This window comes from Barbus barbus (assembly GCF_936440315.1).
Source record: "Barbus barbus genome assembly, chromosome: 12".
Classification (NCBI taxonomy): Eukaryota; Metazoa; Chordata; class Actinopteri; order Cypriniformes; family Cyprinidae; genus Barbus; species Barbus barbus.
In genome coordinates this window covers 30,253,071-30,314,018 of record NC_136740.1, presented here as the reverse complement: position 1 = coordinate 30,314,018, position 60,948 = coordinate 30,253,071, and the positions used below count along the sequence as shown (strand labels likewise).

The 60,948-nt window shown below is 35.9% G+C and overlaps 1 protein-coding gene across 1 annotated transcript; it reads right to left on the bottom strand.

Annotated features, from left to right (window-relative positions):
• Nucleotides 1-1,842: 1,842 nt before the first annotated feature.
• Nucleotides 1,843-41,284, bottom strand: LOC306878587 (igLON family member 5-like; the record flags this gene model as incomplete). Its single annotated transcript, XM_079431009.1, has 8 exons — nt 1,843-3,800; nt 16,825-16,976; nt 17,084-17,204; nt 20,424-20,555; nt 28,730-28,849; nt 31,211-31,443; nt 37,845-37,926; nt 41,218-41,284. The coding sequence occupies 8 exons, from the start codon at nt 41,282-41,284 to the stop codon at nt 3,700-3,702; spliced, it is 1,008 nt and encodes a 335-aa protein (XP_079287135.1). The 3' UTR covers nt 1,843-3,699.
• Between the last annotated feature and the right edge of the window lie 19,664 nt (nt 41,285-60,948).

Sequence of the window (60,948 nt, the reverse complement as noted above, 5' to 3'; positions counted from 1 at the left end):
TTCAGACACAGATGTGCAGGATAAAGAAAATGCACTGTTATGAAAAAATTCCCATAGATATTGAGACAAAATTAAGAAGCCTCGCACATGACATGCGGACAATGAATTAAAAATGTGTTCCCTTGTTTTAGTTAAATAGTGGCTGCAAATTAAGAATTTGCTCCCATGACTTAACTGGTTCCCATGTTTTATTAAATCGTGTTATACTAAGTTTTTATTTAATTAATTAAACAATATAATGTATTAGTATGACATGGCCACGATTTACTAAAAAAAGGAACAAATTAGTACAACGTGACCACAATTTACTAAAACGAGGGAATTAATTAGTACAATGTAGCTAAGATTAACTAGATCAAGAAAATGAATTAGTAGGCTACGACATAGGTACGATTTACTAAAACGAGAGAACGAATTAGTACGACATGGCCACAGTTTACTAAAATGAGAGAATGAATGTGGCTGACGTGGCCATGACTTACTAACGAGAGAACAAATTAATAGCCTACAGCATGACCACGATTTACTAAATAACTAAAACGAGGGAACAAATTAGTACAGTGTGGCCATGATTTACAAAAAAAGGGAACAAATTAATTAGTCATAGAAAAAAATTCTTAATACGTGGCCATGATAATGTATTTTTTTCTGCATGTCATGAGCCGGGCTCTATACAAAATGTTTAGAAAATATGCATAAATCATGCTGAATGCTGAGGTCTGTTGACCGCACACCTACAGAACTAATGCTAGCAATGCATAGCATCGCAATAGGGTTGCGAGAAGACTGCTGACCAAAAAAAACTGTGCCATTTTCTTTCCTTGTATGTCATTTTCCAAACATAATGCATGCAGGAAATGCATGCATTTTGTTTGTTGCAACTTGATATCACAGGAATATCCAACAATCGTCTCTGAACACCAACACGACCGTACGTGACCACAGGATACTGAGGGTTTTGGTTATGTCATCGAGGCAGACATGAGCATTACATCATTACTGCAGAATATATCATACATTACAGTCATCAACAGCATGGAATAAAAAAACAGTACACATTTGAAATGATATTAGGATGCCTACACGCTAGAGTTAACAATGCAAATGCACTGAGCTCAATGGGGATGGTGCATGACAAAGACGGTGGACAAATGCAACGGTTTGAAAAAGCAACACTGCACTTCGTACTGTATATTTGTTCAATTTGTGTTTCTATGCCCATTTTCACATGCTCAAAACAGATCCGTCTAGTGTGTAAGCACCCTCACATTTCACTGATTGCTCTCTTTTATGGATGAGTTGAAATTACTTCTGTTTTAAAAAAGTTAATCATGGTAAAACAGAGCACGATACTTCAAAAAGTTTTTTTTTCTTTTTGCCGTTCGATGAATTCAGTGATATTTAGTACAAAATATTTTCACACACATGGCTTGCGATCAGCTCTGACTTTTTTTCTCACATGGAATTACTATCATATTTATTCAAATACTTATTAACATTGTCATAATCATCATCATCATCAGTATAATCATTATTAACACCAAAAAAGTAATAGCAGTTAACCTTGCAGATTAAAATGTACACAGTGCAGGGGGTTAAAACGGGGTTGGTGCAGGAAGTGAGGTCACAAGAGGGACATTGTTCTAACCGGTACATGCTATCCACAAGCAACAAGAAGTCAATGAACCGTTTCAGGCCAGGAGTTGCCAGAAACTTCTGCTGCCTTCAAGTCTTTGTGGAAAGTTCCTACTTACGAGTTGCAACGACGCTTTTGAATAATTCTGAAAAGTTGCACTCTTATGAGTTGCAGTGATGCATTGAAATAATTCTGAAAAGTTGCACTCTTATGAGTTGCAGTGATGCATTGAAATAATACTGAAAAGTTGCACCCTTACTTATGAGTTAAAATGATGCTTTCAAATAATTCAGAAAGGTTGCACTCTAAGTTGAAGTGATGCATGTAAACAATTATGAAAAATTGCTCTCTTAAGAGTTGCAGTGATGTATTTAAATAATCATGAAAAGTTGCACTCTTATGAGTAGCAGTGATGCATTCAAATAATTATGAAAAGTTGCACTCTTATAAGTTGCAGTGGTGCATTTAAATAATTATGAAAAGTTGCACTCTTATGAGTTGCAGTGATGCATTCAAATAATTATGAAAAGTTGCACTCTTATAAGTTGCAGTGATGCATTTAAATAATTATGAAAAGTTGCACTCTTATGAGTTGCAGTGATGCATTTAAATAATTATGAAAAGTTTCACTCTTAAGAGTTGCAATGATTCATTCAAATAATTCTGAAAAGTTGCACTCTGACTTTTGATTTGCAATAATGCATTCACATAATTATGAAAAGTTGCACTCTTATGAGTTGCAATGATGCATTTAAATAATTATGAAAAGTTGCACTCTTTTGAGTTGCAGTGATGCATTTAAATAATTATGAAAAGTTGCATTCTTAAGAGCTGCAATGATTCATTCAAATAATTCTAAAAAGTTGCACTCTGACTTTTGAGTTGCAATGATGCATTTAAATAATTATGAAAAGTTGCATTCTTAAGAGCTGCAACGATTCATTCAAATAATTCTGAAAAGTTGCACCCTGACATTTGAGTTGCAATGATACATTCAAATAATTATGAAAAGTTGCACTCTTATGAGTTGCAATGACGCATTCAAATAGTTCTGAAAAGTTGCAGTCTTTCAGAATTTTCTAAACTACATTTGCATGTTAAAAATGAGTTTTAACAGATGAGTGACGTCTAAAGCTGTAGTTTATTTAATTAACCAACATTCGACAACCAAAAAGTGTCCAAATACTTTAATTTCCAACACTACATCTATTTTTTATACTTTGCAACGAGTTTGAAAAGTAATTTAAAGCACTTCTCTTTTTTAACTTTCCGTCAAACACAGGAAAACAACACTTAATGTGTACAAACTAAACTTCTTACGATCAATACCAATGATTCTCGGCTAATAATCTCGTAAATACGATCATTCCATCGTGACTTAAAGGCAGCAATATCCTCCGAGCTGAAAGGCTGAAACCGAGAGGCTGATGGTAAATGTAGTTTTTGCCACTGAAATGAGGGGCCTCTACTGCATATATATTTACACTGAGTGTGAAGGACCAACGATCTGAGTGATGGACAGACTGAGGACAATATGAGGGCTAGACGCGGGTCAGACGTTTGCTTTGGGTCGAGAGCCCAAATGAACGCAAACGAGGGGCCGAGATGACACGGCCCTCCTCGCTAGAAAGAAAGCATGTGGTTTGACATTATTCATAGTAGCTACGCACGTCAGAATGCACCACCGTCCAGCTCGGATCTCTGTGCCGGGATCCGACGGGCTCACTGGTGAACAGCTTCGAGAGGGTCACCCGAACATCGCAAACGTCATCGTCGACACGTCACTTTACAACCAGCATGTCCAGCACGCACATCAAGAGACACCCAACTGGCATTACACTTGTCGTTCACATCATTTGCATCACAATTCAGGTTTGGACGATAAAAGGTGACCATCGTTGGCGACGGGAGGGAGGAGTGAAGCGGTGATATGCGACCGGCGTGAATGGGAAGAGGAAGGAATGACCGAGTGATGTAGCGATGGCTCCTGGATTAATGCATAATTTATTTTTGTTCACAGTGATGGGTTCGTATTTAAAGACTCCTTCCGAAGCGGGAAAGTTTTAGACCTTCATCAGAACAGAGATGGAAAGGCAGAACCACAGACCAACTCCTGATAAACGGCCGTTCAGAGATGCCGCTCCACCGTACACGGCCCCGGGCCCTGGAAGAGCAGAGAGAAGCAGACGTGAACAGGGTGAATGAGAGAACACCCCCCCCCCCCCCCTTTTATTTGCCCCACCTCTAAAGCAAACTTCCTGTTTGGCTGATGTCTTTATTTATTTATTTATTAATTTTGTCTTTCACTAGAAAATAAGTCAGATTATGCAAGTTCAACGAATTGCAAACACTGTTTTCATTTACTTTAACCTAATTTAATAGCATTTAGTAAAGGCTTGATTAATCTGTGTATAGTGCATATAAACAATGCAAATGTATTAACATAATATTCTGCTCGTTCATTCTCGTGAGTGTCTACATTCCACCGCAAGCGCACGTGAGCACAGCTTTACAGAAAATCGCTGATCTGATCACAGACACAGAACAACAACACCCAGACTCTGTTTAAATCATTCTCGGGGATACAGACAGCATGTTACATGTCCCACCAGAGACAGTAATATACTGGATCACTGTTACACAGCAGTAAAGGACGCATATCATTCTGTCCCACGGGCAGCTTTAGGACTCTCTAATCACTGTTTGGTCCATCTTATTCCAACCTACAGGCAGAAACTTAAATCTGTTAAACCTGTATTAATGACTGTAAAGAGATGGACTAATGAGACAGAACAGGTTTTACATGTCTGTCTCGACCTTACTGATTGGAGTGTTTTTGAAGCTTCTGATGATCTGGACGAGCTCACAGAGACTGTAACATCATATATCAGTTTCTGTGAGGATATGTGCATTCCTACCAGGACTCATCTAACTTACAGCAACGATAAACCATGGTTCACTGCGAAACTCAGACAGCTCCGTCAGGCCAAAGAAGATGCTTACAGGAATGGGGACAGAGTCTTGTATAAACAGGCCAAATACACACTGGAAAAGGAGATCAGAGTGGCAAAGAGTAATTATTCCGATCAAATTCTCTTCCAGTGACATGGCTTCAGTGTGGAAAGGTCTTAAAGACATCACCAATTACAAGACACCATCTCCCAGCACTTTGGAGAATCAACAAATGGCAGACAAAAGTTATATTGTAGGTTTGAAAAAACACCGTTCACACCTCTCCCCCACACCTGAACTGCAGATAAGAGAAGATGACGTGCACCAGGTCTTCAAAAAGAACAAGAGAAGGAAGGCACCAGGCCCAGACGGTGTGACACCAGTCTGTCTGAAATCCTGTGCTGACCAGCTGGCCCCCATCTTTACACAGATCTTCAACAGATCACTGGAGCTGTGTGAAGTCCCCTCATGCTTCAAACGCTCCACCATAATCCCCATCCCAAAGAAACCCAAGATAACGACTACAGACCTGTGGCTCTAACATCTGTGACCATGAAATCATTTGAAAAACAGGTTTTGGCTTATCTGAAGGACATCACTGGACCCTTACTGGACCACCTGCAGTTTGCCTACAGAGCAAACAGGTCTGTGGATGATGCTGTCAATATGGGACTGCATTACACACTTCAACACCTAGACAGACCAGGGACTTATGTGAGGATCCTGTTTGTGGACTTCAGCTCGGCCTTTAACACTATCATTCCAGACCTCCTCCTGCCCAAACTAACTCAGCTTTCCGTGCCCACCTCTGTCTGTCAGTGGATCAACAGCTTCCTGACAGACAGGCAGCAGCTAGCGAGGCTGGGAAAATAGACATCCAGCACCTGCACCATCAGCACTGGAGCTCCTCAGGGCTGCGTTCTCTCCCTACTGCTCTTCTCCCTCTACACCAATGACTGCACCTCTAAAGACCCCTCTGTCAAGCTCCTGAAATTTGCAGACGACACCACACTGATCGGCCTCATTCAGGACGGTGACGAGTCTGCTTACAGACAGGAGGTTAAGGAGCTGGCTGTCTGGTGCAGTCTCAACAACCTGGAGCTCAACACACTCAAAACTGTGGAGATGATTGTGGACTTCAGGAGAAACCCCCCTGCTTTCCCCCCACTCACCATCATGAACAACACTGTGACTGCAGTGGAGTCATTCAGATTCCTGGGCACCACCATCTCCCAGGACCTGAAGTGGGACATTCACACTGACTCTATTGTGAAAAAGGCCCAGCAGAGGTTGTACTTCCTTTTCCAGCTGAGGAAGTTTAACCTGCCACAAGAGCTGCTGAAACAGTTCTACTCTGCCATCATTGAATACGTCCTCTGCACTTCAATAACTGTCTGGATCAGCTCAGCTACCAAATCTGACCTCAGAAGACTACGGAGGGTAGTCCAGACTGCTGAGCGAATCATTGGTACAACCCTCCCCACTCTCCAAGAACTGTACTTATCCAGAGTGAGTAAAAGGGCTGGTAAAATCACTCTGGACCCCTCACATCCAGCACACTCCCTCTTTGAACTGTTACCGTCTGGTCGACGCTTCAGAGCTCTGTGCACCAGAACGACCAGACACAGGAACAGTTTCTTCCCTCAGGCAATCCATCTCATGAACACTTGAACTCTTAACAATAAACATGAAATACACAACACTATCCTACTTTTTATTTTTATTTTACACACATACTTATTACATTTCAAATTTGCACCTATGTACATACCGAATTGTCTGTTTTGTATATTGTGTTTGTGCTATTTGGCACATTATCCATTTTTGTATATTTGTACATTATGTATTTATTTTATTTTTATTTTTTATTATCTGTGTCCTATCCTGTTGCTGTCATTCTGTCACACTGTGGAGCTACTGTCACTAAAACAAATTCCTTGTATGTGCAAACATACCTGGCAATAAAGCTCATTCTGATTCTGAATAAAGTTAAAAATGGCTTTTTTAGTGATTTATTTTTTTGTTTTAAATCAATTGAAAAAAATAAATAATTTAAAATGTTTTTTAATAATTTACTGTATTTCTCATGAAAAGTATCTAGAATAAACAGTATGGTTAATTAAATGGTATAATGCATATAAAACTTATAAAATACATTACATGTATATAAAACACCTAAAAATGGTATATTTTAATAAAAAAATAAAATAGCTTTTTAAATGACAGATTTTTTTCAAGTATTTTGATAAAAATTCTAAATATTTACCTAAAATAAAATAGAAATTATAAATATAATGCAAGAAATAATACACAGCAAAAACAATAATTTAAAATAATTTACTATATCTTAAACAAAATGTAGCTAGAATAAACAGTACGGTTGTTTATATGGTATATTTTAATAGCGCTCCTGATGGATTGTTATAGTTTATTTGCTTGATATTCACTTTAAAATGGTCATTTCATGACAAATCTAATTTTCTTTTATCTTTCAAACTAAAATAACTTGAAGTATTTGTGAAAACATACACTACTGTAGCCTTAAAAACTGAAAACTTCACCCCAAGTGAAAAAATATAAGCAGAAGACAATGATCATGAAAAAATAAAAGAAATGAAAGAAATTATAGGAGAAAATATCATCATAGGGGTTTGGAATGACATGAGAGTGAACAGCAGGATTTCTGTTCCCTGGTGAGCTATCCTAAGACCGACAGCGGTGGTGGGACAGATGTTTCTTCTCTGAAGGATGAAGATAAAGGTCGCAGCACGTCTGATGGAAAAGTGTGAGTCGAGGCCAGACAATGGAGTGGCAGCGACATGAACAAGAGAAGATGCATGGAAGTGACTGCAGGTGACTCATCACGGGAAAACTCGCCCAGATAATGGGAGACGGACGGACTTGCTTACAATGGTAATGCGTGAGGGGAGAAAACGGCAGGAATCACTCACTGTGGACTGAAATGTGAAGAATGGAGGGAGAGAAGCCACTGATGACTTCCTGGGGTAACAGGACACAACAGAGTGGGAACAAAAGAGGGGAGACATAATGGACCGGAGAAGAGAAAAGATTGGAGGAACCGAAAGGATGCAAGAAACTGCCAAATTTCAGACCGGCAGGACAAGAAACATGAGATGGATATGAAGCATCATGATGCAGCTGTATGCCGGTTTTACTAATACTCGTTGTGCAAAGGCCCTGTTGTTTATTGCTAGTAAGCGATAATGTACAGCCAGCCACAAACAATTACACGACTCTCTGGAATACTTCATTCTGATTGGTCAATCACAGCATTCTGCGGACAAACATTTTTATATAACGACACTAAACTGTATAAATGTTTACCCGGCCAAACATGTTCCTTTATATCTGTGCTAGTTCAATGTCTCTCATAGCAATTGATTTCAAATCTCTGATTCAATTATTGATTTGTGGCATCAATAATAAATGTTTACTATATTATATAATAACATTTTTAAATAAACAAATACTTAGAGAAATATTAGCAAAATATTCATTTATATTTATAAAATATAAAAATGATTTATAAATATTCATAATTCAATAATAAATATTTGAGTCTGCGTGTGCCAAAGATTTGTGACAAAATATTTGCTATATTTAAATGCTTATTTTTTATAAATGGATACTTAATAAATAAATAAATATTTATAATAATTATTCATAATTATTTGTTTATAAAAATATAAATATAATTTATAAATATTTAAGTCTATGTTTGCAATTTGTCACAATGGTTTGTTTGTGGCATTAATAATAAATATTTACTATATTTAAACATTTATTACAATAAATGCTAAATAAATAAATAAATACACAATTCATAAATATTTGTTTATAAAAATATAATTGTTTATACATATTTATAAATATTTAAGTCTGTGTGTGACATTTGCCACAAAGGTTTGTCATCAATTACAAATATTTAATATAAATATTGAAATAAATAAATACTTAATAAAATATTTCTAAAGTAATAAAATACTTAAATAAATAAACAAATATTCATAAAAATGACATGTTTTTAAATTATAATTGAATAACAATAACAATAAATAATAATAATAATAATAAATAAAACAATAAAATCAATTATTTGTGAATATTTATAAATATTCTATAGTCTATGACATGCACCATTTGTCACACATTAATAAAGGAAAACTAAAATGCAAGTAATGTATTATTCAAAATGAATTTTACTATGTAATGCTATTTTTGTGCATATATATTAACTCTTAATATTATTATTTTTTCTTAATTATAAAATAAGAAAAATATATGCAATCAAATAAAATATAAAAAGGTTGCAAATAATGACAAATAATTACAAATGTTTATGTCTATTTTATTTGTTGCATAAAACAATTTTAGAGCATAATGTTTTTTGTGAACAATTATTTTTTATTTTATTTAAAGGCAAACTCAAACACACAAAAAAATAAACAACATACAGTGATACAAAACGTACTAATCAAAAAGAAGAAACAGAATGACTCAAAATAAATAAATAAATAAATAAATAAATAAATAACATGCACCGAGTGCACCCCGCAGACATACATAAACTGCAATTTGGGGAAGGCGACACATGCACACAGAAGCGCCCCAAAGGGGACAGACAAAGTCCATGCAGCAATTTCAAATGGATCATCTGATGATCTGGGCTCTTAGAGGACGATGTGATTGTCCCCAAATACGATCAGAAAACAAAGTTCGCAAGTCACCACTGATATCCCCAGACCAGATAGTTGCCATGGACAATGGTCTACATGATTGTTCGAGGGGAGAAGAGAGCAAACAACTGAAGCAGAAACAACAGAACTATCAGTGGGGAAAATTATCCTTCACAAGGGATGTACAGGCAATTCTTTTAGCATTATCATAATTTCTGTCTAAAATGGAAATATTTAAATCTCTTCAAACTGTTATCAAAACACCTTTAGTTTTCAGTCACAGCAAAAGAGACCACCTCGTAATATTTATTATTGCATCTATGTACATCATCCTTCCACAAATGAGCTTCCTGGATTAAAGCAATGTCAACCTTTTTTTGTCGCAGTAGTTCTAAAAAACTTGTAAGTTTATGGGGGGCATTGAAACCATTGACATTACAACTTATTATATTAATTTCAGTTATTACTATCAAACAAATAAGTGAACTGAACAAATTAGAGAAAGTTATACCACCGCAAATGAATTAACTCAAGTCTACCTTTAAAAACCCACTAACATAAAGAAAACCCACCCCATAAAACTTTTACAGACTGGGGTGAAAACCCCAGGCTGCCACCCTCCCCTGTCTTAATCAGTAACAGTAACATGACAGATTGTACCATTCTTTAGAACACCACCATTAGCCCTATTATAAGAGAACAGAATAACTTCGAATTCACACGAGTGATAAAGTGGGGTTAAAAAAAAAAAGAGTATGTATACTTTTCATAACAAGGAAACAAGAACTGTACATTAGTGATACCAAGTTTCCTAGCTTACATGAATAACTGCCAGTAGACGTCTGTCACATGAAGATCTAGATCAGTAAATCAGAATTTGAGTCACTCAGTATTATCAAACCCTTATGCCACGTCCATCCCAGGAGAATGAGGAGCGGGAATGGAGCTCAGGAGTTGACGCGCTTCGTCCGGTGAGTGCATTAGTTTGGTCTCACCATGTTTCATGACGATCTTCAGAGTAGCTGGATACTGAAGAAAGATCAGCAGACTCGCCTCTTACAGTTCCTTCCGTATTGCTCTGAAGGAGCTCCGCTTCTTTGCCGTCGCGGGAGAGAAGTCGGGGAAGAAGCTCAACATCGCACCGTCACCCACTTTCACAGGACCGCGGCGTCTTGCTTCATTTAGAATCAAATTCCTGTCGTTGTAGCGTAACAGTTTGAAGACAAACACTCGCGGTTTGGAGTGATCCGTTGACGCTCTGGAGTAAACTCGATGCAAGCGTTCGATTTCGATATCTCTGCCCGCAGGTGATGGGATCCAGATCGGCTGACCGTTTCAGAAAGCCGATCGGGTCATCCTTCTCGGCCCCTTCAGGTAGTCCCAGCAGGCGGAGATTACTGTGTCTGCTGCGGTCCTGTAAATCAGTCACCTGCTGCTCGAGGGCATCCAGATGGCCGGTGTGTTCGCCGATCACTTTTTTCTGCTCTCTCTGTTCCCCCGATTAAAAAGTCAACTTTAGAGCATATATTCTGGATTGTAGTCATGTGAGAGGCGAATTCGGTGTGCATTGCTGCTAATTCAGCCTTCAAAATGTCCTCAAATCGCTTTATAGTGATCGCCATATTGTCTTCTATGTCTGCTGGTTTTGTTTTCTTCTTAATTGGTGAGGATGATGGTGAAAGATAAGCGAGTTTCTGACTGTGTGACATCTCCAGACCAACGACAAACGAAAAAACTACCCCAAATGTAAGAAAAGAAGACAAACAACAGTAAAAGACAGTTATATACATGGAGGTCAGCTAACGTGTGTCTTGGCTCATGAAAGCGTCACGTGATCCCCCTTTAGAGCATAATTTTGATAAATATGATATATATATATATATATATCTCACAATAGGGCTCTATCATACAGCCCTAGTTTTGAAAGAACAGTGGAGGTTTGAGAGTTTTGTTCATTGATTTATGCCAAAATAAGAAGCATCTGTGCACGGTGTTAAAACTGGAACAAACGTAAGATGAAAGCCTTGCATAAGCACAAACTCTCTCTGTGTTGTGCAGCTCTATATGCTCAATCACTCAATGTTTGGCTCCTTCCCATAAATCCCGGCTTCTCCGTGACCTGTTCCTCCTCCTCTCTGGGTTTTGCTTGCTAAGATCTTTGCACTGATCTTTACTGGCGTTCCAGCAGAAACTTTTCCACCGAGAGCTCTGCTGCCCGCTCACTTAGATTGGCCCAGAACGCGGTCAGACTCTGAAGTTATACTATTACATACAGCATTTGACTTTGTGCTGCTGCTCTTGTTTTTGTGCTTAACAGCACCTTCATAGGTTACGATTAGGGTCAGGAAGAGCGTGAACCTCAAATCGAGCGAAGCTGCCTGTTCTCAAGAGGAACTGGAAAATAATTTATCACCAGAGACTAGAAATTCAGAAGTTTAAAGGCTTAAAGGCAGATGTCAAAGGTTTTTTCAGTAGGAAATGCATCAACAGAATAGAAATCTGCACTTAAATATTTTAATACAGCAATTAAGCAACTGCTGACTAGCTGAACTTAAATATAAAATGATGAATTATGTTAGATTTTTGTCATCAATCATAAATATTTACTATATTTAAATATTTATTTTAAATAAATATTTCTAAAAAGTATTCAGAAATGTGTTTATAAATAATTAAATATATATAATTATACATAATTGTTTATTAATATTTTAATGTGCCATTTCTCAGTAATAATAAGAATAAAATTTGCTATGTATTGTTATTTCTGTTCATACAAAACTATACAATAATATGAAAATAAATATAATTTAATAAAATATAAAATAAAATATAAAATGCAAGTAAAAATAAAAAATAAAAACAAATATAATAGACAAATTGAATGCATGTACATATATTACACTTGTGTATGAATAGAGCACAGTAATTATGGCTGAGCAAATTTAAGGACCTCATAAGGCAGATTTAAGGAAGTAATGAGGCATAATACAACAAAATATCTGAATGTAAATCAAACAGCACTACGTGAAATACTAATGCTGATAATGATAATCAGTGTTGGGAAAGTTACTTTGGAAATGTAATAGGTTACAGATTACAAGTTACCCTATTTAAAATGTAATAAGTAGTGTAACTTTTCAATTACTTTATTAAAGTAATGTAACATTACATTTGATTACTTTTTGATTACTTTTCTAAATTTCTTAAATGTTCAACTGTTAATAATTTTGAAACATTTAAATGAAACAAATAATTTTTTTATTGCACAACATTCCACCACATAAATAATTAAGTACTAGTACTTTCAGTGCTACTTTGTTATTTATCTTATAATCCATTACAGTGTACAAAACAGCTGCGTTTGTATGAAACACGATAGTGAGTCACAATACCAGGATGACAGAATTAAGAAATTGTACACATAATATTGAATTATGTGTACCAAACGCAAAGCTTCCACCAAGAAAATCTGTTCCTAGCAAGCGTATAGCGCCGATGAGCCTGCGTTATTAGCTTTTACTAGTTGTTATCGGGGAATAACAGACCTTGGAACGTCACGACTGACCAATCAGAATCAAGCATTCCACAGAGCCGTGTAATAATTTAATTTAAAGCACAGCCACCACAAAATCAGACTTAACACCTCTTATTTACTTTGAGATCATTCTGATCTAAGAAATAGTTTAAAAGCTATGATACTGGTTTTGAAATCAAATGTTTCTATAGCTATGACAAGAAACACTGGCACCAAGCAATGCCTTGGAAAACAAACTGTTAATCTTAAAAAAATAAATAAAGCATATGCATAAACCCAAATAGGAAATAAAACAGTTATCAAATAAGCATGTGTCCTATTCTGTGTCCTAAACTCCTGAAACATTGGTGTCTCATTTTAGAGCAGTCAATGCAAAGTCAATTAAATCTCTCTCTCTGTGTGTGTGTGTGAACATATTCAGATGTAACCCACGTTGTAATCATAAACATTTTCTAAAGTAACTGTAATTTAATTACAATTACATTTATTTTGTAATTAAATTACATAATTCTGTTACATGTAACTGGTTACTCCCCAACACTGATGATAATGAATGATTGCAGCGGCAGAACTGACATACTCGCCACGCTAATTAGTTGTTTATGCTGTGTGTGGTTCATTTGGCTATAGATACAGCGCAGTTTGAAAACATTCATCGTTAAGTCTGTATGAGCAATCAGGATCTAACTGCTACAAAAAATGAGTAAACGGCTGTGGTAAATTAGCCTCAGCAGAGAAAGAAGCTTAAATTAATGAAATATTCACAAGCAGTTGTTTCATACGTTCATTTGCTAACTAGCAACAGTTTCCTGTTGCCTGCAGAAAACCTTCCTCTTTCTCTACAGCCGCCCGCTTTCCCTGAAATCACCCGGAACAAGTCATTAAAAACATCATCTCCTGCTGTGCAAAACCACTGAAACCAGACCAATGTGGTCCGCTGGTCTTAGCTGGTCTGGTAGTTGATCGTTTTCATCAGGTCTGCCTGGAAAACTAGATAAAGCGTCCAACAAAAACGGAAAACCATCTTGGGCTGGTTTAAATAGATTGATTTTCAACATTATGGAGACATTTATTTTTGGGTGAACTGACACATTTAAAACTCTGAACTTTAAAATGGAAATGAAAAATATAAAAATAAAAACTGCTTCAAAATATAATATACTAAAATGAATATTTTACTTAAAATAAAAATGAACTAAAATAAAATATAAAAAGTATATTTCAGCTAGTTTCACAACATTTCTCATTTGAATTTAGTTTAACTTGATGTACTAAAATAAAACTGATATAAACTGATATAATAAACACACACAGTATAAAACTGACAAAAAAGTTATTAGAAATACATTTTAAATTTAAAACATTAAACTATTAATTAAAATGAAAACGAAAAATATAAAAATAATATTAATACAATATATTAATATAATATAAAAAACTATAATATTATTTCAATACGATACTAAAAACACTGGGGTGAATTATACAAAAGCAGTCAAGAATATGATGAAGTCATGCATATTTCACCCCCAGGATCAAAATAAATATTTTTTTTGCATTATGACATACATTTTATTACAAGAAGTGCACATTTACACACAAATTACCAATATCATAATGCTACCATTACTGTAACATGAAGTCATAATAATAGTAACAATAATGATATTTAGGTGTTAGTACATCATGGTACTGTCTAAAATGTATGCTCATTTAAACAGAACAGGCTCTGTACTAGATTAATGAGAATAATGGGAGTTATACAGAAAACTCAAAAGACAAGCATTACAGTAATGAGGACTTTGGGGGAAAACATGCTTAACTGTCATGAACATGATGCATATGCAGGACAAAAATCTTCATTTTCGATGCACAATATAGTTTCTTATTTCTTTCATTGGATCTTAGGGTGAAATGTTTTCATGAGATTCCTGCTTTATCACTAAAGCAAGCTGTTCGATTAATGCCGCTAGCGCTAGTGCATTAAACAAATAATCTCTCTGTCTATAAAAAAATAATATAGTACTATATATTATTTAGAAAACAACAGTGAAAAAGCTCAAGTACAGGGAAATCTGAAGTGCTGATGTGATCTGTTCTCGTGTCCTTGTTGTTTCATTCAGCCCTGGATTTTTAAAAATCCCTGAGGTTTTTAAAGCAGAGCTATGAGAGATGAACTGTTTTCAGACATTTTACAGTCAGACAATGGAAGCTTTCAGTAAATGCTCAAAGCGCATTTTCCACAACAGAATGTGTTTTATAGGAATCCTCTTTTACTCGACAAAAGATCTGCTGTAGAAAAACTTCAATTCAGTTAATAAACACTTTGGGCTCAATAAACTTTAACAAACTCTCACGCAGCCTTCAAGCTGTGTAAGTCTGATCTTAATTCATTATAAATTGTGAATGTTTGCTTCAGTACACGTTTTGTGTAATTAGGAATAGGCATTTCCCATCATTCTCCATCCCAACAGGGAACATTCTCATAACCGAATGTTCTCTAAAAAGTTCTGAACAAATATTCTTCTTGTAACATTAATAGAATGTTCATTCAAAGTTGTTTGGGTTTTAATAACAAAAATGTAATTGTTACATTTTTTAAATGTCGTGACTCACTACTTGTTTCAGAATGTTCAGAGAACAGTCAAAAGTAACGTTCCCTTAATGTTTTCTCTAGCATTCACATAATGTGAACATCAGAGAAAACATTAAGGGAACATTGCATTTTATAATTCTGCAAACGTTATGGGAACGTTACATTTGAATGTTGTCTAAAGGCTCTGAAACACACAGTAAGTAATAACATTTAACAATATGTTTTATGAATGCTTTGCTAATGTTCCCATTAAGTTATGAAAATTTTATTTATTTATGTCCAAAAGGTCCAGTTTTTGAAATGTTTTAAAATGGTTATTTTTGAATGTTCTCTGAATGGTTTTTAGAAATTATTAGGAACATTAGCAAAGCGTTCCAATAATTTTTTTGTTTTTAATGTTATTACTTACTAGTACTACATGTTTCAGAACTTTTAGAGAATATTCAATAGTAACATTTCCATAATGACTGCAAAATAATAAAATGGAAAATTCCCTTTAATATTTTCTCTAACGCTCACATAACCAAGAAAGGTTATTTTTTAATGCTCTCTTTAAAAAAAAAATCATAACTTAATGGAACATTAGGAAAACGTTCTTAGAACATATTTTAAACAATATTACTTACTACTTTTTCAAAACATACAGAGAACATTTAAAAGTAACATTACCATAAATATTTGCAAAATGATCAAATGGAACATTCCTTTAATGCTTTTAAACCATTTTTAAAAATGGGACATTTTGAATGTGTAGAGAACATTCAAAAATAACCTTTTCATAACGTTCTGTTAGCTGGGATGGTAACAAAAGACTGTTAAAATAAGATAATGATTAGAAGATAAAGCATGAATTTCACACCTAATGCACATCATTGCTTTTTGTTTCTGATAAATTGGTGGTAAACAAGCTTCCTGGCTTTATGAAGAAGTCATAAAGAGAAAAATAAGTATGGAATTATGTCACTCATTCACAATTTAAATAAATTCTGAAACTTCCGAGCTTATGCATGTGAATTTTCCCCGCAAGGCAGCAGTCGTGTACACATTGTCTGTGTGTGTCAAAAGTCACAAACTCTTTCAAATGCTTCACACTGCAATTGAAGTTTGTTCAAGTTATGCATTATTAAAAAGGTTGAAAACTATGCACTTTGCTGAGCATACAGAACTAGACCATTTGCTTTCAAGTACCATCAGCGGACTCATCGCTATTATCCACCTATGGTAAAGCTCGACGTGAAAACTAGCCTCGGGGAGCAGGAATTGCACGTTCACTTATTTTGTACAGTGGAAAGTCACTTCCTGCAGGGTGTTTATTTATCCTTGACTTTATGCCTTTGTAGATTTACGAATGTTTCGAGAGCACAAAAGCGAGCGCTGCAGAGTTGGAGTGGAATAAGGTACTCACTGAAGAGTAACATGCTGGCATTGGAAGCCCCGAGGCGGTTGGAGGCGAAACAGGTGTAGTTGCCAAAGTGTTTTTCTGTGACGTTGGTGAAGAGCAGCAGGGAACGTGTTTTCTCGTTTTTAATCTTCAGCGTGTTATCGCTCTCTACCGGCCTGAGAAAGATGTAATATGACAGATCACACGTTAGGGTAAACCCGGTATGTGCTGCTTCCCATGGTTCACAGCGTCTGTTTCGCTTGCTTTATTAATGCTAGCTTACCTTCGGTCATCCCGGTACCATTCGAAGGACGCGGTGGGCACCGCCATAGCTTCACAGCGTAAGATTGCAGTTTTTCCCAGCTGGGCGGGCATGTTCTTTACGTCTGTGATTACTGGTGGATCTGAAGGAAAAACAGACAGTGTACTGAAGTTACAGTATTAGCACTTGTTCAATTAAAGCAATAATTCATTCAAAACTGAGAAAAAAATGTGATCTCAGTGTCATGTTATTTCAAACTTGGAAGATGTATTGTGTTAAAAAGCTTATCTTAATTAATTGCATGATAAAAAAAAAATGCAGAGGAGATTTTGTCATTAAACTGTGATGCAAAAACTTTGTAAAGTACGGGAGTCCTAAGAAGCTATGCACTATTATTACTATTATTATTATTATTATTAGTCTGATTTTATCAACAGATGCTGATTTTATCAGAATCAGAATCAGAATGAGCTTTATTGGCCAAGTATGTTTACACATACGAGGAATTTGTTTTAGTGACAGAAGCTCCACAGTGCAACAGAAAGGCAGCAACAGAACACAGATAATAAAGAATAATATACAAATAGGCAATGTACAAAACAGCAAAAACACAATATATAATATAGACAATTATGTATGTACAGGTCTATTATGTGCAAATTTGAAATGATAAAAATTTAAAATAAGTAAGTGTGGTGGATCAATAATGTATAATAGTTGTGTGTTCCGTGTTTATTGTCAAGTGTTCATGGGATGGATTGCCTGAGGGAAGAAACTGTTCCTGTGTCTGGTCGTTCTGGTTCTCAGAGCTCTGTAGCGTCAACCAGACAGTAACAGTTCAAAGAGGGAATGTGCTGGATGTGAGGGGTCCAGAGTGATTTTACCAGCCCTTTTGCTCACTCTGGATAAGTACAGTTCTTGCAGAGTGGGGAGGGTTGTACCAATGATTCGCTCAGCAGTCCGGACTACTCTCCGTAGTCTTCTGAGGTCAGATTTGGTAGCTGAGCTGAACCAGACAGTTATTTGAAGTGCAGAGGATGGATTCAATGATGGCAGAGTAGAACTGTTTCAGCAGCTCCTGTGGCAGGTTGAACTTCCTCAGCTGGCGAAGGAAGTACAACCTCTGCTGGACCTTTTTCACAATAGAGTCTATGTGATTGTCCCACTTCAGGTCCTGAGAGATGGTGCTGCCCAGGAATCTGAATGACTCCACTGCAGTCACAGTGCTGTTCATGATGGTGAGTGGGGAGAGATCAGGGTTTTTTTTCCTGAAGTCCACGATCATCTCCACAGTTTTGAGTGTGTTGAGCTCCAGGTTGTTAAGACTGCACCAGACAGCCAGCTCCTTAACCTCCTGTCTGTAAGCAGACTCGTCACCGTCCTGAATGAGGCCGATCAGTGTGATGTCGTCTGCAAACTTCAGGAGCTTGACAGAGGGGTCTTTAGAGGTGCAGTCATTGGTTTAGAGGGAGAAGAGCAGTGGGGAGAGTACGCAGCCCTGAGGAGCTCCAGTGCTGATGGTACGAGTGCCGGATGTGAATTTACCAGGCTTTACTAACTGCTGTCTGTCTGTCAGGAAGCTGACAGACAGAGGTGGGGACGGAGAGCTGGGTTAGTTTATTCTGAAGGGTGTCCGTGATGATGGTGTTAAAAGCGGAGCTGAAGTCTACTAACAGGATCCTCACATAAGTCCCTGGTCTGTCCAGATGCTGCAGGATGAAGTGCAGTCCCATGTTGACTGCATCATCCACAGACCTGTTTGCTCTGTAGGCAAACTGCAGGCGGTCCAGTAAGGGTCCAGTGATGTCCTTCAGATAATCCAAAACCAGTCTTTCAAATGATTTCATAGCCACAGACGTTAGAGCCACATGTCTGTAGTCATTAAGTCCAGTAATCTTGGGTTTCTTTGGGACGGGGATGATGGTGGAGCTTTTGAAGCATGAGGGGACTTCACACAGCTCCAGTGATCTGTTGAAGATCGGTGTGAAAATGGGGGCCAGCTGGTCAGCACAGATTTTTAGGCAGGCTGGTGACACACCATCTGGGCCTGGTGCTTTCCTTCTTTTGTTCTTTCTGAAGACCTGGCACACTTTAACTTCACTTACCTGAATTGTAGGTGTGGGAGAGAGGGGGGTTGCTGGAGGTGTGAATGGTTGTGTGGAGAGGTGTTCAGGGTGGGTGTGGTTATAGTTGTTTGACACAAGAAAATAGTTAATGGACTGTAAAAAATCTAAAGTTGAGAAATCTTAAAAGTTTAAGGCAACCAGCTTCGGCAGATTTTTGAGTTTGCTCAACATGTTGTTTTCAGTTTATACAACAAAAAGTTGAGAAAACTCAAAAATCTCCTGAAGCTGGTTGTCTTAATCTTTTAAGTTTTCTCAACTTTTGATTTTTCACAGTGTAGTTATAAATAGTTAAATTATTCTATTATTATATTGATCTCATTATGCTAGTATTAAGCATAAGTCCTATAAAATAAGAAAACATTATTAGTCAATGGCGTCCAAAAAAATAAATAAAAATCAATTCAAAACATATTGCCTTAATATCTTATGTTATTTTGCTTCTCGTGTTAATTTATCTTGTTTTAATGATGTTTAGATATTTTACCAGAAAGCAATAAATACTACAGTTCAAAAGTTTGAGGTCAGTAAGTATACAAAAGCTCCATTAATTTCATGACAAAATCTAGTAAAACAGTAATATTGAGAAATATTATTACATTTAAAAAAGTGTTTTCTATTTCCATGTACTTAAAAATGTAATTTATTCCTGTGATTCAAAACGGAATTTTCAGTCTTTAGCGTCCTATGATCCTTCAGAAATCATTCTAATATGCTTGAAAAAAATAAATAAAAATCAGCACCTTTTGTTGAATAGAAAGTTCAAAAAGAACATAATGTATTTATAATAGAAACCTTTTGAAACATTGTCTTTTAACGTCACTTTTGATTCATTTAATGTGTCCTTGTTGAAAAAAAATGTCTTATTGACCCCAAACTTTTGAATGGTAGTGTGCTGTATGTACTTATATATTTGAAGGTCTACATGAAACTGTAAAGAAATACAAGAATGCTTTTTGTTGTGGAAATGTATTTAAGTTTCTACAGTTTTCAAGAACAGGGCAAATTCTCTGAAATACTAATTAAGTATAATAATGAAGTACAATTACTCAAGTTCTTTAAACCCTGTGGAGTCTAGAGGACACGATGAAAAGATAAAGAGTTTAATTCTATATGCGGCTGATCGCAATCCAATTTATATTTCCGTTACTCAATAACAGAGTGTTCTGAAACACTCCCAACGATCTCATTAGGATGTCACTGTGAGCTGCTGACAGTAGCAGAGTGGCTCAACTTACAGTCGACGGTGACCTTGACGCGGCGCGTGTCTGGCGGCGCCACACCGTTGTTGGTGATGCATTCAAATTCCTCCGCTTGATGCCGCTTGATTTCTGTGATTTCCAGAAACTCACCTTCGCTCATGAGACCATCTGTGAAGACAAAAGACGAGAGGGTGACTGAATACTGGCGCCGTGGCGCACAATGTCATACGTGAGTGTAATTGGGTTGGCATGTGTTCCAGAAGCAGCAGCATTGTTCCAGACTGTCATGTTAAACAAAAAAAGGCCCGAGGACACGGCAGCAGAGACCACGGGAATGACTCTCCTTATTCATCATGTAGCGGATGCTCTTTATCCGAACCGACTTTCGGTCGGCGCACCACAAGGGACGGTCCTGCTGGAGTAACCGGCTGTTGAATGTCTTGCCCTGGAGCGCAATGGTGGCACGGGAATTCAGTGATCTTTAACCACTTCACCACCTCCTCTAACATGACTAAACCATTTAATCACTTTTAAATTTCACCTAAGTGTATTTCAACAGTGTTCAAGGTGAAGTTTGTAATTTCTAAACCACTAGTTGCACTGAATGGAACTGTAATCTCTCTCTATATATACAGTGGGTGCATAATTATTAGGCAAGTTGATATTCTGATCATATTTGTTTTTCCAAGCATTCTATTTATCAATTCCAAACCACATCAATCTTAATAACTACTATTCATTTTGTATTTATTCATTTATAAGTGATATATAATTGTCCATGAAGGCTGGAAGTGAAAAACTCCTTATATTCAGGTGTGCATAATTATTAGGCAGGTTTCCTTTTACATATGAATTGAGCCAAAAAAGAGATTTAACTCAGACTGAAAGTAAAAAATTATTAAATGCTCATGAGAAGGATGCAATACTAATGCAATACTAGAATTTGCAAAGTTAAAGCATTACCATTAACTGCAAAAGTATTAAGAAATAAGGTGAAGAATTAGGTGTGAAACCATCAGGAACCATGATTAAATACAAAAATAATATTAGTTATTTAAATTGATGTGATTTGGAATTGGTAAAATATGCTTGGGAAAAAATTAATTATCAGAATATCAACTTGCCTTACTATACATAAATAAAATCTGCCTAGCAACCATTTAGAACTTAGAAAACTGTTTAGCAACTAAGAAAACTGCTTAGCAACTGCATAGCAACTACGGACTTTCTTGGAAGCAACATCCAAGCAACCACTCAAAAACTTTTGCAATAGATGACCAAACATTTATATTTAATATAAACCTTATATTTACTTTTCTTCACATTATTTAGTAAACACTTTTACACTTTCTATCTACATTATATGCTTTACCTCTAAGCAACACCCAGGCAGCTTTTTAGTAACCACTCAAAACACCTTAGCAACAGCCTTGCATCCACTTAGAACACCTTAGCAACCATCTAGCAACTTCCTAGCAACAACATATTAGCAACTACTCAAAACACCTTAGCAACAGCCTATAAACCAGTTAGAACTTTGACAACTGCCTAGCAACTCCCTAGTAACAACTCAGAACCTAGCAACCACTCAAAACACCTTAGCAACAGCCTTGCAACCACTTCAACATCAACATCATAGGAAATACTCAAAACACCTTAGCAACAACCTACAAACCAGTTAGAACTTTGACAACTGCCTAGCAACTCCCTAGTAACAACTCGGAACCTAGGAACCACTCAAAACATCTTAGCAACAGCCTATAAACCAGTTAAAACGTTAACAACTGCCATGCAACTGCCTAACAACTCCCTAGCAACAATTTAGAACCTAACAACATCCAAGCAACCACTCGAAACCCCTTAGCAGCAGCCTTGCAACCACTTAGAACATTTTAGTAAACACTCCCTAGCAAAATCATTTTAGCCACTGTTTAAAACACCTTAGCAGCAGCTTACATACCAGTTAGAACTTCTTAGCAAATGCTTAGCAACTCCCTAGCAACAACTCAGAACCTAGAAACCACTCAATATTGATCAAAATCCCTATGAATAAATCAGTCAAAGTGACTTATGAATGAAGAACATAAATTAGTAACCACCTAGCAACTACTTGGAACATCTTAGCAACCACCTTGCAACAATTTAGAACACCTTAGCAACCACCTAGCAAACATGCTGAACAGAAGATTGTCTATCTGCATTCTCTTTCTAAGCATTGCCCTAGCAACATCCTATCAACCAATCAAAATACCTTAGCAACAATTTAGAGCCTAGCAAACACTCTTTGCAACAGTCACAGTGAACAATCAAAATCATTCTGGATAAAGTAAGTCACAAATAGACTTACAAATGAAGCACATCACTTACATCACACCATAGCAACCACCTAGCAACTACTTAGAACACCTTAACAACCACCTAGCAACTACTTACCAATCACATTGAACAGAAGACAGTCTTTGTCTATCTACTGCATATGCCTTCTAATTCTAAGCATTGCCCTAGCAACAAACCAAACACCTTAGCAACCACCTAGCAACTACCTACAACACCTTAGCAACCACCTAGTGATGTCTTAATCACATTGAATGGAAGATTGTCTTTCGGTCTATCTATATGCGTTTTCTTTGGAACTGCTTAGCAACAAGTCAGACTACATTAGCAAATGTGCACCAAACCCTTCAAAATAACCACTACCTGCACACAAAACCACAGCAAGAGCCTATATTAAGGCTGCTGTCAAACGGCACAGGCCTTATATAACCTTCACACTTCACATCTCTCCTCAAACTACATTTATATAACCTTCAGACTTCAAACTCAAATTCATACAATGAACTTTCCTTTCCTAGTTATGTTTGCAGTTCTGTTTGGTGCTTCCAGTGGAGCAGAAACCACATACTTCACCTTGAATAAAAATTAATTTCAACAGAATAAAATTTATTTATTTAACAAGAGCGGAGGCGAGTGACAAACGGTCCACGGAATAAACTGAAAGGCTTTGATAAGAAACTCAAGTCTGCGTCGCTCTCAGATAAACATCACAGAACGTGTGTTGGGGAATGCATCAGTGAGCTTTATTTACCGGCCATTGTGAACTACAAAAAGACTGTCTCGCACCTCTAAGGCACTTCTTTCCCTTTAGCGAGAAGGAACAGACAACAACACAAATCTGTAGTAACAAGGACAAGGGTGGATTTGCCTCTGTGTGATGAAAGTGGCTGTTATTAGTGCAACAATGACAGCAAGAACAGATACATATGGAAGCTTTTTTCTGCCACAGAATAAAAAATAAAAAAGGGAACTGCGACTTTTTATCTCAAAAATCTTTTGTATTGCAATTGCGAGTTTATGTCTTGCAATTCTGACTTTTTTCTCACAGTTAGATCAGTTAGACTTTTTATCTCACAGTGTGAGATATAAATTCATAATTGTGTGAAAAACTCACAACTGCATGAAAAAAGTCAGAATTGGGAGATATTAACTCACAATTGTTGGGATAAATGTCAGAATTATGAGGCAAACTCGATTGTGAGAAAAGTCAGAACCGCTGGAAATAAACTTGCAATTACGATAAAAGTCAAAATTGTACGTTTACATCTCACAATTCAGACATAACTTCTCACAATTCCAAGTTTATATATCGCAATTCTAGCATAACTCACAATTCTGACTTTTCTTTTTAGAACTCTTGTGAGAAAAAATTGTGAGAAAAAAAATCTGAATTGTGAGAAGGTTGGAATGAACATATGTTTTATCCCGTGTTGGAAAAGGGCTTCTATAGATTCACGCTAGCTTTCTCGTGCAACCATTTTCATCTCTAACAGTCAGAACAGTTAGGCACACAAAAATCTCAGTGTCTACCAGAATAATCCACTTCTTAGTAGATCTCTCTGGCTTCAGCCAGTGGAGAGATGGAAAACACAAAGGCAACACCTTTTAATGCACAACCGCCGGGACTTTATTCCACAAATTCGGCACCTTTTCTAATTGAAGATTATTCCGGAGGATTATTAGCACAGCTACTGAACTGGAGAGGATTATTTGCAGCTGCCGACGCCACCGACCGAGCACACGCTAGGGTTTACAGCAATGTTATTCACTCATTCCATTAACGTAATACATATTGTTCCCCCGTGACATCTTCGGCAGCCCACTGGGGGGGGGGATCATCTTATCCTGACAAAGAGGGCTTACAGGTAAAGAGACTGGTACGTCTTGCATGCTTCGAGATGAGATGCTTACTAAGTAGACGCTATTTGTATTTATATCTCACAGTTGTGACAAGCGCATTCCCTTGTGGCCAGATGCATTTGAGCTCTGCTGCAGCTGGAAAATGTCACTGACAAAATCAGCTTTAGAAACACTTAGAATGTCTGGATGGAATCAAATCAAAGAGGGATGCCTACTAGATCTAAAAAAAAAACACAGGGTCATGGGGTCACGTATCTATCTATCTATCTATCTATCTATCTATCTATCTATCTATCTATCTATCTATCTATCTATCTATCTATCTATCTATCTATCTATCTATCTATATCTATCTATCTAATTAATTGACTTGCTTTATTTAAAAAATGACAGTTATATGAATTTCTTGGAATTTGTTGGTTACATCTCAATTTAAATTCCGCAATTCAACTGGAATTTAACCCTATAAAGCCTGACATATGAAACATAAGTTAAAAAATCTGGTTATTGAACCTTTAGACAAATATAATATATTTACGGCTATGATATACTGGGAATAATTTGGTCAAAAAATGGCCTATATATATATCTGAATAAGGTCTATTGCATTTTACATATATCTATATAAATAAATAAATATATATATATATATATATATATATGGCTTTATGGTTATGATTTACTGGGAATATAGTTACAAAAAATATATATATTTTATTCAGAGGCCCAAACTGAGCAAAAATATGCACTTTAATGCAGATGCTGATATTTATACACCAAAACAAAAAAAACAAACAAAAAACAACAGCAACAAAACAATGAGATCTTTATAACAGTATGGCAGACCATTACATGAAATAGCATACAATTCAGCTGTCACTCAATATCGGCAATAAGGGTTTTTAGCAACATTCTACCAGGTTGATCATTTAGATGCCTTAGAAATTTGCATATCAAATCTACAGGGTTAAAAGGCATTCTCCATTCAAATGTGAGTCTCATAATGCAGCTATATTTCAGAAATCACATTAGAGAGGGTTTATGCTGCACAAAGGTACTCAGTGTTCACAGGAATCAACCTTCATCCTGTTAGGATTATATCTACATTCTATGAGATGCGAATAAATCGGTTGTGAGGCTCAGAAAAAAGCTTCACTAGTCAAATGATTCTGCTTCTGCGGTCACCTTGCATGACATTGTAACCAGCTGTCTGTCCATGTGGACATTAACATGAGCATCTATGTGTCTTTGTGGGATTTATTTGATATATTATTCATCTAAATGCTCATGTCGCAGCCTGGATCTGCTAGTTAACATGTACTGGACAGAATGTGTGTGGGTGGTCGGTCTAATGAATGAAACTGACCCGTCGAACGCATGATTAATGCCGGTTTCAATCCATATGGACGTGCATGTGAGCCGTAAGCCGGTCACTCAGAGGCACCGACGGAGTGGGCGTGTCACCTGTCAATGGCGCGTCAGGTGTGTGATTGTGATGTCATCAAACCCTGTCTGCTTCCCTACAGTGTGATGTACAGGTCCAGATGGCTTTGTGTTTCTTTGGCCGAATCTACACGCCCAATTTCTCATCCGGCTGCTGGCAACCAATAGCTCCACTGCAGTGACTCGCGCTGAATAACAATGTGGCTCTTTCTGTCTCGCTTTACGCCCCTCTCTTTATTTCTGCCGTGCCGGTGGGTTATGAGGTGCAGAGGAAGTGCTGAGTGGGGAAAAGCGCAGACCGAAAGATCTGCAGACAAGCTATGACTACAATTATATGCAGAGTAGGAGAAATTTTATATCATGATAATGGTATATGTCACAGTGTGGTTATTTTTGCTGAGATTTCAATGGAAAAAAATAATATATGCAATATGATACATTATTTATTTATATTTTACATCTATATTTTTTGATTTTTTAAATCTCTTTTAGTTTGTATTTAATGGACCCAAACCAATAGATTGGATTATTCATAATTAAAACTAAAGACTCAAAGCAGCATTTCATAGCAAAGAAATATAACTAGATCACCTTGATCAGTGTTAACTAAAAAAAGTCCAATATGTTAAATTGCCAATATAAATTGCCATATTGCCAAGACTGCCTTAATGTGTAATTGTAAGTTTAAATGCTTACACATCTCAACATTACATCCCCATACACTCATGTGACACATAATCACTGTGCCTAAAAATGATTTTTAAACTTTGCTTTTAAAAGAATACCATTAAATTGAAAAAAATGTGGAAAAGGCTGTACATATACATATACAGTACAGTTGTGCAACATTTTTTATGCAGCATGTCCAAACAAAATTAAGTGGGAAAATTTCACGAAAACCTGGTCACATTTCACCCCCCAAATTAAAAAAATAAATCTATGAATAATTTATGAATTTTGCATAAATAAAATAAGTAAAATATAAAGATTTTTTTGTTTTGCTTTTAAAACTTTTTTTGCATTTTTATGAAAAAGTATGCATATTTCCATAATATTTAACATATATATATATATATATATATATATATATATATATATATATATATATATATATATATATATATATATATATATATTTTACATTTATATTTTATTTTATTATATTTTATTTATATCTATTTTTATTTTGAACTTGACGGAAACAAACCAATCTATTGGATTATTCATAACAACTGCCTCAAAGCAGTCAGACATATATTATACACATACAAAAATATACAGTAAAAATATAATATATAAAAATATATATATATATTTAAGGTCATAGGTTTGATTCCCAAGAAATGCATCGCCTGATAAAATGTGTATCCCAAATGCACTGTCCTTTCTGGTATGGCAAATGCATTGCATGTTCTCAACATTAATCGTAAGCCTTCATGAAATTCTTCAGAGCCTTCCCTTGATAATTTTAAGTGGTCACTGGACGGATTTGAGATGCATGTGAATACCAGGCGTAAAAGACGATGTGCTCGGCTGACCATTTGTGACCGGATCACTTGAATGTGTACAATAAGCACACAGATATAGTGAGTGTACACTACATGGACACGCTAGAGTTTAGTATCTGAGCTCAGCTGCTCCATTCATGTGACGCTGGTCCGTTTCCAGGCAGAGGGACTCTTGAGTTGATTTCAAAGGACTAAGGATCAATTGAAAAATAAATGACAGTAAATGATGATCCCCACCGTCCTGTAATCATATTGTGAAAAGATTAAATAAAAATGCCCTCTCTCCTGTTATGCATTTCATCATGACCCTCGAAATGAATGCAGCTAATATCAACGATAATGAAAGTTATAAATTGTATGTTAATGATAACCGTGATTATTAATATTGCGGCAGAACGATAATGGTGACAAAGATGATGATGATGGCACATGTTGACAATTATCACCCTGGTTGTGGCTGTAATTATCTATAATGAAATCTGAGCTGTAAATTACCAAGACTATGTTCATAATTGCATACTACTCTTACTGTTTCTCCAGTATACTGTATACAGTATGCACATTTTATACATGAGATACCGATCAGAACAACCAGAATATGCTTTGTTTTAAAATAACTTATTTGATTAAAAGCATTTGGAAAATGGCATTCAAATACATGCATGTTAAAACACAATCAAGTAATGTATGTGGGAAAATCTCATGAAAACTTTAACTATTAAAAATAAGCATAAATTTGAACAAAGTGAAAGAAAAAGTGATGTGGCCAAATCTCATGAAAACTTTTTTTCACCACAAAATCATAAGGAACAAAATAAGAAATTAAATTTTGCATAAATTAAATATAAAAAATATTTTGCAAAAAAAATTAAATTATGTATATATATTTCAACCAAAAAAATCTAAAAATGAAATGAAATAAAATAAATTTCACATTTGGTCACATTTCACTACAAAAAAAATATTAATTTACATTTTGTATAAATAAAATATATACAAAAACAAATATTTTGCATAAAGAAATGCATAAACAAAGCATATTTTAGGACCACTGAGAGACATATTTCACCTATTTCCACCAAAAATAAATTTTCAGAATACACTAAGCTGTGTAAACAGTATCCCACAATGCAATGTGTTTAACCTGACCTTCATTTACAGTATAACATAAACAAAAATGACTGCAGTAATACTCACATCTGAAGTCCTTCCAGGTGACGGACGGCTCCGGTCTGCCCACCGCCAGGCAAAAAAGATTCACATCATCGCCTTCATTCACAGATTTATCCTGCGAGATGTTCACTATCCGGGCCGGCACTGCAAAAGAGACGTTTTAATTATGCTTAATAATAACAGAGTGAATATATTACATCTTAACTGATGTCAAAAATCAACCATAGTTTAGCCGAATAAATTTGCTGGAGACAGGTTGTTTGTTTCAGGGGTTATAAATGATTCCAATCAGCTGTTTTGGCCTAAATTCCCAAAGCAGAGGGCAATGCATAATGCCGGCCGGATAATGAGCCGGCCCTTGAATTTAAATAGCCTATGATCAGAGCTTTAATGAAGATGGCCACAAATTTGGCCTGCGAGGCATTCTCAAGCAGTCCATTTTTCAGGTTTCTAACAGGGCGAAATACTTCCGACGATAAACTTAAGACTGGAACCAAAGCAGATCCATTGCTGTTGGAGGAGTGACTGGGGGGTGTAATTATTTTTGCTCATATCGCACTAAGACTAAAATTGAGGGCACAATGGTATCGAGCAAATATGGTCATCTGTCTGCAAAGCTCCGTGCGGCAGATAAAAGCCTGTGTTTGGCGAGATGCTTCTGGCCTGCCGGTTGGCCAACAACGTACTCCAGATGCATTTTGAAAACGCTTCCCCTCCTTTTCGTACTTCTTTGATATTTTAAATCTTGTGCAACAGGAGAATGCACCGTGCAAGGCGCCATATACATAACAATTGACAACTTTCAGCCGGCGGGGTTGGAGTAAAGGGAGGGATGCGGGCAATCCATCAGCGGATCGGTCTGCTGCCAATAAATCATGTCAGGCAGGATCGCAGGACCTCTTACTCATGTTGACGTGACAGTCGGCACGGCCCGTGTCCCACCCCGCGCCGCCACTCAACTAAAGGCCTTCTGGAAGATTACTGAGCATAACCACCCCTCGGATCCTGATCACATCTGTGTCAGCCCCTCTTGTTTCTTTGGTACCGGCATTCGAGGAAATGTACATTTGTGCAATTGTTTCGCCTGAGTTCCATGGCAGAAAGAAGAACGTCATGGCACATGTTGACAATTATCACCCTGTTGTGAACGTAATTGTAAATCACTAAGACTACATTCATAACTGCATGCTACTCCTACTGTTTCTGCAGTATGAAGGACTGTGTACAGTATGCACTTTTTATGCATTAAAAGCGACTGCATTGCATTTTTATGCTTTGGTACCACAGAAGCATGTGGTATACGACCAGAACACATATTGTTTTTAACAGAATATTGTTTGATCAAAAAAAAACAAAAAACGTTGGAAATATATAATGGAATATAGGTGCACAACATTACATAATGAATCATGTCCAGACAAAATGAAGTGATGTATGGGCAAATCTCATGAAAACCTGGTCACATCTCACCACAAATTCAAAATAAAAATTAGAGATGATATTTGCATAAAAAAAAAATAAAAACAGTAATTGTGACTTTATATATTATCTGAATTTGGACTTTATTTCTTGCGATTTTGAGTTAACTTTTTTCACAATTCTGATTTTTTTCCTCATGGTTGTGAATCTATGCTATCAAGTTTTTTTTTAAATAAATAATTTTTTTATTCAGCAAGTATGCATTAAATTGATCAAAAGTGACAGTAAAGACATTTAGAATGTTACAGACAATTTCTATTTCAAATTATATTTGAAATTCTATATATATATATTTTTATCTTTCTGTTCTTAAAATAATCCTGAAAAAATGCAGAAATCACAGATTCCAGAAAAATGTGAAATCAGCATATTAGATTTATTTTGAAGGATCATGTGACACTGAAGACTGGAGTAATGATGCTGAAAATACAGCTTTGATCACAGAAATAAATTACATTTTACAATATATTCAAACAGAAAACATTTATTTTAAATTGTAATAAAATCTCAGATTTTTACAGTATTTTGATGAAATAAATGCAGCCTTGGTGAGCAGAAAACATTTTTAAAATCTTACTGATGCCAAACTTTTAAATAGTAGTTCATATACAGTATATCTCACAATTCTGACTTTGTCACAATTTTACAATATAATGTCATATTGTGAGATTTAAATTCACGTTACAAGATATAAATGTTTTTTTGTGAGATATAAAGTCATATTGTGGGATATGAAGTCAGAATTGCAAACCATATACAGTAATATGCCAGAACTGTAAGATTTAAAGTTGGCAACATTGGCTAATGGCAACTTTTTTTCTATTTCTACAGGCAATTCTGATCACAACATTTAACCACATTACTTATTACTTATTTTTCTGGACAACTGAAATGGGATGAAACTTGTTTTAGAAACCATTCATATTTTAGGGGCTGTAGCCCCTATTGCATTTGCATGTTTTCTTTATTATTGCAATTATTTTTGTGTTCATTAGCTAGTTTTAAGCGGCAGGCAGATGGACTTACCCTGAACAATGAGGTAGACGTGGGCTGTACGGGGCTGGTTTCTGGCCTGGAAGCTGCATGTGTAGGGTCCCTCATCTGCCACCATCACTTGCTCAATCTTAATGGAGAAGTCGCTGTTGTTGTTGTTCACCAGGGAGACGCGGGAGTCCAGGGACCACTTATCTGTGCCCGTAAATAAGATGTTGGAGCGGTTCAACCACGCCTTGTGAGTGACCTCCTCGTCTATCTTGCATCTAAGAAAGAGAGGAGATTGAAAAGAACAAGTTTGTGGCAGGTACAATTGACTCGTTTGAGAGCATTTATTCAACTTGACGTGAATAAAAACAAGGTTGTGAGGGGCAGACGTGTGTTAATGTTCACAAATCACATTCCCCCCCCCCCATTTCTATCACTCAAAGCCTTGTTTTCAATTGTTTTAAATAACAAACGTCTACAGTTTAACTTCCAGATGCAATTACTGTGATGTTATTGAATGAGTGCTAGTATGAAACGCTGCATGAAACTTTCTGTGTGAATGTTTCTTTCATAATAATCGTTACAACAAGGTCAAAACATGCAGTATACAACCAGAACACACTGTTTTTAAAAGAATTTAGTTTGATCAAAAAATTTGTTAAATGCCAGACATCATTTACATGCAACATGTCCAAAAAAAATAAAAATAAATATATATATATATATATATTTTATATAAATAAATAAATAAATATATATATTAAACAAAGCTTTTTTTAACAATGACACCAAAATAAAATGTTGTTCACATTTCACCACAAAATCAGACAAAATAATATAAATAAATAATATAGTGCCTTGCGAAAGTATTCATACCCCTTATTTTTTTTCGCGTTTTATGTTGCTGCCTTATGTTAAACTGCTTTAAATTACTTTTTTTTCCACATCAATGTACACTCCATACACTATAATGGTAAAGCAAAAAAAAAAAAAGGTTTTTAACATTTTTGCAAATTTATTAAAAATAAAAAACTTACATGATTCCATTGCATAAGTACTCATACCTTTATCTGGGACAGTTGGAATTTAGCTCAGGATCATTCATATTGCTTGTAGGTGTTACTAGACTTTGAGTGAAGGTAACCTGTGGCAAATTCAATTGAATGGGTATGATTTGGAAAGGCACACACGTCTTAATAAAAGGTCCAACAGCTGATAATGCATATCAGAGCAAAAACCAAGCCCTGGGGTCAAAAGAACAGTCTGTATTGCTCAGAAACAGGTTTGCGTCAAGCCACACATCTGAGGAAGAGTTCAGAAAAAAATTCAGCTTCATTAAAGGGTCACAGAAGCATGTAGTCTCTGTTACCCTTAATGGAAGAAGTTTGAAAAAAACAGGATTCTTCTTAGAGCTGGCCTCCTGGCCAAACTGAGCAACTGATGGAGAAGGGCTTTGGTTAGAGTGGTGACCAAGAACCTGATGGTCACTCTAGTTGAGCTATAATATTTTTCATATTAATAATGTTTCTGTATTTATTTTACATCTAAAAGTCCTCCCAAATCCCATTTATAACTTTTCTTAAGCATGAAAACAGAATTATTTTTTAAAACTATCGTTTTCATAATGCATGCACCAAAACGTTAAATATTCTAGGTATTTTGTGAAAAAAATATCACAGCACTATCACACTGCTTATTCAAATTATTCATTCATCCATATTATTTTTCGGTATTTACTTTACATTTATTCCCCAATATAACTTTTCTTACACATGAAAACTGAATCAAACATTTTTAAAACCATGTTTTCTTAATGAATGCGATAGAGGGTTAAATATCATTCTAGGTACATTTCAATAATTAAAAAAGTTTAAATATCACAGCACTCACTCACATCCCTTTAAATTACGAGTAACTCTCTCAAATAAAATAATAATAACGACAACTAAATAATGTCTGTCATTAGCCTCGGGCTATTAAATGATTAAAAATGCATGGTTGCCACATTTTAGCTATAATTACTAAAGTTCTATCATAAAAAAAATGCTTGATTGTCTGATGTTTCCTAAAACTTTAGCTGTTATGTTTTCAAATTATATTACACTTAGATCGTAAAAAAAAAAAAATGCCAACATAAGCATAGAGGGTTGATTCAGTTAGGTGTTCTCTCTCATATAAATATATTTGCAGACTTCAGTGGGGTCTATAAATACATTGATTTCAGTGGTGCAGAGATCAATGTTCACTGGACAAGAGGCTCTAAACATGTCATTCTGGGTCCTGACTGGATGCTGTGCTCCACTGGGAGTCTATGAGAGCATCAGGAGCATGATTTGTTTATTGGACAGTGAGGCTTGCATTGAATTATTTTCATCCTGAGAAGTCTAAAAGCTTCTCTATACAACCATTGATTGTTCCAAATGGAACGTTGCAAAAACTGGCAGTGATATGGATGACTGACAGTGTTTGAAATTAAAAACACTCCCGAGTCTGGAGATGCAGTTAGTTGAAGTCTGTCTCAACACATTCGGGTCACTGCTCATAATCTTATCTTTTGCCCGCTGGCTTTTGTAAATAATGCAAAAATGCAATTCAGAGCTTCGTCAGTTATTTGCATCAAGTATCGTTTAGTTTAAGAAGCAGCAACACTGAAGACAGCAAAATAAATAAAAAAGACTGAAGAAAAAACATTGCCATATAATAATTGACAACTTCACATGTTATTGAATCAGACCACATACTGTAAGGCCCATCGGTCGAGTGATATGCATTAACCACAGTTGACCTCTAGATGCCACTGTTCTGTTCTGATCTTAAATGTAGAAGTCGTGACACATTTAAGGCTTAAATATCACTCACATTCATGTCAGCTTTGACTTTCAGCGTATCAAACTGTGATCTCACATCAATTCCCATTCCTGGTGCAGTTGTGTGGAATAATAATATGGTGCTTTTGAGAATATGAACCCCTGACAGCAGGTTCAGGAGTTCAATTGCTGGCTGATAGACTGAAACCAAGTCATTTCTGCCTGGAAACTGACTAACAATAAAACTAGAGAGAGTGAAATTAAAATGTAAAAAATGCACTCTCCAGCGAGTGAGCATGACAAGAGCAGTAGGCCTGGGCGATATGACCGTATATTTATATATATATATATATATATATATATATATATATGTATATTGATATCAGTAGCAGGACTGCCTTGCATTATTTAAATATGACAGCGATATATATAAAAACAGAATATATCAAAATAAAGGTACATGTCCCAAACGACTCAAGACGAGGAATAATGCAGTATAAATGGGTAATTGTTAGACACAAGCAAAAGCTTGGCAGTATTATTTTAATATTATTTACATACTCTTTTAATATTTTTTATATTTCGCAACTTTGTTTCTCATATGTCTTTATATTTAACACTTTATTTCTCATAGTTGTGACTTAATTTGTCACAATATGGCTTAATATTTAACGATGTGTCTTGACAGTATCACACAAACACCACTTTATCATAATGATGGTGTAATTTACCACAATGTGTCTATATATCATAAATGAAACTTTGTTTCTCGTAATTGTGACTAAATATCTCACATTCGCCACTTTATCTCATAGATGTGACTTCATTTCTCACGTCTTCATATTTCACAATTTCCACTCTATTTCTCATAATTATGACTTAATATCTCACAATGTGTCTCTATATCTCATAATTGCCACTTTATTTCTTACAGTTGTCTTATCTCACAATGTTTTTATTTCTCACAGCTGTCACTTTATCAAAGTTGACTTAATTTCTTCCAGTGCATCTTTATATCTCACAACGGTCACTATATTTAGGGGCCAATCCCGAAGGGCTGTAGCCCCTATTGTATCTGTATGTGTTCTTTATTATTATTATTTTTGGCCCATGGGAGTCTATGGCAGCCCTATGAAGGGAACATAGGAAAATGATGAAAATTGGCACGCTTGTAGAGATGGCCATGAATAGTGATCTGACCTACTTTGGGGTCTCTAGGACAAACTCTATAGCGCCACCATCAGTTCAAAAAGTCAACATTGAAATGGAAATAGCCCCTGAACCCCTTGTTCTAGAAAAATGAAACTTAGTACACCTGATTACTCTTTTCATGATGATCCCATTCAATAGCTTACATTAAGACTCCACCCATTACAGTAGCGGCCATTTTGAAAAGTACAGTATTCTGTCTTGTCGCTACTAATCCTTCAAAATTAATTCAATTCTTCCCAAAATTGGCTCAGATGAGTTTTGGACAATCTGTGTCTATGGATTCCTTGGGTCATGCCGAATCAGAGGATGTCAATTTTGCCAGGATTGGCTGAACCACATGTCTGCCATTTTGAAATTTGTCATAAATTGCAATATCTTTTGAATCATTTGACATAACTGCACAAACATTGGTAGGGATCATGAGCACAATGTTCTGGAGGTACCCTGGAAGAATGAATACAGCGCCACCTACTGTTCCAGAGATATCATGATTCGTGCAAAAATGCTTATAACTTTTGAAAATGTTGTCCAAAATTTGTAATTTTTATGTCGTTTTGTTCCCTGGGTTATGCTGATTCTGACTCATTTGTCATTTTCCATGAATGTATCTGTCAGCCATATGGAAGTAAATGAAAAATAGTTTTATTGCTGCTCTTCCTACAAATTTTGTTAAATTTTGTCCAAAATCTGATCATACGATCTTTGGACCGAGCCGCACATAAATGACTGAACAGATTTTTGATATCCATTACCGTTCCTGAGAACTACTTCGGCAAACTAGAACGTGCCTGTGCTTGTTGATTTATGTTAGTTAGCTTAGCATGCTAACTGATTGCCATTCGTTCTGTGGCTTCTCAGCTATCAGGTTAACCGTAAGCTACATTAGTATTAAATTAGCTTAGCATGCGAATCTGTCTAAAATGCTATTTCACGCTTTTGTGAGCTCAATTCTCACACTGAAACCTCTCTTCAGTAATCTTGCGAACAAGCATGAGCGACTAGCTCAATGTGTTACACCACGGATCCTGCATGCTACATGTCGTGGGTTCGCCACTCAGTGTGACGCATGCCCAGACCGCAAGAGGTACTGCGGCAAGGAATGATGCAGAAGTTGCTTCTGTTGCAGGGTCTGTGCCTTTCCAAGGATGATCTCATGTCAGTCTATTTAAAAATATGACAGTGCATTTAAGTACAAATTCATTCCTTTTAATTGATTCTCAGGTCAACTTCTGATCTTCGGCATCTGTGTATAATCCCATCTCCCCAGTGGTGTAACAGGATCAGCAATAGGTGCGTGACCGGGAGGTTGTGGTTTTGAATCCCGTGTGGTACAACTTTATATAACTGTGTAATTTTATGTCACTTGGAGCCAATTGCTGCAGTTGTACCTTCAACAACTCAAGTCTCTGTAAAATTAAATGCACAGTGTATGATGTGCATTCTGTGTGAAAAAAAGGTTAAAACTTTGAATATTTTCTACAAATTCAATGTGTAGCAAGTGTTTAACCATGGGAACTTTGCAATGCTTAAAATTTTCCAAATTAAAATCCAAATATGTGAATCGTTATTCGGAGCCAAGCATCGCAGGTGCATAGGCACCTATTGTATCTGTTGATTTTATTATTATTAATATTATTAGGGGCCAAGCACTGAAGGGGAAGGGGAGGGAAAGGGCAGTCGAGAGGGGAAGGGAGGTGGAAAGGGGAAGGGGTCTAGAGAGGGGAAAGGGCGGTAGTTAAATGCAGAGTGCAAATTCCGAGTATGGGTCACCATATTTGGCCACACGTCACTTCACCACCCATTGACCTCGGTGCGCAAGTCTGGTCTCAAGTTGAGCAACCTTTGAAGACAAGAAGTTTGTTTGCCATTAACACTGAATGGCAAACTCATGAATCTATAATTAAGCTGGGGAGTTTGTCACCCCTTGTGTACTTAAATCACAATCACACAGTCACATTGGTTCAGAGTCAAAAAGGTTCACAGTCATATGGCTTCACTTTCACAGGTTCACAGTCGCAAAGGTTCACAGTTGCGCACGTTTCATGTTCCTTTTGCTCAATTGGTAGAGTGTTTTGTTAGCAATGCAAAAGTCATGGCTTTGATCCCAGGAAACATATGTTCTGACAAATAAAAGTGGATAACTTGGATATGCTCTAAACTGATTTGAGTAAAAACATCTGCCAAATGCAGAAATGTTAAAGGATTATTTGTAAGTTGGTTTACAGTTATCACTAGGGGTCAAGCAACAAAAGCTGCAGTAGTGCCATTGTTGTATTTAAGCTATTTATAGAAGTCACGGAACCCTTAGACAGGCTTTGCCCCAGAATTGCTGCTTGCAGCTATATTTCTCTTTGTTTCTCATAATTGTGATTTATTATCTCACAAAGTGTCTTTATACAGGTATGTCACAATTACAAGTTTATTTGTTGTAATCGAGAGTTTATAATTGTTACTTTATGTAATTGTGTAATGTGTAACTGTGACTTTATGCCACACAAATTTTTATTTCTATTTCACATTTTATATTACAATTACATGTTTTATTAGTTAATTTTGTGAGCCCCCCCCCCCTAAGCAGAAGATCAACAGTTCATTCCAAGCAGTTAAAAGAGTGTTTTTAAATCACACGACAGAAGGATGCAGGTGCGCTGTGAAATCACCTCAAAATGACGCTTTCTCCTTCCAGCACGGTAATGTTGTCGGGCAAGTGTCCGAACTCGGCCGCCTGAGCACCGGTGGGCCCTGCCAAAGAAAACGAGAGGAGAGACAGTGAGCATACAGCAGTTATTCCAGCAACAGAAGGTCCACTCCATCCCAGAGTCCCCCGGGCGGCACGGCGCCGGCTACTGAGCACCTCATTGATCCTGGTCAGGCAGGATTTGTTTTTGTGGTTTTGCTTAGTTATTTGCAAGAAGAGAATAATACGATCGCAAAACGACAGCATGGAGCCGTCAGCGCTGACCGTCAGCGGGCTTGAATAATGATTGGGCCCTGCCCCGCACGCCGCCTGGCCGTGCACTCGTCGAACAGACCTGATAATGAGCCCGGGGAAGAGGATTCGCACGGAAGCAGCAGAGCGTGAAATGAAGGAACCGCCACTGCAATGGGAACGAACACACACACACTCACTCGTGCATGAGCGCTGTCGCTTGTGTACAAACACATACACGTGCGTTTTCATATGCACAAATTAAACTACACACTGGGATACGAACAAACTGGGACATTAGAGGAAATGTGAATTTGCTTGGGCTGTTTGCAGGTGGCACCAACAACGTCAAATTCCTTTTAAGTTTTCAAACGCCATTCTTGTTCTTTTCTATTCAGGGTGTGAAAAATATGCTCCAATTTCCTCTGCAAACAGAGATTAGCGTGCTATCGGTGCTGTCTCAGCGTGTCTCCGTTGCTAGCCACGTCAACGCTGCCAAATGCCAGCGTGGCACCGTCTTCCAGTCCTGCTCATAATCCCTGTCCTTAATATCTGCTGGCCAATATTGGGTCGTCCTGCCTTCGAGGTTTAATATACGAGACACAAGTGCAGTCAAGTGTTAAGAAGCACCCGGAAGGTCTTGGTGTTCAATGTGCAATGCGAAGCCAGTGAACCGACGGCTTGCCAAGTGTGATTGGACAGAGAGGAAGACAAAAGGAGACATGCGGCATGCGATGGCCAAGCACTGGGCTTTTTTAATTTGAGACGGAGCAATGGCGGAGGCACCAAATTGCACTGAGTAATGAAAAGAAGCATGGGCTGCATTGTCATGCGCATCATGGTATCATACACAAATTGCATGAAGCTGCTTTGCATTTTCTGCTGAAGTGACCAGCAATGACATTGCCAAATTAAGTTTTCTCGACTTGGTGGTGAACAAGGGCACGGACTGATTTAAATCAGAGTAATTGCTTAATCATCTTTCATTATTTTCATTATTAATCATTCTTTTTAAAGACAAGTGCTTTAGTTTGGTCTGTGCAGCTAGTATGATTTCTGCAGTACGCAGTATTTAGGCCGTGCACGCAATTTCACTACATACAATCTACATTAGTATTAGCGTTAAAAATGGTGCTTGATATTGCAGTAGAAATGGAGGTTTAAAGGAACAGTTCACCAAAAAATTTTCATTGGCTGAGAATGCACTCACCCCAAAAGACATCCAAGATGTAGATGAGTTTCTTCATCAGATTTGGGGAAGTGTAGAATTCCGTCACTTGCTCACCAATAGATCCTCTGTGGTGAATGGGTGCCGTCAGAATGAGAATCCAAACAGCTGATAAAAACATCACAATAATTCACACTACTCCAGTCCATAAATTAACATTTTGTGAAGCCAAAAGAGTCCATAATCTATAAATTGTTTTCTCCAGTGAAAAAGACATCTCATTTCAATCAAGAGAGAAATATGCACAGATCAAACACCGATTACAAGCCAGAACAGCTCTAAATAAATTTGTGTGTGGATTTTGATGTGAGAGGAAAACAGGAGATGGACTTTTTCACTACAGGAAGCGTTATTATGGATTATAGACTCATATTTTGGCCAGAAGCAACCATTTAAAGTTAAAATGTGTTTCTTTGTTTCTCACAAGCACGCAGCTTTTGGCTTCACAAGACATGAATTGATGGACTGGAGTGGTGTGGATTACTTGTGGATTATTGTGATGTTTTTATCAGCTGTTTGGACTCTCATTCTGACGGCACCCATTCACTGCAGAGGATCCATTGATGAGCAAGTGATGCAATGCTACATTTCCCCAAATCTGTTCTAATCAAGAAACAAACTCAACTACAACTTGAATGGACTGTCGGTGAGTAAATTTTCATGAAAGTTTCCCAAAATGTTTTTTGGGGTGAACTATTCGTAAATTGAGAGCATTGCATCATGGAATATATTGCATGCAATGCATACGCATACAGACATTCAGCATACTGTGCACAATATATATACTACAGTACTCAAACATATATTAGTATGCATTGCAAACAGCCTATGAGTGGCACTTAAAAAAATTTAAAATAATTAACTGAAAAATGTAAAAAAAATGTAAAAATGTTTTTCTTGACTGACAGACATAGCTATATACAAATCAAAATGCTAATTTAATTCAAATATAAAGATATGGTTAGACGCAAACAAAAAACATTTTCTATATTGCATTAGCCAATTGATTTTCTATATCTACTTGCCAATCGAGTAAAAAAAGCCAGAAAAGATAAACGCTGATGGAGCATTTGGGCTCAAGACACACTTTGCATTACATTAAACTAAATAAAATGAATCACAGATAATATCCCTGGCTCTCGTAAATTGAAAAATTGCTAATTTATTCCATCAGAGAACACTAATGTACACTGCTGTATCTTACAGAGCGACAAACCTAACATGACCTTTTGTTTCAAGTGTGATGGTTGCTTTTTAAAAATCTTCTTCACAGCCAAAAATTAAGACATTTAAATGCAAAATAACCATATCTATTTCTAAGATGACCAAACTCGCTAAAATTAAACATGCAACTCGATGATGTTTGGTAGCAGCAAAGTAGATATACTGCATTTTCCATCACAAATTAAAACAACCAAAACAGCATTCAATACATAGTATTCACTGTGCAGGTTGCAGTTAATGGCACGCAACATTTCTGAAATTCTCTGGCCTAAAAGCACATTAAGTTGCTATGCACTTCAAGGACATATTTTCCTCCTATACTCTCAGAAAAGCCAAGGTTCCTTCTACTGTTGCGTTTTGTTCGCGATGTATGAAACAACCTTGTAGACGTCCTGACAAATAACAGCACACTTCAATGAAACGAGCATTAAACTTAAAGCATTGAGGGTTATTTTTCTCGTTTTACTCATTTCCGTTTCTTCTCTTCACACGCACCCACACACACTGGAACACTTTGCATCAAACAGATGATGCATGCACAAGGTACAGTCCCAATGCATTATGGGGAAGGTTATAAAATAGAGGGGGTTATTCCCTATTCCCTTTTCAATTCTTATCTTCACAGCTCAATTGGCACCTCAGATTTTAATACCTGGCAGGTTCTGCTCCCCAGCCTGGCGTTTTATATCTCTAGCTGGGTCAACACTCACACGCCGCATGCACAAATACGCTTGATTATGAAGTGCTCCGTGCTATTTTCGCTCTGTTGTGCAAACCACATCGGTCTTTTCCCAGGGTGTTCCCTGCAGAAATGAGACGACGGACCAGATTTGCTTACTGGGATAAAAGAATATTTGGGGGCAGCGAGGAATCCAACCTAGATTAACATATTACAGGCAGAAAAATGTAATGAAAATGAAGTTAAAATCACATTAACTTGTGGTCTAAGATCTAAAATCACCATAAAAACGAGGGTCTTTAAAAAGTCTGTGTAAATGTACCAGATATGTACAACGCAGTATAAAAACCACTCTAGATTTAACCATAGTACACATGCAAGCAGATCATGAATGTGCTACAGGATTCACATCAGAGTTTCACCATCTCAGAGCTGTCAAAACTCAATCTAGATCCCTATGGACCAGAGGCAGTGTGTGAAAACAGCCGTGAAAGATTCAGTACAAAGTCACCATCTCTCATAGAGTGGCTGTCTGATTGACATATAAAACAAACAGATCAAAGTTTGATGCATTTTCCGCATTCTTTTTGAGGGCCTATGTCGAATTTTCTGAAGGATTGTAGAATTTTTGTTTTTTAAATATACATATAATATGTCTACATAGCGTTAATTTAATAAATGTTTAAAGGGGTCATCGAATGCCCATTTTCCACAAGTCAATATGATTCTTTAGGGTCTTAATGAAAAGTCTATAACATACTTTGGTTAAATCAATTTCAAACACCTCAATCAATTAATCAGAGACGTTCTTGTCTTCCCCTGCACTGGAGTCGACACAATGGCGGACAGCTCTCAGCTCACTCAGGGCGGGTCTAAGGTAAGATGTCCTTGTCAATCAACTATCGTGGGAGGGGCCTGTACAGAACTACATCATTCTGACAGGGCTCTCAGAACAGCCTGATTTGAGAAAGGGGATTTTAAAATAGGAATAAAAAAAAAAAAACAACTGGGTGGATTTTATCATTATAGGATGGATGTGCACACATACTTCCAACACACATTTATGTTCAAACAACTGGAAAAGTGAATTTTGCATCTGATGACCCTTTTAAGAAGAAAATGATGACTGATTCTGCCTCTTGCCCAATATTTTCATTTTCAGTGTGAAGAATGAACCAAGATAATATTTCAACTGCATGTTTAAACTTTTGTTTTTGATTAGACTGAAAAAGGATTTTTAAAAAAATAATAATTTAAAACAAAATGCAAAATATTGTATTAACACGATAATGCATAGTGACAATAAAGTGATTTGGTTTGAATTTTACGGCAGTGCAAACAAAGAACGATATGAACGATTATGAACAATAGGTCTAACTAAACTGAAACTGAAAGTCACAATACAAAACAAGATTAAAAAACTAGCAAAGTGTCAACAATACAGCAAGCATGGAGCCACAGGAGCCGAAGCAGCATGAAAAGGCAGTTTTCATAGTAGCAGCTACTTTCTCCAGATCATTAACACCATGTTGCAGCTCTGGCGTTCATTCAGCAGCACTTACATTTCATCTCTTGGTCCAACAACTCAAAGCTCTCTTTAGCTCTGTCCTTCAAAGTTAAATGTCTTCCTAAAGCATCTAGAGACACCCTCGGCATCCTTTAACTGTTCACTGGGCCTAAAACAGATGCATCATTTACTGCGTTCGGAGCTTCGCCTCACAGAGGCTCTGGGGCTTGATTCCCTGAGACCTGTGGGACATTAATTCAAACATGATTTGTATCCCCTTGACTTTTACATGCTCTCGTTTGTAATTGCACTTGCTTCTGGCGCAAAGTTATTAACAAAAGCGAGCTTGAGTTCGATGGCGGAGAGCCGCGGTGCCTTTGTACTGCACATCTATTGCTCGCTGCCCTTGATCATCAAATAAACACTGAAACTTTTGAAAGCCAAACCATCACGAATGCTGAGGATTGAGGGAAAATAATAAACGTGTGACAATAACCTGCTGAAAACAGTCTCGGGGGGAGAAGTAGGAAGAAATTACTATATTTTTCCCCATGATTGCCAGTTTTAATATTACATGAGGCTGGGATGGGTGATATAACCAAAATTGTACATTATGGTAACGATTTCGAACACTGAAAAAAAAAGAAATAACTATGAATTGAATAAACTAAAAGTGAATATATAAAATATGTGTTTGTATATATTTAATATGTAAAATAGGTAATTTATTAAAATATGTAAATAAATAAATACTGTTACAAATACAAAGTACTTCATGATTATTTTTTGTTTTTATTTTTATACATATATCTATTTAGTGCATCATCCAAGAGAAAATATACAAAATATGTAGATTTGTATTAACAAATTAGTACATTTATTTATTTACAAATGCAAAGAACTTCATCTTATTTATTTATTTTTTTTCATTTGTTTTTTATTTTTATACCTATTTAAAACCACATGGGGATATCTATTTATCTATATTAAATAAGATATATCTATTTAGAGCATTGTAATATATCAAATTGATCTCATTTGATAATTTTTTGTTTATTTTTATTTTTATAGATAATAAATAGATATGTGGACATACCTATTTCTATTTTGTGAATTATCCAAAAGAGAATATGTCATGTATATTAAAATATATAAATAAATAAACTTTACAAATTAATTAATCTCATTTGAATACTTTCATTTTTGTTCAATTTTATACATGATTAAGACGACATGGAAATATCTATTTAGCAAATCATCCAATATAAAAAGAGAACATATAAAGTATGTAAATGTTTGTTAAAATAAATAATAACTTTAAAAATGAAAGTAAATAATCTCATTGATGACATCTTCACTGTTCTTTTATTATTTTTTTATTTTATTAATATAAAATTGTTAATTTAAATTTTTTTTGTGAATTTCTGCAGCCACTGAATTGCAATACTACAGTTGACCACTAGTCAATGATGTGGCCTGGCAGTCATATGGACAAAGACCACAAAAAACTGCTAAAGGGAAGACAGTGGATGAAGAAGAGAAGTGGGCGGCACACCGCAACCAATTAAATATTTACAGAGGCGCTTCCTTCTGACACCTTTATGATGAAGAGAGCCAGCCCAGAATTATCAGATGGCTGGAGCAGATTAAATATTAACTGGCAGATAGATCCGTTTTTTCCACGTCTGATCCCATTAACTCTGACTGAGCCGCATGAAGCCCCTATATGCTCTCAGTCGAGTTCAGAGCGCGGCTTCATACCTGCCATTTGGCCACCTGTCACATCTACAGCACCGCGGCGCACTGACTTCAACCACCTGGTCACCGTTTACTCAAGAACAAGACGGATCGCTCAAAATTTCACATGAGAAGAGATTTGAGCTTCCTTATTGAAAAGACCGGCATGTTAGCATCATTACCCACTTAACTAGATGAAAGGAACAGTTCAGTCAAAACTTTAGTCTTTATTTACAGCAGAGCAGAAGATTTTCAGTGAAAAATTACTATTTTGTGTTTGTTCCACAAATAAAGCTATCATAAGACTTCAGTATGGATGACATTTGAATTTATTTTCTTGTTCAATAAGTGATAAATGTCAGATATTACAACATATGGCCTATACGATATACAGTCCTTTTTAAATAGAAAATAAAAACACTGAAAATTAAAATAGTTTGTATGCTGAAAGTGAAATTTAAGCATAATGAAATGATTACGAAAAGTATAAAAAAATTCCTAAATCTGATTCAAAATACAACATGCTTAATGCTGAAAATATAATTACAATTTCATAATCTTCTGCTTTGGTTTTAATCTATACTGCTGTGCTGTCTATGTAAAGTAGTGCTAAATATATCTTAAAATATGCAGAAATATATGCATATAAATATTAATAAAAAATATCCATATTAGCTCTTATGCTCACCAAGCCTGCATTTATTTGATTAAAAATACAGCAAAAATACAGTAATATTATAAATATTATGATAATTCAAAATAATTGTTTTCTATATTGTAAAATGTTATTTACTCCTGTGATCAAAGTTGCATTTTCAGCATCATTACACAATTTTTCAGAAATCTGATTTGCTGATGTAATAACATTTATTATTATTATTATCAGTGTTGTGACAACAGCTGTGCAGTTTCATGTTTTTGTGGAAACCATCATATATTTTTATTTTTCAAGTTCAAAAGTAAAGCATTTATTTGAGAAATATATATTTATAAAAAAAATTGATATTAAAATATATTATGAAGTCCTTACTGTAAATTTTGATCAATATAATGCACCATTGCCAAAACATATTCATTTCTTAAAAAAAAAAAAAAAAATCTAAATGAAAGATAATGCTACTGACCCCAAACATTTGAACAGTTGTATAAAAAAAACCCTAATAATAATAATAAAAAAAGTATCCATTTAAGCAGCAAAAAAATTTTTTTGACCAGCTAGTGACCACCTAGACCAGCACTGCACAGCATGAACCAGCAAAAACAGGAATACCTGCTGATCTAAGGGAACTTGCGGCTGTGTAAAGTATGCTAAAGAGGCTGAGGGTTTCATGGACTGAATATGTTTAAACGGATCATTAATTCCACTTAGTTCACATTGCCTATTGACTTAGCTGGTGTCGTGAGATACAGATTTAACTTCATTTGCAAACAGATTAAGGGATTTTGTACCTCATTTTACACATGCTTTTGTATTGATTACACATGTAGCCTATACCAGCCTATATGGTGCGTAAACCCGCCACGCTTTCCTACAAAACACGTCACACAGCGTAATGCATGCTTCTATTACCTGATGCTGATGTTTTCAATCTGTTCATGTAATGTTTACATACTGCTCAGTTCTCCGCATGTAATTCCCTCTCCACATCTCCATCGATGCACAGCCCCACCACGAGGCAAAGAGACAGAAATCAGCTCGATAAACTCCAGCGGAGATCTTTACCATCGAACCTTTCCAGGTCTGTCAGCGCAGAGGTCTGCATCCCCCAAGACCTGTCAGTTTTACCCCCATTTCTGTCTTGGATAAAAGCCCAAAACCCAAAGCAGTCCGAGATCAATACAGCAGTTAAACTGTTAGCAGCTTCGCAGAAAACCTCACACGCTCCGGCCCAAAGACAAGGCCCCACGGTTCCACGCAAACGCATCCGCGGCTCGCTTTGACGGATTTGTTGAAAACGGTTTGAGTCTCTTTCAATACAGCTGCAAAGAACATTAAACATGTCAAATCGTGTTTAAAACGGTGCGGACAGAACAGAGTTTCTTTTTCTCCAGCCAAAGTGCTGAAAATGCATTGCAAATTGAATTTTTTGAGCAACTGCGCATTCACGCTGGTTCTGGCATTTAGATCTCGTTTGCCTTTTGTTTAATTTTTCTATGCATAAGCGCTGTGGTGTATCACAATGGAACGAGCTTATTAATGACTCCTGAATATAATGCGCTGAACACTTCCCAATAATTTAATCTCTTGCTGTTTTTTTCCTGCACCACTTGGGGGAAAAACTGAGATGGACCTCACTACAGAAAACAAGATCCAGGGGGTGTGGTTGGATCTAGATCCAACTCCTCCCACCTTACATTTACCTAAACCTACCCGTCTCCACCCCCTGATCCCTAAACCCACCCATCCCCGCCCCTAAACCTAACCATCTCCACCCCTAAACCTACCAATCTCCACCCCTAAACCCACCCATCTCCACCCCTAAACCCAACCATCTCCACCCCTAAACCTACCAATCTCCACCCCTAAACCCACCATCCCCACCCCTAAACCTAACCATCTCCACCTCTAAACCTACCAATCTCCACCCCTAAACCCACCCATCCCCACCCATAAACCTAACCATCTCCACCCCTAAACCTACCAATCTCCACCCCTAAGCCCACCCATCTCCACCCCTAAACCCAACCATCTCCACCCCTAAACTTACCAATCTCCACCCCTAAACCCACCCATCCCCACCCCTAAACCTAACCATCTCCACCCCTAAACCCACCAATCTCCACCCCTAAACCCACCCATCTCCACCCCTAAACCCAACCATCTCCACCCCTAAACCTACCAATCTCCACCCCTAAACCCACCCATCCCCATCCCCACCCCTAAACCTAACCATCTCCACCCCTAAACCTACCAATCTCCACCCCTAAACCCACCCATCCCCACCCCTAAACCTAACCATCTCCACCCCTAAACCTACCAATCTCCACCCCCTAGATGTAGATACAACCCCGCCCCCTGGATCTTTGTTCTGCAGTGAGGGGCTACTGGAAAAACTTGGTGGCTAAAAGTGTAGGAAATGTTAGCAATGGCAACCACTCAGAATGATTATGCATTTTGTTTATTTTCACTTATAGGTTGATTTATTGTCATGTTATGATCGATAGCATATACTGTAAACGGCTGATGTTAATATATACTCCTTTTTACAAAAGAAAACAAAACACATTAGAGTAAAATGTGCTGCAAGTGAATTTGGGCATCACTACATGATAAACAGTATGAAAAACAGATTCCTTAGATTCCTGTTGTTTGAATTATATGCTTAAATGCTGAAAATGGCATGTAAAAATGCTCTTATTACTATTCTTTTAATCTAAATCTTAAAATATGCACAAACAAGTACAGGTAAATATCAGAAACCTGTTGACTAAAAGTATAGGAATGTTAGAAGTGGCAGAATGCATTTGCATTCAGTTGATTATTTTCATGTTATAACTGATAAAAATATCATAAATAATTTAGTTTATTATAACATTTCACTTCACAATGCTTTTTTATAACAAATAAATAACAATGCATGTGTAATTGATGCTGCCACAGAATGATTCGGCAAGTATATAAACAAGTTAAATAATATTTAGATGCAGAATTTGGTAAGCTTTATGATTGCTTATTAATTGAAGATCAACTAATAAAACATACATGGTACAAACTAATTTATGACTTTTGCAATGAATCGTGCACAATAACAATTGAAAATAACTATTAATCGCATCCAAAATAAAATTTTGTGCACATTGTATATGTGTGTGTACTTAATACACACACATGCATGTACATATTTTAGAAAAATATATTTTTAAATATATTTACATATAATAGAAATTATATGAATATAAATATGTACATGTAAATATTTTCAAAATATATACTTTATGTGTGTGTCTATACATATACATAATAAATATACACCGTACACACACATATTTTAAGTGCATAACATTTTTTATTTTGGATGCAATTAATCGCAATCATTGCCCAGCACTAAAAAGTAATGATTAAAAATAAAACAAAAACAACTGAAAGTTACATGTTAACTGCTGAAAAGTGAAAATATATAAATGTTCATAATAAATATTCTTAAATTTCTAATATTGCTGTCCTTTTGAGTGCAAGATGATAAAAACCAGGAACACGGAACAAGAAAGTAAACAAACATTTTGATTTCATGTCGACTTCAAAGTCCTGTCCTATAGTTCCCTCAGCTCTTGGTCATTGCATCAGGCCCCGCATCACTTTCTGTCTCAGCTGAACTAACCAAACATGCAGGATATACAGTGTACGCATCCCCGTGGGTCTTCAGCAACCATCTTCTCTTTGACATTGATAAATTAAACTTTCTTTCAGAATTATCTACATGACACTGATGCGGAGCGTGGCACGCTCATTCTGAATGCATGCTGCAGTGTGCATGTCTGGGCCGGCGCGCAGTGCCATGTCACAGGGGGAGAGAACGTGGGCGGAAGAGCCTTGCTCTGGGCATCTGGCACGTCCTTAAGGAGGAGAGACGGGGAAATGCAAACAGGCCAGAGGTTACGCAGGCTGCTACCCAGGAGTCTGCTCTGTCAGTATAATTCAGGACTGGCGCTAAGAACAAAACCCGTGCTACCTCGGGGAGAAGAAATCAACGAACACCTGCTTAGGAGAGCGAGAGCTCTAGGGTTTCTGGGAGGGGTGAGGAGCAGCGGCGGCACGGTGAGACAGAGAGAGAGAGAGAGGGCGAGAGAGAAATCAAGATGGGAGAGAATTAAAAAACCAAACGGGGAGGCTGTGTTCAGAATAGCATACTTACATACTGCTCTTACTGTTTCTGCACAAACAGGACCAGAGCACGATGTGTGCAATCCAGCATCCCACAATGCAATGCTCTTCACTTGACCTTCCATTTCCAGTGACATCAGACATGATTTTCAACTACAGGACAGCATACTATCAAACAATTCCTGCAGTATACAGGATGCATTCTGTGCATGCTAAGCAAATTTTCAGAATGCATAAAGTACCAGGATGTGCTGTTTTTGTCAAAACGTGCAGTAAAAAAATCTCATTGTGTGCAATACTGCATCCCAATGCAATGACCTTCCATTTCCAGTATGAAGAATGAACTGGAAGTGATATCAGACATGAACTATTTACAACTGTGTTCACCAAAATCTATTAATTAACTTATTATTCTTGCTGTTAGATTAGACATTTTTGCATAACAGTTCCGTTTCATAAATTGCATTTAAAAAAAAAAAATTAACTGCATTTGTGTGCCATATTACGTAAGTAGAAAAATAGTATTTCATTCAAGTAGGCCATGCATAAAGAAAATTCTCATACTATATACGGTAGAAGTATGCTAGTATTATTGTTCAATGTGATTAATTTTCATTCTACAAGAGTGGCGTGTTTTTTACTGCTGATCATGTCATAGAGAGCACAATAAAGCTCTTGAAGATAATATTTATTCGAACCCTGAACGTTCAACACTGATCTTCAACATAATTCTCTCCATAAAACTTCAAACACAAGCGCTGCCACTCCAGAAGCCTGTCTGCTCTGTGAGAGTTTACTGGCTGCCTTCCACACGACGTACTTGTGTTGTTGTTGTTTGCTTCTGCCTTCTCCCGGTTTTGTTTTGCATGGATGAGACGAAACACTTGGCGTTGCAATGGTGGCTCAGTTACACAAGCGCGCGCTTCCCTCGATAACTGCCTTAGCTGAAGCAGACTTTCTCAGATGAGCTCCACACACCCATTCCGCCAAGTGGCCCTCATAAGACAGCCGTCGAGAGGCATATTTTTGGTTTTTGCTTTCGAGGCGAAGGCGCATTAAAGGGCAGCGATCGATGGAGAGCCATTTAATCTGCTTACACAGCCTGGCTTGGAGTGGCTGGGCAATTGGGAGATCACAATTTCTACTGCACCCGTCTTTCGGACAAGAGACGTATCAATGTCTAGCAGCCTGGTCGCGGATTTGCACGCTTGTTATGATGTCATTGCACAGCACAGCTGTACATCAGGCTTATGGGCTGTTAATGAAACACAAAAATATATTAAAATGGAATGTTTTTGATATGTATGAGAGGATTCTGTTCAAATATTTTTGATATGTATGAGAGGATTCTGTTCAATAAAAAACATACGGCAAGTTTCAAAACTCAAAACACCCCATTTGAAATATGAATCACTCAGGAGAGTCAAGATGTCACAATTTCCCCTCAACATGCCTTTAAACTAACCTCAAAAAAACAATATACAAAATCTGAACCTGCATTTCATCATGACCCGTGATCAGTGTAATATATAAGAGCTCAAGTAAAGACGTTCTTTGTCGCAAAGTGGTCCTATTATTCTTTTAAATTCATTTTTTAAACTTTAGTCAATGTGAAATGTTACTGTTTGAGAATAAGAAAGATCTGCATGGTTACAAAGCTCAAACTCCTCTCCAAAGGGAGATATTCTCTTTAACAGAAAACTCTTTTTAAGAACTACAACAAACGGCTTGTTCGAACTACAGCGCTTCTTCCGGATATTGTAACATCATAATGTCACTAATTTAAATAATCCCCGCCCATGGAATACTCAAAAGGGGGCATGGCTTGGTTGAGCTGTGCTATAGAATACTAAGAAGAGGAGCGGTCTGCCAATCACAAAGCACTGGGCCAGCTAACCAATCAGAGCACATTTCGTGTTTTGGAAGGAGGGACTACATCAAAACGGCAACTAAACAAGATGTTTGAAACAACCAAGCCTGAAAACCTATTCTAGACCACCAAAAACCATAATAGGATAATAGGACCCCTTTAATGATGTTTATGCATTACTGACCAAGTCAGTGACTGAATGATAAACTACACACTGCATGAAAACTGTGATTATTTTATATACAGAAAGCAAAGATCTTCTCTTTATAATCGCTGGAGCATCAATTCAAGATCAGTGCGAATCAATCAGTGATTTCATTTCAGCATTTTCTCAAAAACTGCTGTTATAATCAATGACCGTTTCCACAGCTCAACGAGTTACTTATTTACACCGTGTTTTCATTGTGATAGTTATGAGTTCATTTTTTTGTATCATTGCATCGTGTGCTCAGTAGACATGACTGTGTTCACTCTTCACCGTTAGTTCACCTCGGTGGGCTGTTATAGTAAAAACACAGTAAAAGTTTGAGACAGTTCCACGTGCTCATTTCATATGCAAAGATGTACAGAAGTGGGCATTTCTATTGAGTCTCACAGCAGACACTTCCAACAGAGCGTTCAAATCAGAGGCTAAATTCGAGGTATATAATCACTATTTTTGAGGGAAAAAAAGGGAACATAGATTGAAAGTGCACCCTGCAGGCAACATCATAAAATAAATAAAAGATGCTTTTCATGGCCCCTTTAAAACACCCAAAAGACTAAACTCAAACAACAAATAATGGATTGTGTTAATGGATTGTGTGCATGGGATTTTGTCTTCACTTTATACAATAGCTCACTGCAGGATGGATCTAATGAACAGGAAGCGTGTCCAATTGTCAAGCAGGAGTTGCAATTTAGTTATTGTATTTCATGCACTTCAATTTGTCATTTTTCAGGTTTTGCTGAATTGTCGTTGCGGTTATCAAAAGAGAAAGTCACATTAGTAAGCTCTCTGACACAGGCTCCATGGTTTGTTATCCATTTGGGTGAAATCACAAAATAAAATGCAAACAAATTAGAATCCGTAAAAAACTAACTCTGTTCAAAACTTTATTTCTGGATAGCATCGTTTTTATGGAATAGCACATATAATATGCTGCATCCTTTCAGAAATCAAAGAAATAAATTTGGATAAAAGCATCTGCTAAATGCATAAATGCAAACTTTGTATGTTCAGTACATCACCTTTACTGTTAATTTATTCAATCAGTGATTCATCCGTTCAGTATTTCGCAGACCCATCTATTAAAAGTTTAATGAGGCAAACACATAAACCACATGAGCTGTATTAACAAGTGTTAGATTTATGTGCACATAATATTTAAACTTTACATTCGCATAAAGACATCAAACTGTTTTGATGACAACTGTCTCTCTCGTAAACGCGAAGAAACTGTTCCTGTGATTCGCTTACTTTCATCTAGCTCTTGTGATCAATTGCCAGTGTTTTATGCACCGTTTTATGCATTTTTAATTACATTTTGTATAAAATAGACCTTTTTGGCTGTCGTATTTATAATATTGAATCAATAAAGTTCAATAAAAAACATATCTGTAATTAATACGGTTCATTTATCACACTGAAAACGGAAGGTCCAGTTGAGTGCATTGCATAGCAGGATATAGTATTCAATGCAGTTTGCTTTATTTCGGCATATCTAGTAAATGATTGTGATATTCATATAAAAATGTGCATACTGTACAACACATATGTACTATATAGAAGATTTTGTTCTAAACACAAATATATAACTCTCCAGTGCTAAGAGCTCTTCAATGCTGCATGATGGTTAATCACAAAACACTCACCCAAACCCGTTTTGCACACTTTTACTGATTGGCCAAATTATCCAGCCAATTATTTCATAAATGCAATGCATGCTGGGTAATGTGCAGAGCTACAGTATGTTATTCTGAATATGGCCATGATTTTTACGGTGTTGTGTTCTGTCAGATCTAAGCATCAGAAAATAAAGTTTTGAAGTAACTATAGAAAAAAATTAAAAACAAACAAGAAAGAAGTGCTAATAAATAATGCACGATTTGTTTCAATCTCAAAGCAGAGGCTGTGAAATATCAGACTTTAATTTATTTCATCAGTCTGAAATGTGCAATATTAGTGGATGTTTGATGAAGTCCTGCTCTAAAAAAATTCTATCGTAGTTGAACAGGATTGTGGGAACAGCTTGCAACAAGAAATGGCCAACTTCACGCAAAGACGCAAATGAAAAGTGTTTTAACGCTATGCTCAATCCCCCCCAAAAAAGCATGAATTTTTAAACAATTTTTTTATTGCAATTGCCATTAAAATGGTGCAGTTCTAAGTATACTAATATCTGATGCTTGCCTTTGATTTCTGCTCGTGTATACTTCAGCACTTCTAATCTTGCTCTGATTCTTTACACAACATGTCATGGCAGTCAGTGAACGTCTTGTTTTCTGTCTGCTGTGCAGGAGAATCAACACTCAGCATTTGATACCCTGTTTCCTATTATTGTGATTCCTGTAAATACATTTTTGCATTACAACTGTGTAAAAAAACACGCTTTTTGAAAAATAAAATTTAAAGGTAGTTACTTGGTAGAAACCAGGAAAAAAAAAACAATTGTGATAATATTTTTGTCCATATCACCCAGTTCTAGTGTAAATAAAAGCCTATGCAATCATGTAATCCATAAAAAAAACAAAAAAATTAAATATATATACATATATATATTGTGGACAAAAATATTTAAAATTTATGCTACAGTAAATGCATGTTATAAACAGTGAAGCTCAATGAAATATATATTTTAAATAGAACCTATATTTAGTTTCAACCTTCATATACCAAAATATATTTTATAATGTATTTTAAAATTTAAAATGTAAATATATATATATATACCAATGCTTTTAAAATATATATATTTATTTTGAAACACATTTTAACAAATACATTTTTGTCCATTTTTTTGTATATTTTGAAATATATTAACAAATATATATGAATATGTATTTTTGCTGTATGGGTATAAGCAGTTTAAAATGCAGTCTAAGTACAAGTACTTTTGAAATTTGATTATGTAGTCCAGATTACATATAATCAGTAACTCGGTTACATGTAATCAGTACCCAGCAATGGCAGTCATTATCTTTGCAAGTGTTTGGCAAACAAATTCTGGAGGATAAATGATAAATCACATCTTGATAAGACTGAAATCAGATCTTACTTCAAATGTTGTTCTTTTGCACTTTTGCAAGTCAGAAGTTGGAAATTCTGACTCTCTGAAAGGAATATACCAGCAGGATTCTCCTTTTTATTTCTGGCCTCTTTACTTTTTAATTCTCCATTTTCATGTGTCTAAATGACAATTCCTTGAGACTCCAGCGTGCTTTAGAAGTGTCAAGTGCCCAGAAGCTCCTCAAGCATGTGCCATGCGGTTAAAGTGGGTTTAAAAATAAATGAACAACAGACGATGTTGTGATTTATTTCAGTGTTGGCTCGAAGCAGAGGAGCTAATGTGACCGTTCTGTCATACATCAGTTGGTCCTTCATCGGAAATATCTCCACAGATTTACGGGAGGTCGGATTAACTTGCCATCTGACAGCTCCAATTAAACTCTGATATTACGAGCCCGAGGGCTGCCTGCGAGCGTTTAATCAATTCTTAAGTCCGGCATGACTCTCTCACACCCAAATCTGCTCGACTTCTGCGAGGGCCGTGTTCATATCGCCCTTGTGCTGTGCTGTAGTGTGAGTGTCTGATGTTAATAGCTTAATACATGAACACTGATCAGGGTGGGAGCAAAACTTAATACTTACTAAATACTGCTCCGTTTACTCTGTAGACTGCAACGTAGGTTTACTGGAGGAAAATGTGCTAGTACATACAATTTTTAATGTTTTTGAAAGAAGGCTCACCAAGGTTGCATTTATTTGAGCAAAAATGCAGAGTCAAATTGTGAAATATTATTACAATTTCAAAGAAGTGATTTGTATATTTATATATTGTAAAATGTAATTTATTCCTGTTATCAAATCTGAATTTTCAGCATCATTACTCCAGGCTTAAGTGTCACATGATGCTTCAGAAATCATTTTAATATGCTGATTTGCTGATCAATTATTATTGGTGCACAATTAATAATGTTTTTGATTATTATAATCAACACTGTAAAAAAAACAAAAACAATTGTTGAGTCAACTTAAAATAATTTGTTAACCGGCTGCCTTCAAATAACTCAAATAAGTTTAGTTAACTTGAAATGTTAAGTTTGTACTAAGTGACAACTTCGATATTTGTTAAAGTTTTATCCTGCAGTGAGCTATTTAACTAAACTTAAAATTTTAAGGCAGTCGGGTAACAAATTAATATAAAGTTTTATTAATATAAATTAATAAAAAAAATTAATTATAAGTTGAAACCACTTTTATTTTTTACAGTGAATGCTGAAATTTTTTTTGAAAACTGAAATGAGTTTTTTTTTGCTGTCTAATATTTAAAAAAAAACTAGGATACTCCCCCCACCCCAGGATTCTTTGTTGAACAGAAAGATCAAAAGAACAGCATTTTTTGATGAAAAAATAAATATTTGCAACATTATAAATATCATAGTCACATTTGATTAATTTAATGCATCCTCGATGATTAAAAGTATTAATTTCTTTAAAATTTCTTCTTTTGAATTTCTGAAACATCATGTGACACTGAAGACTGGAGTAATGATGCTGAAAATTCAGCTTTGATCACAGAAATAAATTACATTTTACAGATTTTACTGTATTTTTGATCAAATAAATGCAGCACTGGTGAGCAGAAGAGACTTCTTTCAAAAACTAAAAAAAAAACTGAAAAAAGTTCTTATTATTCCAAACTTTTCACCAATAGTGCACAAATCTTTACATGCATTGCACTGCAGTTTCCAGCTGAAAGGAACAGTATTGGCAGTAACAGAACAACCAATTTAATTCATTTTCACAAAAATTATAATTACAGGGCAGATTATTGATTAATAACGACTTATTTCCTTGCACAATGTACCATACTTATGTCTTATGATTTTTACCACTGTGCATGATTTGTAAACACATTTTGCACCACATAACCAGCAACACAACATAGTGCTGAAATACTAAAAGCATGCTATTGTGAAAAGTTGTCATCTCATAATTTTGTCATAGCATGTTTTCTGTCACATTACACGCTCTAGCACGTTCTAATAAAGCCATGTGGCACATACTGCTGTTTATCATAGGTTTTTCGATTAAGTTACATTAATTATGGTGCTTATTGTAATTTCATATGTCCAGTTGAATTTTTTGCTCCCACCCTGATCAGTGCTCAGGCCGTGTAACAGCATTGCTCCTCAGTGCTTTGACTGAAAATACCACTGTGACAAATATCGATTTGCTCTCAGACATAATGTCTAAATTACAGCTGTGCGCCTAAAGCACATACAGATGTGTCTCATGTGTCAAACAATAACTTAAACAAGAATCAACTTCTACAGCAGAAATGATTCAGCTCATAACAATATAAAGTCAATTGGATTATAAATTCAATCTGCATTCACAAGACTCTCAGCAAACATCTCTAAGTCATTTACATCTCTTTGCAGAAAACTGTTTTGCATTTAATAAAATGCTATTAAATTCAACGCAAATCCATTTCTGCACTGAAACATGGATATTCAGTGGCAAAAAATATAGGGCTTGGTTTTATCCACTGCACATTCATGAGATTGTGAAAGTGGTACCAATGTGACCATGTAACTAACTACTGTAAAAATAAGAAAAATTATGACGTTTAATATATTGAAGAGCATAAAGATCATGCATAAAAAGATCAGTATTATGTATTTTAGGAGTTATTCTGATTGCTTAGTTATATTTTATATTTTAATTATATTTTACATTTTTAAGTTTTAGTTATTTTTGTAACTCAAAGCAGACCATTTTTGTGAGCAAGTGTTATTTTAGTATTATAGTTTTTGTTAATTAGATTTAATTTTTATATTTTCTGTTTTTTATTTTAATTTCTTTATTTGAAATTTTATGTTTAATTTTGTGTTTTTAGTTGTATTTTTTTTGTATTTTTTTAATAACTTATTTATTATATAATTTTTTTTAATGAAATATGTCTATATAGTTTTTATTACATTTTTTAGTTTTTAGTTTTACTAACTAAACTGGACCGGTTTTGTGAACCAGTGATATTTTAGTACTACAGTTTTGCAATATTTAAAATTAGATTTTAATTTATTTTAATTTTCAATATTCTGATTTCAAACATTTTCAAAATTAGTGTTGTTTATTTATTAATTAATAAATTATAATTTATTAATTAATAAATTATATATTAATTAATAAATTAATTAATTATAAATATTTATAAAATTAATTAATTTAATTTAATTTATGCTATTCTGTGGCCAAAAAAAGCGATGAAATTCTGATAGCTTGTAATGTAAATTAATTTCATTTTTTATAACAGTATAGCATATACTTCCATAAAATTATATAAATTTCAGTTGTCACCCAACTATCCCAACCAATAATCTCCCAATAATATGTCTTAGTATGATATTTAAAACATATAATGCAATAATGATCGAGAGATGAACAAATAAACGCGATCAACATGCTTTTTCTAAAAAAAAAAAAAAAAAAAAAAAACATTAATGAATAATCAAGTAAACCTACATAAGTGGTCATCTTGAAATATGAACGTTATTCTTATGTTTACTTGATAAAAATCAGTGAAGAATTCACAGCAAAAAGACACGTGAAGCACGAGCTGAACATTTACATTTATGCATTTAGCAGACGCTTTTATCCAAAGCGACTTACATTGCATTCAAGTTACAGTTTTACATTTTATCAGCTCTTGCTTTCCCTGGGAATCGAACCCATGACCTTCGCGTTGCTAGCGCCATGCTCTACTATTTGAGCTACAGGAAAGCCCTGAAGGTTGACATTTGTACAATTAAACTAAAAGGTCTTTTACTTGCTAAAAAAAAGTATAAACTATCAATCAGATGACAGAAGGCATGATGGAATAGATTATGTGTAACAGATTTTCCAGCAAAGTTTTGATCATATTGATCGTTTAGCAATTTGCACATCAAATATGATACAGTATTTATAAGGTTTAACGGCATGCAAAAATCAGACGGCCTCGGTAATAGGTTAAAAAAGCCAGGCATTGTGTCTGAAATGGCTTAAAACACATCTGAAGGTCTGAAGTGATAAAAAATGTATACCTTGAGTAGTTTCGGATAAAAGCATCTGCCAAATGCATAAATGTCAATGTAAAAGTGACACAGTGACTCTGCTCACATGATCAGACGTGGGCGCTCGCTGAACTCACGTCTGATTTTCTTCTGCTAATTCTCCAGCTTATCTGAGCACAGGAGTTCCCTCAGCGCTTCACAGTTCAGCCCCCCAGAGAGAGAGAGAGAGAGAGACCCCCTGGGCCAGAGATAAAGACCGACAGGAACTGACTGATGGAGATTTTGTAGCGATGTGTCACACGAAGCCAGATCTTTAGTCAGAGTCTGACAGGCTCAAAGACAGCGCTGGAGATCCGTCACACAGATCTCACGGCTGCTTTCTCACTGCCTCGTCTTCCTCCTCCATTCCTCTCGTTTCTTTGTCTCTGAGCTTCTCGCCTTCGGGCCGTTAATGAAGTTTGCTAATGAGAAGTTGCACTTAAATGAATGGCTCGCTTGGAAATTTCAGCCCTCGTCGGTAGGAGTTTCTATCTTCCATGCAACACAAAAGGAGAAGTTTTGAATGCAGTTACAATGAAAAAAGGACAAAGGCACTATAAAAGTGGTCCATATGACTCACAGACTGTATATGTACAAAATAAAAGACATGCAATAGTTTTATGTAAGAAACAGACCCAAATTTAAGTCATAATCCACAACTTCTCTTAACCCCTTAAACTCTGGGGCGTTTTCTGTGACCGAATTGAATCAGTGTGCTGAATGAATCAGTCCAATTTGTGACTTATTCATTCAGACCGGTTTTGTGAACCAGTGTATTATAGTTTTGTTAATGTTTTTCATAAAATTTTAGTTTTATATTTCATCATTTTCATTTTAATTTATTTTTAATTTCATGTTTTTTGCTTTGTTTTTAATGTCTATATATTTTTTATTATGTTTTAGTTGTTAGTTTTAGTAACTTTAGTAAATCAACTTAATTTTGGTTTATTTTATGTTTAATAACATTATATATATATATATATATATATATATATATATATATATATATATATATATATATAATAAATAAAAATAGTAGTAAACCAATTTAATTTTACTTTATTTTAAATTTTTTATATAGCTTTTAAATTTAAATTTTAGTTATAGTTATTTTAGTAGCTCAACTTGAACTAAAGCAGACCGGTTTTGAGTATTATAGTTTTTGTTAATATTTTAAATTAGATTGTATTTTTTCTGTTTTATTTGAATTTTTATGTTTAATTTTATATTTTTAATTGTACTGTTTTATTTTGAAAAATTATTTATTTATTAAATAAGTGTAAATATGTTGTCCTAAGTTTTTGTTTTGTTTTCAGTTTTAGTAATTAAACTGGACCAGTTTTGTGAATCAGAGCTAGTATTATAGTATTGTAATATTTGAAATTAGATTTTATTTTTATATTTTATCTTTTTTTTAATATTATGTTTAATTTCTAAAAAATATTGTCTCTTTATAGTTTTTATTACGGTTTTTATTTTAATTTTATGTTATTAACTAAACTAAAATGAGAAATGTTGCCTTGGCAGCAAGCTGAAATAAAATAAGTTTACATAATTTAAATATTTGATTTAATTTAATTTAATATTGATGGAATTTTAATTAACAATAATAACCCTGTAGTGAACTGGATCTATAAAACTAACCTGTAGCATGTAGAAAATGATTAGACTTTAATCTAGTTTACTGTGTTAATATGATGTATTTTTCTGGATTGATATTTCATTGCATTGTTTTGCGTTTTAAGGTTAAGGAGAATATCCATAAACAAAGACAGATACTGGACATAACAGATTTTTTTCCACTGGTCGACCAGCTGACAAGTGTCCAAAACCACCCTAAACCCAACAAACCCGACCAGCATAGCATCTCAGGTAGGTTTCAGCTTTATTCTTGGACTTTATGAGACTGGCACAAGCAGCCATCGAATCAGGAGAAGCAGTAAAGAGAAGCTCCTGCCACCGCTGCTCTTTCAAACCTCGGGCCAAGCTATGCACCAAAATCAAATTGACCGCTCTGCAATTCCATTATCCCACACACACCTCCATCTGCTTCTCCCTCCGGACCATTTCCTGGCCTTTGTCAGGCCCTCATGCCCATTCTTAGCCCTTTATCCTGTTACTCTAGTTAATTGCAAAGTGCTGTTCGGCTCTCTGCTGTCTAAAAACAGACCTCCCAGAGGATGTCCCTCAGTTACAGGAACCATCAAGAGTTTCTTTTTACACCCTTGCTCTCCACCTCCATTTTTCATATTCATTTCAAAACACATTTCTAAAATGTCATGCCTCTTTGCATCTGCTCCTGGCATTCAGCGAGCAGAATGAGTCCAGGTGGGAGTCTCCTCCGTCGGCCCACCCATAAACCGCCTGTAGTCCATCTGCACACAAAACTCAAAGGCACTTGGGAAAATTGCAAGCCCTAATCAAATGACCTGACAGCAACGGCACTTCAGGTGGACGTGGTGCACAGGT